The following is a 72,089-nucleotide window of genomic DNA, read 5'->3' as shown; positions in this document are numbered from 1 at the left end:
CCTCTCCACTTTGCGGGTGCGGGTGCTGCCTTGTAGCGGCATATTAGCCTACTCTTTTTCGAAATCTACAAGGGTGTCTTTAACGTGCAAGAGATGTGGCTCTCTCTTAACACGGGTCAGCCATTTATCGTCCCCGTCCGACGGACTATCATCGTTTCCTCAAGACCATAATCGCAAATGGTGTCAAGGGAGAGCCGAAAATTGAGTTCCTGAAATTTTCATCCCAAACGGGAATCGAACCAGGAACCTTTGTGTTAGTAGTCCGATGCACTAACCACTACACCACGGCTCTCTCTTCCAATGTATAGGCCATTTGGAAATCGACTATTATGCATGTTGCATTTTGCGTGTTGCGTGTTGTGTGTTTCTTGTTGCATTAATTCTTTTACATTTTTTGTAAAATTTTTCAATAAATCGTTGTCAAAGCCTATCCCAGCAGCCCAACTCCATAGATCATAAGGTGTTTCGAACATCTATTTAGACCAATTAGAATTAACTAATTGACCATGGCCATGTCCATCGTCAGGAGCATAAGCCATTGCATAGTGACACTTATTATAAAAATACTTTAATTTTTATTAGGGGCTCAAATATGTCAATAAATCGTTGTCAAAGCCTATCCCAGCACCACAACTCCATAGATCATAAGGTGTTTCGAACATCTATTTAGACCAATTAGAATTAACTAATTGACCATGGCCATGTCCATCGTCAGGAGCCCAAGCCATTGCATAGTAACACTTATTATAAAAATACTGTAATTTTTATTAGGGGCTCGACACTTTGACATCTTGTCGACTTTTATGATCTCCTCGTACCACAATAAAGTGGTTATTTGGTGCACTTTGAACAGTGCTGAAATTTCCTGTATTTGCATATTCACCGGAGGAAATATCGATCATCAGCAATGCTAAAAACAATTGGGTTTTACCCACGTCGTCTCAAGTTACAATCTGACACTTTAAGGGCAGTCACACCAGTGATCCGGTATGACTTTATATTGTATACAGTTTTATAAATAAACTTGAATTACCTAAATGGAACTAGCAATGGAAAGACTAAATATGCTAAGTCGTATTGAAATAACAAACTAAAATGAAAGATTAGACTTAATGTACAAAAAATTGTCATTTTACTTCATTCTTTATTCAACACGCAAAATGCAGCACGCAACACGCAACATGTAAAATAGCAGTTCCCGGCAATTTGTAACGAATCTTCATTAAATCAATTAAAAGTGTTGTTCTGATTCATTTGGTTTCCTGAGAAACAATAATCAACCAAAACTTGTCTACCTTCGCTAGTTTATTGTGTTAAGCAGTTAATTTGTGGAATATACATTACCATGTTGTCAAAATAGATAATAATAACGTCAAATCAAATGTCTTCTGTAAAGACAGTGCCATTCTCTCTACAAGTAAAAGGTCATGTAAAAAAATGTTGAGGGGTTTGATGGTCGCCGCAAAGCGAATACGATAGTCTTGGTCAATCAATATATAAGTATAAAGTCCTGGTCAAAGGTGATCAAGAGGTTCAATAATTACACATAGCTGCCCTTACAACATATTTCACGTGAAACTACAAGTTGTGCAGCACGAATAAAATAAAACACTCGGTGAGTTTTTTTCATTTTCATTGGAATTAAAAGCACACAAGAATTGAAGCAGTCGTATTGCTAATGGTAAGTGAAAATGTGGAAGATGTCTTTATTAAGAAAAGAAGAATGATTGTTGCGACAAGTTGAACATAACAGTAGTCATATGTGGCACAAATATTCTAAAACGATTTAACAAATTATGATGGTGGCCTTAAAACTTTGGAAAAACAATGTCGGATTCAGGTTTACGAGCTACGGAACTGTAGCGCTTACTGGCTAAATTGAACTTTTTTGGACCAAAGAGCTAATGATAAAATAAGGAATATTCATCTGTGAACACGTTTGGAATTGCAACCCGAGTTCATGTAGCACTCGTTTTAACGCATTTATTGTTTATCGCTGCTGTATTGCTCGTCAATGAATATAGGTCATTTCGTCAGATATTTTATCTGTGATAGTACGTTCGTTTTATGTTTGAATATACATTTCCTTGATACTGTTATCTAAGTTTTTCCTTCACACTATTATCTAATATTTCCTTGAAACTATTATCTAACTATTTACTTTTGTAGATGTCTCCGCTATTTCGTTTAACCAATTTGAATATTGTCGTGTTGTTACATAACTAGGGCAAAACAATCGAAATTACCGATTGAAATCGAAATTGACATGTCCGTAATAATTCTTAACTGCTGTTTTTTGCAAAGCCCGAACAATGCCGAAACTGATTGACAGTTTAAATTACTTGTTTCGTTATTTTCAATGTGTAATTTTGAAAGTATATTGAAACGATTAGAATACATCATTCATCTATGAACATACTGTGTGTTTTGTTTCATTACTTTTATATTCGATTGTGTATCACATACTAATATCTATTTGGAATGATACATTGAATCAATACCATTTGTTTGTAACCTCAATGTCAGAAAACGTTACATTTTTTTTATTGAACGTTTAAATCAAGCTATACACTATTGTTAAACTATTATAGCGTTTCACAATTGTCTTTAATTCTTGAACAACTAGGATCAATCATTATCATTAAGGAATGCATACAAATAATATAGTCATCAATACCAAGATTCAAACTGTATGTATAGACTCGTGTAAAGTCAACAAAAGAATACTCATTGATGTTCAAATAAAACAAACAGTGAAAAGTGAAATAAAGAACGAAGTTTAAGATTTTTTTTAAGAGGAACACACATTTCGAAAGGTCTTTCCAAATACAGCGACGGTTATTCGTACCTGCAGTAGAAATTCCTGAGTATTTAAATTTAAAGGATTAAAGACAATTACTTTATAACAATTATAGTTTATGTCTGGTGCAAAAATGTTCTTACGGTTTTGAGTCATATAGTCCTATTAAAAAGATGAAAACATATCGAATAAATCGAAAGCACCAACACACCAAAAAAATAGTAGCAATCGTAACTTTCTTTACATGGTACATGCCTTTCGATATAGTAAATGATGAAAAGCCATGGTTTGGGTTTCAGATAAACCTTGCACGTGTATGGCAGCCGCAAACAAATTCCGGAATATTTACAATAATGTTTAAGCAAAAAAAAAAAAAAACCCAACCCAAACATAATCGATCAAACTTTCATTAGCAAACAAATTAATCAACAAGGAGAAACAAAATTCCACATAGATACGCTAAAATGAATGACAGGATAACAAAAAAGACCAAAGCATAATAATTCTATCGAAGGAGACACGTCAAAAGGATATGATTATCATAAATGGACTAAACAGTTTATATTCCAAATATACAACGACAAATATAAAGAACACTGTAACACGTCCGTACGATGATAAACATCGTCAGTTCCTATAATTTATACTTCAAGGTCATCAGGTATTTTTTTTTAAGTTGATACAGAATGTTTAGGTCATTAGCTCTTTGTATCTTCCGGTGATTCGAATAAAAACTACATCGAAGTTGTGCTCAGATTGCAGTGATATTTTACAAAGTGTGAGTATCAGCTGCACGCTTTGAATACCGACTTAATTGGACAAAATATACCCCATATGCTGGTGAATTTGGCATATTGCTAATAAGATGAGGAAAATTGATAATTTAAAATTTAAAATCGTCTCTTGTCTATTGTAAAATAGATTCTTGTACTGACACGACCGCTTATGTAATTTGAGGTATAACTCTTAAAATGAGGCAGATACGCCATGCCTATATTATTACTGTTTCTTCAATTTCTAGTTTAAGAAGATATATTTATTGAACCCAATCAGAGAGTTTGGATTGTTAAGGGAAAAGAAAATCATCAATATATATATATATATATATATCTTTGGGAGATTAACTGATCTGACTTCTTTCATTTGCTTATTTTGACACGTTTATAAAGGAAAAATCCGTCTGAAAATGAGAAGGTGCGCAAAAAAAATTTGGCTTTAACTTAAAAGAAACCATAAAAAACTCCACTTAGATATTGCGGACGAAAAATAACATAAATGTCATTTTCATTATACAACATTGTCAGGATTATTAAGCATATTTAAAATTCCTGAAAAAAGTTGGGTAACAGTACGCGGATTGTAACAATAAGTAAAGCCTACTTAGTCAGAGGGATGCCCTATACAAGAACGAATAGCATGACAATTTTCACTACTTCGGAATTTTTTTTTAATTGCGTTAAACAGTGAAAACATATCACAATTTTAACAATGTTATGTCTTGAAAATCATATGGACTTTTTAAAACTCTTGTCAATTAAAAAGCTAATTTAGAATATCATTTGACAAACTGGCCGTGCACGAAAACAAGGAACATCCATTTCTGTTTACTCTTTTATTGCTTTAATAAGAGACTCTCCAGATAATTTTTCTGTTCTAAACCCTGCTATAAATGAAGACAACAGGAGTTTACCGTAGTTCACTAGTCATAGATCGATTTTACACAAACAAACAAAAAATCGGGTCACAAACAAAACCCAGGAATATATATCAATTATATCAGTAAAACAGCGAAACCACAGAAATGATGAACTGCTACAGAAACAAATGCCAACATACTTAGAAACAGGCTATTTGATAACGACTACCATTTTCCTGACTTAGAACAGGACATCTGAAGCAAAACAAAACCAACTTCGTATTGGTGGAAAGATATATCAAACAACGAGCAGAGATAATTCTCAACTAATATAAAAAAAATGTGTGAGTGTTATTCAAATCAAACATGTTCCATAACTTGAGCATAGAAAACATTTTTAAAACATTCCAAATCCGTCGACAAAATTACAGAATTTTGTACATTTAGGGTAATTCGACCAATTACGGGTCCTCACCTGATGGAGACTACCTATTGTAAATGGAAGGTGTAAAAAATAAAGTTTTATCATTACATACAATACTGCGAAAGTTTGAAATGGACTACGCTTTCTCGTCAGGATGAACGACATTAAAATGATCGTACGCTCGTCTATACCTTCGTTAACCATCTGCTTTTTCAAAGTCAAAAATGTTGCTTTTAGCAATTTTGCCATAAGGAAGCCAAGGGTAGCCATCTGATTAGCGATTCTTGCAGATGCCACCCTTTCAGAGACAACTTGTGCAATTTCTACTTGAATTGACTTTAAAATATTTGACCGCGGAAAAGGGGACAAGCACAAGGCATCTTTCCTAAGTCAACAATATGATGTTCAGTGGTTGTCGTCTGTGTATGGGGCTCATAAGTGTTTCTCGTTTCTCGTTTTTGTATAGATTAGACCGTTGTTTTTCCCATTTGAATCGATTTACACTAGTAATATTTGGGGTGCTTTATAGCTTGCTGTTCGGTGTGAGTCAAGGCTCTGTGTTAAAGACCGTACTTAGACCTATGATAATTTACCTTTAGAAGTTTTGACTTGGATGGAGAGTTGTCTCATTGACACTCATACCACATCTTCCTTTATTTATATAAGTTAGTTTGAATTAGCGAAAAGATCTGTATCTTCTCTAACTCTTCCTAATAAAATATTTTGTTAAAGGCATTATAAAACTATGAATTTTGTAAGTTGCTCTTTGAATTGTACAGCTGTTTCTTTTATCAATGGATTGCCAACAATTTCTTTTAATACAATTCAAAAAATATTACAAATATGTAGAGTCAAACAGAATGTTATTTTACAGGACACAATGTTGTTATTTAAAAAAAAATGTTTCCGCGAACTCTCCGAACTACATATAATACAAAAATCAACATAAAAATCAGACGACTCCGTTTTTATTAAGTTTGATTATTTGTATTGCACAAACAAAGACAGATAACTCAAAATTGAAGTGAGGAAATAAAGTCAGTACTTTGTGTCTTCGTGATATATTTTCTACGATTTTGTAATCAAAACATTACATGATTAAGTAATGTCTTATACTATTACAATACAAAACATGGTTTGATTTTCAATTGAAAAACTATCTACCAGAGTTCAAGTCAGAGAATACAATATGCTATATGTAATCCCAACAATCGTTGACAGTGAGCAAAACCTTTCCTATATACCAGTCAGCTAGTAAATCTGATATCATTCCTTGTTTTTGGTGGCGTTCGTGTTGCCTGGAATTTAGTTTTCGATGTTGTGTTTTGTGTTTCGTGATTTTTCGTTTTTTTTGCAACCATTGTCAGTTTGTTGGTGACTTGTTAGTTTGAATATCCCTTTTGTGTCTTTCACCTCTCTTTATAATGGGCCGAATGAGACAAAAACTAGTACACAAATCATGTCTCCAAGACGAAATAAAGTTCAGTATCTTTGAGACTTAGATATGAACACGAATAAGAAGAAAAACTAACTACTTTTAACTTAATATTACCGTCAAATGTTTGTTATAAATAGGAAATATTGAAACGCATTAATGAAAGCTCTTGAAATAGCAATTTGTTACTCGAAGTTTTTATTTGTGATATTGTATTCAATGTACTTTTATTCACATCTAACGTCCCAGATTAACTAAGAGCTGTGTTTTTTTTTATGTACGATATACTGGACATGCAAATACTGCATTAACTTATGAGTTGTTGCTGCCGTCATATTGTGGTCTATATGGTACACGTATAAGAAGAAAGCGTCAACATATAAAAAGTAAAAACACAAAAATACTGAACTCCGAGGAAAATTCAAAAAGGAAAGTTCAAAATCAAAAGGCAAAATCAAAAGTCCAAAATCAAAAGGCAAAATCAAAAGTCCAAACACATCAAACGAATGGATAACAACTATCATATTCCTGACTTGGTACATGCATTTTCTAATGTAGAAAATGATGGATTGAATCTTGTTTTATAGCTAGCTCAACCTCCCACTTATATGACAGTCGCATCAAATTTCATTACTTTGTCAACGATGCATAATATATCAAAATATATCATTCATCAAAATCATGAATGACAAATATACAACAATGATAATAAGAGCATTATGAGCAATGCTTTTAGCCCGTTATTTATTCAAAAGATTTATTACACTAATAATACAGTTAGAAGAGTCAACATGTCAAATTTGAGTTTTAATATCCCTTTGAACTAATAGCTATAATAATTGGATTATTATAAAATCCCCGAATCAGTGCAATGTACCTCCAATTGATATACCCTAAATTCTCATGTCAATTTAGACTGAGTATTAAACTTTTTGCCACGTACCGATTCGATTATGTAATTGGTCATCTTTACAACAAATGATTTGCCTTTGATGATTGTACATTCGCTGCTGATTATGCAAAATATGATAAGTGATATATATTTTTTTAATCAATTATTATGAAAACATAACTATGAATATCATAGGTGTGTAGCTTAAGAAAATGATAAATGAAAATTCAATGAAGTCTACAAAAGACTCATCAGTTACGTTTGAATAAAAAAAATGATAAGGGCAAATAAAATCCGAAGTTGAAGAGCACTGAGGACTACAAATTCGCGAAAGTTATGCCACAAATCCAGATTCAATCTACCATTTTTTTCTTAATATGTTCTGCACCAATTCCGGAAAATGGCCATTGTCATATTATAGTTCGTTTCTGTGTACATGGTGTAAGTTACATTTTAATGTTGTGTTTCTGTTGTGTCGTTGTTCTCCTCTTATATTTGATGTGTTTCCATCAGTTTTAGTTTGTAACCCGGATTTGATTTTTTCTCTATCGATTTATGAGTTTCGAACATCGGTATACCCCTGTTGCCTTCATTTATCTTTTCCTAAGTCAGAAATTTTTAGTATTTCCAAAAATTATCAGTTTTGTAAACAGTTCATTTATAATAAAGATCATATCAATGTTAACTCAAATTAACAGAGAAGTGCTTTTTAAGTGTTGATTTCGTTGCGTATAGCTTGATAACTATGAAGTACGCTTTGTCAAAATAAATGAAAAAGATAAGTCACTGCAATAAAGACGTGATAGTTATCTCGTAATTATTACGTGTAATTTAAAGTTCAGGGACTGAGACCATTAGTGAAAACATAACAAATAGTATTTACATGATAAAGTATTATAATATTAATAGTAAATAAGATTGACCTCACAATTAGGTATTGTTACAAGAAAAGAATGTTATACCAATAGGTAAAAAAACAAAGCTTTAAACGAAAAAATATTGTATTGCGCGTACTATAATAAAAATAAACAGTACTTGGAACAATAGTACTATGCAGTTCTTACTACAATAGATCTACGCATCACTTTTTTCCACAATATTGTAATATTTATTTTACTGGTACTAAGAAGTGGCATCAACAGTTAACCGGTAGACCGTCCGAGGGACCAAATATCGAATACAAAAAAACGGTCACAGGTTCACCGCACTTGTTTTTCTCAATCTTATTAGATTTTATAAAAATGCGTATTGAAATCCTTAGTTATTTGGTTTTATTGAAAATTTATCGCCGTGGTTAATAACTTGATTGATCAATTATCCATTACATTGATTTCTATTGTTAATAAAAGAAATATAAAATTAATAAAAACTTAGACAACTTATCTATGCGTTCGAGGCAAGATCTTAAGTAAACAGTAAAAACAGTTAGTTGAAATCAGTCATCCGTTTAAATTTATTTTACTATTTTTTTATTTAATCTAATATTGCAAAGACCTACATGTGAAAAGGCAACTTTAATCGTACAAGGTTTTGTCATACTTTGATCGAAATGCCAACTCAAAATTTGTGAAAAAAATCAACGTGAAGTTTTAACGTATAATTGAAGGTACGTGTGACAGACTTAAACATATAAAATTAAAACCCTCCACATTATTTTCTGAGACATCAAGACAAAAGTAAAGAGTCATTGTTTTCAGACCATTTCATTTCGACGAGATAATAAAATTGAGAATGGAAATGGGGAATGTGTCAAAGAGACAACAACCCGACCAAAATAAAAAAAAACACAACAGCAGAAGGTCACCAACAGGTCTTCAATGTAGCGAGAAATTCCCGCACCCGGTGGCGTTCTTAATGTTTTTTAGCAATTTTCGGTCTGAAGTTATTACAAACGTCATAATAAATACGTCGAATTAGATTATCAGATGTACAATTTCAGCAGGAATCATCACAGACAAGCCTTATAATGTCAAAAGAACAATCTTTTACCCATCGTATTATTAGCACGTACATTTGAAGGGTTTTATAGATAAGGCTACACTAGTACTAAGCAAAAGTACTACACATTATTTATTGCAATAGTTCTACGCAGCACTCAACTAAAACATATGTAAACATCATGTAAAATAGAACTATTTAGCAGTTACTACAATATAACTATGTAGTTCTGACTACAAGAGTACTTTGCAACCCTTATTACAATAGTACTTCTAAATAGTGAATATTAAAGAAACCTATTAAAACTAATACTACTAGTACTTGTTTATGTTTATAAAACATTCAAATGCAAATACCATACAAGCAAGATGCACAGTTAATATTGTTAACATATAGTTAGATATTTGTACTTATAAGTAACGAGCTGAAGATACCAAAAAAGGAAAAGAAAAGTCAGAAAAGACCACAATTATCATTGTGAAAAAGAAATCAACGAAATGACGAAAAACCGCCTGCCCAACACATGCTATTAAATTTTGATATTGAGCAGCACAAACCCAAACAAAAATAAAAGAATCGAAGGTGTCTCCAAAAAGTAATCATAGCATGTAGAACTTGTTGTGCTCTCTGTGTTTTAAGAACGTATTTTATTCATGAAATATTTATCATTGAAACCGAATTATGACCGGTATATTATATATATTTTTATATTTTCTTAGGCAACATTGATGCAAATAGTTTGAAAAATACTATTCAATGTGTGTTAATGTTCTAAGTTTTAAGTGACAGTTCTTTGTAGTTGTGAATTGTCCTGGCTGTTTATATCGGTATCATTGCTGTTTATCTTTGGTAAAGATTCAAAATTTTGTAAGAAAACTATCATTATAAAGGGTTTGCGAATTTTGCGAAGTCATTTACCTATCAATGGTACCGCATTGATTACAGTGTAAACATCTGTTGCTAAATCCATATTTTGTAGACAAATTAACCTGTTCCTTTGCTTTATGTGTGTTTTTGATGCTGTGAAAATACAAATTGTGTGTCATGGAGGGATACCCCGAACGAAATGTTAGTTTATTCTGTGTTTTTTTAAAGTCCGGAAAAAAATATCTCATTTTTATATTTTGTTTAATTCGTAGCTTATGACCTTTTTGTTTTATATATCAGCGAGTTGCTATCTTTATCTCCGAATAGGCGCGAAATAGACGTCGTATGAATACAATGACTTAATTGATCAATAACTGTTAAGAAGCAAAATATCTTTATACCAAGAATTATTTTAGTATGCTGAAAAAGGGTGGATTCGAACGTTTATTTATTTATTTATTTAGTAATTAGAATTGAAATCCAACAAAAAAGCAATCATTTCATTTTAATGTTATTCGAGTTGACAGATTAAATTATTCGTATTAATAATATGTCGATTAGACAAACACATAGATCGTAAAAGTATGAATTTCAAGTCATTTGGCTATTGCAAAGATACATTGTATTGCTGTCACATTAACGTATACTCCTTATCTCCTTTTATTCAAACAATTAGTAAGATTTATCTATTGACCGATATCAAAAGATAATGTAGCAGTTTTCTTAAAAAATGCGAAATTATATAAGTTCATTGTTATGTTATTGACCTCATTTTTCGTTTCCTTTTACTGCAGAGGACATGTCAAACGCGGGAATCTAACCATCGTGTCCTGTTGGTGTCATTTGTATCTATCAACGCACTTTCAGTATGCTGTTTGTATTGTTTTGACAAGACACCGTTATATTTTCCATCAGCCTTTGGGACTAAGAAATTAATATGATGTTATAATCAAATATTAAAAACAAACAATTATTTTGATGTAAAAAACTTACTATAAAGACATTTAAATTGAATATGATGATGTATTTACAATTTTTGCAAATATATGTTTGACCAATGAACGTTATCAAACTTCTTCATACATGTACTTAAATATTAATCATGAATTATAATCGTTAGGCATGATAATGTCTATCACTAACATATCAAACATGATCATTTGACAAAAGCTGGTCAGTTCATATACGAATTTCTTTAAATAAGAAAGTTTAAAAGAGCAATCATTTGGACTGTGAAATTACAAAAATAGTACTATTCTTTCATTGTTTCAAAATCGGTGTTTTTTTAGATAGGATTGTTGCACTGATACATGAATATTGGGTACAGGCTAGGGCATACATATCATTAGTAATCTCGCTTTGGTGTCGTAATTATGTCACATACTGACCTTAAATCGAAATTTTTTACAAACCATTATTACAAAACTAAATGTGCTTACTTCAAAAGATATCTATTTCACATAACATCTTAAATAAAACATTTGCAGCAAATATACTTTTGTATGGGTCTGTTCTAAAGGGTTAAATGAATTGTCCTTAAACAAAAAATATGTGAACATTGAATTACATGTGATTATATTTAAATGTACGTCTCTTTGGTGCATGGTTTATTGCATACCATACCCTACCATATCTAAGTGCGATATCGGACATAACCTTGGACAATGGTGTGACAGCACGATACAAGAAAAATATGCAAAACAATGAAAGAACAACAGATATGAAAAACAGCATAAAACGCCAACCCCAAATTGTGAACCACTGTCTTTTGATTGCATATATACATTAAGGCGGTGTTAAACTAGTTTAAAGACAATTGCCTCTCCCCGTAACTTCGACAGTGATGTAAAGTACATAAATAGTTCACCTAATAGTTTATAGATAACTATTTACTTCAGTAAACAAGAGTCCCGGATCAGTATCTGTTCCCATATGTCTGATGTTAAGATTTGATTTGATAATTGTTTTTAAATGTTCAACAGAAAACACTAAATCGGACAGGGTAAGCTTATATGATATCATTTCTGGAATTTATATAACATAATTGCAAGTCTGGATTCAATGTGTTGATGCTTTACATGGAAATGAAGGCAACATTAGTATACCGTTTTTCGTAAGTCATACATCGATTGAGAGATATCCAGGTTACAAATTAAACTAAAACTGAGGGAAACACTTCAAATATAACAGGAAACAACGAAACAACAGAAACACTAAAGTGTAACAAAAAAACAAGGACAATGAAACACAAACAGAAACGAACTATAAGATAATAATTGTCATTTTTCTGACTTGGTATAGGACATTTTAAGAAAAAAGGGTGGGTTGAAACGGGTTTTGTGGCTATCAAAACCTCCCGCTTTTATGACAATGATAAATATAACACTAAAATGACAACATTACATGACACGACTACAATACAAATTCACATTCAGGACAGAGACTAAGGAAGACGAACTCAATCGAAAACTGACAGTGATCTCAGGTGATCCGGCAAGGGAAAATATCATGCTGCACCTGTAGCATACGGCTTGTTTTTCATGTTTATACAAACATAAATATTTATTCTGATTTTATAGGTCACATTCCTGAAAAGGGGACGGGATTGTAGTTACAACAGTAGGAACATATCCGCTATCGTCTGAGAAACTGATATGTCATAATGGTCAACCAACTCTGGATGGCATCACTGAGTTAGTTCACATTGTACGTTGACGGGAAGTTTATATTATGCATTGAAAATTTGAAGAAGGTCATTTCAACTGGAGTGTGATTCATGTATGAATTCCAGTTATACACAAGATAAACGAATAATCCATTAGCATTGATTTTACTGTCGGACGTTGGACGTTGGAATGTCTGTTTGAACCGCAGTCAGCTCTTTCGTTTAGCGGGATAGTTTAGAGCTCGATATCATATTACATTTTGTAAGATAGTATGCATGTAGTGGTTTGTCATTTACACTCAGGCTTATATTAAGAATCTTTGGATAACAAACATCTGTTGTGCATGTTGTGTAAAACCATCTCTATCAGCTATAAATGATTTTCTTTCAAATTGCTTCCTGATATTGTAGACCATTACATGCATCATATTGAAATATAGTTAACACTTATTTGCCAATCAGAACTAAGGTCGTCTTCCTGAGAAACATTTGAACTAAGAAAACACGTCCACATTTATCACACAGAAGCCTGGCCACGGGATAGATTTGTGTTCATCTCGGTATAATTTTAATTGATTTAAAGTCCAATCTGACAAAAGACCCATATGTCTATTCATTATGATATCTGTGTTATGTTCGACGATATATTTGACTTTAATTTTTGTAAAATATTTCATGGTCAAATCACTCTCAAATATTCAATATAAAATCTGAGGGTCAAACCCCTTGTGTTTTACTTTTAAAATACATTGAAATTATCGAAATAATATATCTGTTATAATGGGTAAAGTAAGGAAAAATCATTTCTTCCTTAATGAGTAAACTTTTATCATTTTGTGAAATAGCTTCTGACGGTCAACTTAAATATTGGTCAAGAAGCACGACATTTATATAAAATTGTATTGAAATGTTACACACAGCTTAACAAATAAATCTTTAGCATTTATCTAAATGTTTACATTGGAAGCCAAGATGACCACATGTCTGAACATCAGTCAACTCGCATTATATTCATGACACTCTACAGTGAAATGATATTATTTAGTCAAATACTTCTATACATGAAATAGTGTGTCACTAGTTCTCACAGTATGGTGTATTTTAACTAGTTTTGGAAAACAAACATCTGTTGGGAAAGAACCTCTTTACCAGCTATAAATAAATATTTAGGTCAAATTACTTCCTGATATTTGAGAAAATTACATGCATCATATTGAAATATAGTTCACATGTCTTTGCCAATCAGACCAGAGGTCGTCGTCCTGCTAATCGTTTGAACAAATCCAACAGAAACATGACCACAAGGTTTTATGTAACTCGGTTTATTTTTATTTGATGAAGTCTATTTTGAAAGAACTATTACAGTATAGCCTTTATTAGTTCATTATGGTAGCTGGGGTTTCTAAATGTATTACGATATATCTTCCTCAAACTGCTGTACAATTCTTCTTGGTCACCATGGTAAATGTACTTTGAAATTGCAATTGAGAAACTGAGGGTCATATAACTTTGTTTTGTTAAAATACATTGTAAATTTCTAAATAGGAATTAATTTATATGGAAATAGTAAAATCACAGAAATACTGAACTCAGAGGAAAATTAACAATGCAAAGTTCCTAATCAAACGGCAAAATCAAAAACTCAAACACATCAAACAAATGGATAACAACTGTAAAATTTCTGACTTGGTACAGGCATTTTTATGTAGAAAATGATGCATTAAACTTGAGTTTATAGCTCGATAAACCTCTCATTTGTATGGAATCTGTATCGAATTCCATTATATTGACAACGGTGCAGGAATAAAACAAATAGAAATAATAGGTAAAAATGTAAAAAAAAAGGGGAACAGCAGTCAACATCTTTAAAACACTATAAAAACAAACAATTATGGGAATGAGGATACTTAGCTTTTCCTTATTGAGTAATCATACCAAACGAGGAAACCGCTTTCAAATTTAGTATGATAAGAAATACTTCATTTCAGAAAGACTTTTCTTAAATTGTTTAAACACTTGTTATATACCTATATGGAGTTAATTTCTTTCAGAACGTCAGGTCATTCTTTTTCAGAATCAACCCGGACGATACCATGTTTCAATGGTATATGCTCCAAGGCATAAAATTATGACCTGTGTAAGGTCATTATTTCCCTTGATAAACATGCAATCTATGATTTACTTCAAAATTTTATTCGTCTTATAGTTTTATGTTGCTGATTTGGAAATTTATTTTTCTAAAGTTCAACCGATGATACATGTAAAAGAAACCGTCATTGTACTCCCGCAATTTAATTTTAGAAACAAATAACGTGAAGTTTTGTTGATTTATCGCTATATAATAAAGAAACATTATCATAGATGTCAGATGAATTTTAATGTAGACTTTCATAAAACAAATCCAGATTTAACATATTCGTGTGTAAGATTTTGAAAATCTTATAGAGTCAAACTGAATAGGTTGAATGAATTTTGGTTGCTTGCTTAACGTCTAGTGGCAAATATTTCATGCATGTTCAGAACGATACACACTGAATTGGAAATCATACTGTGACCTACATGTATTTATATTCGTCTTCGTGTCAGTTTTTATCTTTTTAAAATTTATGTTTACCTTTTACTCTATTAAATGATCAACTAATAAAATAATCTTATATTCTATTGCATAATATTAACGTAACTCACGAAAGGGTCGGGTGCGGAGGGTATATAATGTTATCCTGGTTATCTTTTAATAAAATGTATTGCTATTAGAAAGACAATCTGAATTTTTCATTCGATTCAAGTAAAATGTTTAAAAAAATAACAACTTTTCCGCGATAGAAATAACATAACAAATAGAAAAAAAACATACTCCCTCCCCCTTTTTCATAAGCTAAGTGGTACAATAAATAACTTACAATGTGTCTTGTATTTGTCATACACCGTTATCGGATGGTAACAATACATTTGTGTCTTACTTCATGCAGTTACAGTAATATTTTTATTGTGTATGGATAACAATTTTTAAAAGGTTTATATCTAAATTATTTAGTGAGTTTTATTTCACATTTTAAATGAGCTGCAGGGCGTATGAAAACCTGAACGCATTAGAAAGGAATATCCCACTTTAGTGTTGTCGGTAAAAAAGGATACTAATTTTACAAATCTTTATAAAATTAATATTTTTTACGGTATATAAGTCAGATAATGCATATTTTAAGGTTTTTCTTGTCGTAGAACACACCTCGGGGTGTCAGGATTGTTCAAAGAAAGACCTCCCTCCGGTCGGTCTTTCATTTGATCAATCCTGACACCCCTCGGTGTGTTCTACGACAAGAAAAACCTTAAAATATGCATTATCTATAACATACCATAAAAAAAATTATAATAAAAAAAATCGAATCAAGTTATACGCCTGCATTTTTTCGTATCTAACGTCAGGACGCGACATAAATGTTACAATAACATAAAAGTAACGGCATGAACAAACGACAACCACTGTACCTCAGATTCCTGACTTGAAACATATAGTTTGATAAAGTTAAATATGTTATAGTGACTTAGATTTGACATTTCAACTTTCAAAACTTATAAAAGAAGTAACTTTAAAAAATCGAAGAAGTTACTACTATTAGCTAGCTAATCAGGCACTTGAGCTAGTTCACAAACTATAATAATATTCACATTACGGTCAGTGGAAAACTAAAAGGTTAATAAACAAAAGACTAAATGATGTAAAAGAAAACAACTATAAGTCATCTTATATCCTTCAGCAAAGAGCCAAACCCATACCACATTGCAAGTTATAAAATACGCAGAAATAGCAAATATGAAGTTTTTCAAATTAAAATTAAATGAGTTATGTTTCTTAGTCCGCTAGCATAGATTTATACAACAAAAATGATAACAAACTAGATAAAACAATTGCTATCATCATGACCTGAAAATCTATTCCTCTAACTTAAAGCTCTTTTAGTATATTATACAATTTTTATTATAACAAACAGTTCTTTTTCAGAGCAACGTAGTAAAACAAAATAAAATTTCCACTGCACATAAAAATTAGAAGATGCGGTATAATTGCCATTAAGACAACATAATGCCATAGAATAAAACAACTATAGGTAACTATACGGCCTTCGGTTATGAGCAAAAAGGATAATGTATAGTGAGCTGTTAAAGGACTTACATTCAAATATGTAAAACCATTCAAGCGAGGACACTTGCGACCAGAATTAGGTACAAAATGATGAACGAAAATTAAATATGATATAAAGCAACAAACGACAACCACTGAATAACAACATCTTAACCTTGGACAGGCATATACAGAATAAGGCGGGTTTAGACAAGAATGACGGCTCTAACCCTCCTCTAATCTTGGTCAATGGTGTGACAGCAGAATACAAGACAAAATATGCAAAACAATATAAGAACATCAAATGTGAAAAACAGCATAAAACGCCCATCCCCAATTGTGAACCACTGACTTTGGACTGCATATATACATTAAGGCGGTGTTAAACTAGTTTGAAGACACTTGCCTCTCCCCGTAACTCCGACAGTGATGTAAAGTACATAAATAGTTCACCTAATAGTTTCATAGATAGCTATTTACTTCAGTTAACAAGAGTCCCGGATCAGTATCTGATCCCATTTGGCTGATGATAAGATTTGAGAAAACATTAAATCCTTTGAAAGTACAATGTATGAAATACGTTGTTTGAATATGAGATCGAAGTATGCTTTTTGTTAACATGATAAAATAAAGAAATGTTTCTTTTATGGACAAGAATATATATTTCATAATTTTCTGTTAAAATATGAAATGGTCCATATAAAAAAAGTTATTGAATTATAAAGTTTACATAATGAATGCTACACCAGGTTCAAACGTTTTATTTTCGAAGATGGAAATTGAAAATTCTAGAGTTTGCTGTAGTACAACTTGACTTGCTCTTTGTAACGTTTGGAACAGATCAGAATCACACATGTCCAGCTATTACAGACTGTTTATCATTATATCAGGCGCTACAATTAAAACATCTTTTCTAGCTAAAAGTAAATTACATATGCTATAAGACATAACTTATTCACTGGAGTCCTTATGTCTATAATGTCTATAAATCTTTACGCAAAAACAAAACGACTATAAACTGATCTTTGACACTGTATGACAGTTTAAAAAAATTTAAATAAAGAGGGGGAATTTAGATGGTAAATGTTTACTTTAAAAACATAAGCTAGCTAAGGCGTTACCACATGAAAGTCAAGTTTAAACAAAGGGAATTCACCAATGTATTCTAAATATGTTTTTCAATTCCTCGAAACAAATGTAAGTTCGAGAAATTAACTTGATTCCGGGGTACAGTTAACAAAAAAGGGAAACATTTCTAATTTTACTATATGTTAGATCAACCCTATTTACAGAAAATACATAAACATTGCCAACATCTTTTAAGTCCTTTATAAAAATTGTTTCGATAGTGCAAAACATCTGTAGATTTATTAAAAACTAAATCAATACAGATGTTAGCTAAAGTGGCTTAAATCGACATAACAACCAATCTGATTCAGAATTTCATTTAGCTTTTTCATGTATGCCTTGAAGAACCACAGACTTTAAATGTTTTGCACGTTGAATACACTGACATTGTATGAATTAATGATATATGAAAAACAAACTTATTTCCCGTTTTAAATCTTTACGCATTTTGTTTTATTACTCTGGACTTTTTTTTTCAGGGAACAATGAATTTGACTTATTCTGAAAATAAATGAAATCTCAAGCGAGATGATACTCGTATTTTCAAATTTCGAAAATTATTTTAAGGTACTTTATTTCAGAGGCAGAAACACAAACTACTGATGCGCACATGTGATAGAACTTTGTCATGTCTCCCTTGATTTATTTTTATGTAAAATGAATTTTAAAAGAAATCATCTTAAGGTTTCATCCACAATTTTCTACATAAGATAATGCCTGAACCAAGCCAGGAATATGAAAGTTGTTACCAATTCGCTCGATGTGCTTGAGCTTTTAATTTTGCCATACGGATTTTTCGTGTTGAATTCTCCTAGGCTTTTGGTATTTTTGATAATTAACCTTTTACACTTAATGATTTATGTGTATGGCTTTTATCTAGTAAATGTCGTATTTATTGCAAATGTATCAATATTAAAAAAGAATACGGAAACTATATATAAAACTAATCAATACAAGAATTAAGATAGGACATATAACAGTTACGTCTTTTTCTATGCAGAGCTTGGAATAGCTCTGTTTGTGTAAGTTTGTCATGTATTGTAGCCTTGGCTCGCACTGAACAACAATCTATAAAGGGCCGTTTAATGAATTGAAGTCGAAAATTTGTTTCGTTTATTTGTAGACGTTGTATAAAAAATAATAAATTTTAAATGAACGAATAATCAATCAAAATTCATCGCACACATTGTTGTTATCATTTGGGACACTAGCATTGCAATATTTGTTATAAGCAACAAAAAAGATCTAATCAGATATATTTGATTCCTGTAAATTGATTGCCACAATAGCTATTTACTATATACATGATATAAGACTAGCATATTTAATTTAACAGGATACACTCTAAAATTATCTTTACACTGTGGAAATACGCACGTTATATACGAACGACCGACACAATAACTCTGGGGGAATTCCCCTCTACACTTTCAACAGAAAAACTGGAATCATAGTTAATTGAACTGAATTAAAAACAATGCCAGGAATGCTGGTGTTTAAATGACAGGTGTTAGTTCTGAGTAGCGTTCCCCAGATCATGAATGTCAAAATGGTTAATCTTAATTTATCTGCATGCCCTATGAGTGTCTTTTCCAACGTTGATACAATTTTTATTGGCTTGCTTTAAAAGTATAGATCTTCTTATTAGAGAGTTGCTGGTTTGAAGAACACAAATGAGGCAAACATGTTTAGCTTTTGTTTTGGATGGAATCAATCTCATTGAGTAACATTTAACCGGTTGAACACTAAATTCAAATTGGAAAATATATTGTAAAACAAACATGATGGTCCGACTAATTTTGTAATAGGTATTTATTATTTACAACATACTTGTACAGTGTTTATGTGTGTCTGTTGATTCAATTTCCATAACAGTTCATCAAAGTTACCAGGGTTATAATTTGAAGCGCACAACGCGCATTTCGTCTAAGTTAAATTTATCAGTGGCGTTCGAATCAAAACAAGAACAAATCCTACACCTGTATTCATTAAATATGATTTTGTTTACATATCTGTCTTTTAAAAAAAAAATTATTGCACACATTAGAATATTTAAATAGTCGTAGTATCTTAACTTGAAAGATATTTGAAGTCTTGTTAGAGAGAACCTGTAAGATCATTTGCACATAATTATCGTATATCATTTTCCGTGCCTTAATACATTTAATTGCTTTGAAATCTAGAGTCCGAAGAGAAGGCAGGACTACTCTGACAAAGGACTTGTAATTTTTAATTATACTTTCATATCTTATAAAAAAAACGAGGCCAATAATAAACAATACATCAATAAGATAATTTATGTGACCACAGAAACACAACAATTTCTATCTCGTGATCATTGCAATAACACGAGACAAATGTTAACAAACATGTTGATGATTATGTCCAAAATCTGGACCACAACCGTTGTTGTTAGTACGGATGACCTTACAATTATAGATGATCACATTACATGTAAAAGGCGGTTAACAAAACATAAATACGCAAAGCTGTTTACTATTAAATAAAAGCATTGCGTACTTTAGTATTATTTTTGTTACATTAAAAAATAATATTTGTGAATAGTCGAGTGTTGTTAACACTTAATATAAAAAAGAAGATGTGGTATGATTGCCAATGAGACAACTATTCACAAAAGACCAAAATGACATCAAACATTAACTATAGGTCACCGTACGGACTTCAACAAATAGCAAAGCCCATATCGCAAAGTCAGCTATAAAAAGCCCCGATAAGACAATCCAAACGAGAAAACTAACGGCCTTATTTAGGTAAAAAAAACCTGTTGGAAACATAATATTTGCTGTATAATATAAGAACAGGAATTACATTAACAAAATGTCAAGGCATATGATGAAAATTGTTTTTTTAAACGTTATCAAGAATATACAATACAAGTTTTTAAATCCAAAGAGAGTATACAAACTCCAAGACATGCCATCTAACTTCCCAAATTGACATAAAGTAACTGTTTAAAATGTATCCCGCTAAAGAAGCGAATTACAAAACGGCTAATAGAACTCCCTAAAATGTAAATAAAAAGTAGCACAATCAGTTGTACATTTAAGTCGAATTTCAAGTATATTAATCCATAAGTTACACTGTCACTAATTAAAATTACAATAAAACAGTCAATCCCCGGCGTATATCCGTTCCATACATGCTCCGTAATACTGCACTTAATATGTCAAAGAGACAACAACCGACTAAATAGCAGATAGCAGCTGAAGGCCACTCGTGTGTATTCAACACAGCCCGAAAATCCCGAACCCGGAGTTGGTCTTCAGTTGGCATCTAAATAAAACTATGTACTAGTACAGTCAAAATGTACGCCATAATTAACTCCAAAACATATAAATTTACTAAAATCAAAAACATACAAGAACAACAAAGGCTAGAATCTCCTGACTAGAAACAGGCGCACACATGCATAGGGATTAAAGATGGTTTGTGAGATCTCAACCCTCCCCTCTATCTCTTACAAATGAAAAAAATAGTTAAAACTCAGTATAAAAGAAGTCTGAGTCCGGTGTCAGAAAAGGTAACAACAACAAAAACCAATCCCTATTTCTATTCTCAATTTTATGTTTGAAGATTATTTTCAAAAATTTCGTTTACAATATTTCAAAAACAATGATACCTTTTCACATATACAAGTACTGTTCTACTTGCTATTGTTCAAATCAACATGCTGAAAGGTATATTGCAGTTATTTTCATATCTTTTCATAAATAGGCTGGTATATGATGATTTGATTGAAGTGATCATTTCGTCTGTTTACAAGATGTAAATGCTTTATAGTCCGGCGGCTACAAGCATATTTCAGACGAATTGTGCACATCCTGTTACAAGCATGAAATTTGGCATAGACCTTCCTCAACTATTACTCTTTTATTTCAGATAGGGAGGCATTTGAAAAAAATGTCTCACTTCCGGTAAAATCCAAAATGGCGGACGTCATACTTAAATCAGCCCAATATCGAAGGCTAGCGTGTAAAAATGTGTTATTATCATGCTACTATCATAATATTTGGTACAGACCTTTGTTTTTTTACTACTTTTGAATAAATTAAATAGATTAAATGTCTTATGAAACCCCACTTCCGGTTAAAATCCAATATGGCTGACATTGTACTTAAATAAGCTTATTTTTTAGGGAGGGTAACTGAAATGTGTTTTAACGTATTGCTACTATCATTACATTGTGTATGAACCGTTCTTTGGTGTTTCTGATGGATACAATGCATAAGACATATGTCTTAAAAACACTTTCTTCCGGTTATATCCAAAATGGCGGACAGAGAAATATCAATTTTTTATTCAAATTTTCATTTTTTTCAATATGTAAAGAAATGATTTTATTTTGTGCTGGTCATTAAACTTTTGGCTTAAAGTTATCCTCAAAACCACTTTTTCTAGCATGTTGTAAATATTTAGATATAAAGTTGACACTTCCGGTTAAAAATATGACGTAAATTTCAAAGATGAGTCCTCAATCTATTTCTTTGATTTAGAGTTTTGGATAGATTGATTAAAACAAAATAAAATCACTATAGTACTAAAAATTATTTAAAATTATTACTATTTGGCCAAGAATACATGTTTATTTACAGTCACCATGACATGCACACATCGCAGTGCACGGGATACCCGATTTTCCACATTAAAAATGACCGCGGAATCCTTTCTTACATCCACAATGTATTAGCTTTTGACAAAATGATGAGGCCTCAAAAAGAGTTTTTCAAAAGTTATCCTCTTTGTCCCCGCCTGGAGTGGGTAGCATAAAAGCCAATCCCAAGCTCGTCTCCCTAAACACCTGCCTAAGTATATTGCATTATTTACATGCTGGAAAAGACTAGACCAAGTTGAGGGAATAGCCTCGAAAAGCCGTCCCTGTTGCGCAAATAGTTATTTTCTTGCTTCGTTAACCATGTTATACCCATCTGCTAAGTTTGTGCGATCTTACAAACCCCGGTGATTAAGTCTGATTAATCATCATTCTTTTTGTTAAAGTCACATCTTCAAATGCAATCAATGTCTCCCACATAGTCTTTTCCCCCCTTTCAAGCAAAGAGAGAACCATATCACAACAGGTAAAGACATGGATAACAATAAGTGTTTCAGATCACTCAGATCACTCATTGTCTAGTGCATTTGAAAGGCCATTGATAGATATTAATCCAAAGTCTTTTGCCCTCCCAAACACAACGTCTACTCCTATGTCACGGAATAGCGAAACAGTAGTGACAACATCATCATTAACGACTGTTCGAATCATGACTCGTTTAAGTGCGTGTTTCACTGCATCAGACACATGCACCATGATTTTAGTGTCTGCCTCTAAATGTGAACTTGGTGCTGAACTTGAAATACATTACGTGGTGGATAAGATAGAATATCCTGACCATTTGTTGCTATAACTACCATACGCATCCAAGACTTCATCCACTCGTATTTCAGTTTCAAGGTATTTTATTTAGGACATAATACCCAATCAGCATACTCAGTAGGCCGCAATTCACAATCGGAGAGCTGATTTCCAACATTTACAAAGACTGTGGTATTGTTTCTCACATCTTAATAAATTCTGCTAAAACACATATTTTCTTGCCTTGTTAACCTTATCTGTTTCTTTTTTTTTTATCTTCCAACAAAACCATGTATCGTTTTCAATGACAATAAACATCAAATCCATATGGTGATGTTAGCTGGTCAATCATCATTCTAAATGCTATAGTCACATCTTCAAACTCCATTAATGTCACCAACGCAGTTCCTTTTCCAGCGAACGTGTTATCTTTTAATGCCTAGTGCATTTGAAAGGTCATTGATTGATATATATCTTATACTTTTCCCCTTCTAAATGCAAACCAACGTTTGTCTGCCCTATGTCACGGAATAGCGAAACAGCAATGACATCAGTATCGACTGTTTGAGTCATGACTCAGTTAAGTCTATGTTTCACTGCATCATACACATCTATCTTGATTCTAGTGTCAGTCTCTTCGTTTAAACATGGTGCTAAACTTGAAACATCATCAAGTGGTGGATAACACTAAATATCCTGAGCATTTGTTGCTTCAACTACCTTGTACTCAAAATTGTATTGAGCAAGCTCCTGTGAATGAAAACTTAAAAGTTCTTTCTTACTGTCGTCATCTCTCAGAAAACTTTCCCATCTTTGAGGATGTTTTTAATCCTGGGTTCGTCTGTGTATTCCCTTTCCCCTAAATGTTGCCCTTGCTTCTTTTAGCAGCTTTCAAACTACCAGTATTTCGCTATTCCGTGACAAATATAGATTAATATCTATCAATGGCCTTTCAAATGCACTAGGCAATGAGTGATCACACACTTTTATTTCTGACCAATACCTTATGACGGGTTGTGATACTGTTCTCTCTTTGCTTGAAAAGGAAAAAAAAAAGACTGCATGGGAGACATTAATGGTATTTGAAGATGTGACTTTAACATTAAGAATGATGATTGATCAGCCTAAATCACCGGGGTTGTACAGTACAAACTTATCAGATCTAACATGATTAACGAACCAAGAAAGTCATTTTTTGCACAAAAGGGAAATCTCATTTTAAGTGAGGCTATTCCCACGACTTGTTCTAGTCTTTTCAAGCATGTAAAACGTGTAATATACTAATGCAGGTGTTTAGTGAGACGAGCTTTGGATTGACTCTTATGCTACCTAGTCTTGTCACTAATGGATTGCGAAGGGACAGAGAGGGTCCCTTTAAAAAAAACTCTTTCTGAGACCTCATCATTTTTTCAGAAGCTTGTACATTATGGATGTAAGAAAGGATGCCGAGGTTATTTTTAATGTGTAAAATCGGGCCTCCCGTGCACTGTCTTGTGTGCATGTAGTGGTGACTGTGAATAAGCATGTATTCTTGGCCAAATAGAAGTAGTTTTAAATATTTTTTAGTACTATAGTGATTTTATTTTGTTTAAATCAATCTATCCAAAACTCTTCATCGAAGAAATAGATTGAGGACTCATCTTTAAAATTTACGTCATATTTTTACCGGAAGTGTCAACTTTATATCTTAGCATTTACAACATGCTAGAATAATTGGTCTTGGGGATAACGTAAAGCCAAAAGTTTAATGACCAGCACAAAATAAAATCATTTTCTTTACATTTTGAAAAAAGTTGAAAATTTGAATACAAAATTGATATTTATCTGTCCGCCATTTTAGATACTTCCGGAACTTCAACTCCGAGGTAAGGGTTTTTAAGACACATGTCTTGTACATTGTCTCCATCAGAAGCACCAAAGAAAGGTTCATACACAATGTTTTTATAGTAGCAATACGTTAAAACACATTTCAATTACCCTCCCTAAAAAATAAGCTTATTTAAGTACAATGTCAGCCATATTGGATTTTAACCGGAAGTGGGGTTTCTGAAGACAACTTATCTATTTAATTTATCCAAAAGTAGTAAAAAACAAAGGTCTGTACCAAATATTATGATAGTAGCATGATAATAACACATTTTTACACGCTAGCCTTCGATATTGGGCTGATTTAAGTATAACGTCCGCCATTTTGGATTTTACCGGAAGTGAGACATTTTTTTCAAATGCCTCCCTATCTGAAATAAAAGAGTAATAGTTGAGGAAGGTCTATGCCAAATTTCATGCTTGTAACAGGATGTGCACAATTTTTTACAAAGCCGCCGGACTATTAGGATTAATTGAAAAAAATGCACCAACAATTAGTTGCTAAGTTTAGGATTAATTGCAATAATTGCATGGTCGAGAATGTGCTTTTACTCTAAAATACAAAATAAAAAGGTTGTAATCGTATGTTTATCGACAAGACGAACATTTATTACGTATGTAAATTTTTTATTATAAGAAAACACAATCTGTGCCTATTCATACCTTTAGAAATTTATTTTGATATCTTAGATAACAAGGTCATACAAATATGATTAATGACAGTTTCAAATTGCAGAAATTTTTACGATAAAATAACAGTTATCAAAAATGCGGAGTTTGGTTGGGTAATGTTTCCTACTATCCATGCATAAAAAGCAGGCACGTATGATTGAAATTCAAAAATTTGGTTTATATTTTCAGAAAGGTTAAACATCTTTGAAAAGTCAAGATCTTTATGAAATTAATTTCTTCTAAAATGACAAGAAGATTTACTGCTATTTGATATTGAAACTGTCAGTTTTTTACTCTCTGTCTTGAAAACTATTTGCTAAATGTTAGCAGCTTAATGATCTACAAATATACTGGTGTGCTTTCATTATAAGTTCTTTCTTATATAACAATATTTTCATTTCAAAACTCTTCCAAACCCATTTCGACAAAAGGAACGGTATGTCAATCCCTATAATTAGCTGTCCTATTATTCATCAAAATGTTATTGTGCCCCTATATGAACAAACGACTTCCTATTTCAGCTCGTCGTAATGTCGAATATCTGCCTTTGATATGTACATCAATTTCTTACATCATTACACAAACAAAAAGAAAATCAGTAATACATGACCTAGACCTTTGAACTTGACTTTACTTTCTTTTAAATTGACAATGTACCTTTAATCAATATGCAATATGTCTGTATCTCTTATGGTGTATGAGTGACCGTTACATTTCACTAATGTGGAATATTTAAAGAAAAATAACTGTCATATCATGCATATGGAACTTCCTGATTTCGTCGGTCAAATTTATTCTCGATCAATTTGGAAAAAGTAGTTTGGTCTTAATCGTTTACGTTTACGAAGGAGTAATGCATACAAGTATTCGAAAATATAGCTCGTTCAAAGAAAAGTGTTTTTCGGTAATCGTTGACAGTATCTAAACCTTAAATACTGTTAGATATCATACATCAAAAAGCTAACTTAAAGAGACAGTTTGTTTTACATGTTGTACCAACACGACAACGCCAGAAAAAAAAACTTGGCGAAAGAAATAAAAATCGGAAATATTACTAAATGCAAAATTGTAAAGCGATAAGAAATGATAACAGGTTAATAATATTATTATACACAACAATATCATGTACACATTTACTTGGTGCTTTTTTCAGTATTTTTACATGGACATTCGTTTTATTCAATATGTTCTGCTAATGACAAGGTTATATGAGATTAGAAATTACATATCAAAAAACATTTATATTTATGTTTTTTTATTGCATGAGCTGATGAGGTTACTGTAACAGTACTATTTCTTTAAAACAAAACTATACTTTTTTGTTAACATTTATTAAAGATTACAATGTATGTCCACCATGACTGTTGTTAATAGAAGTTTCAATACTAAATGGATGCAGCAGTTAGTAATTAACTCTTTATTGGGTGGATATACGATATCTGATTCCATACTGTCAACTATAATGCCATAAGCAACTATCGTCCTGTTATGTAATAAAAAAAAGCCGATACATGAATTACACCGTATAAGATTATACTTACTTTAGTAATATACTTCAAAGAAACAATCCGTTACAGTTTTGTTGATATTTTTTATTATTAAACATTTTTCAGTTTTTTCTATCTTTTAAAAAAAAGTTAAATACTAATATAACATGTCGGAAAATATATATCCTCTAATCATATGTTATGACAAATACAGAGTGTGTTCAAGTTCAATTCATTTCCCATTAAATACTAGTAGATATCAAGTAAACATTAACACTGAAGTTCTATATACAGTTATTTGTATTTCAAAATCTAATTGTTATGAACAACATATAATGCAGATAAATATCAATTGAATTGGTTTTTCAAAATTACTAAAACATGTCAATAGAATATTAAAATCACTTCTGAATTTAAGTTGATATTTGTACATGTACATGTATCAGGTAAAATAAAAGGAACCAAATACACTTTTTTATAAAATAAAAATAAAATGTTGCTAAAAATGTTTTTAAAAAGTGTAAGAAAATCATTTTAAGTCTAATGACATAGAAGGCCGTACGGTGACCCATAGCTGTTAATGTCTGTGTCATTTTGGTCTCTTGTGGACAGTTATCTCATTCCGTAAAAATTAAGGAATCTAAAAACATGTCGCCATGTAAATTAAAATAGGGATATTGAAAGGTTAAAATGAAAATCATGTAAATATCTAAAAAAAAAAACGATGCACGTGGGATTCAGGAATTATACCTCTTCAACGAACTCATTATAAGACTGTTTAATTATATAAGATGCAAGTGAAAGTTAAAACACTTAAAAGATATGAAATCGTGCGGTGTATATGCGATGCACGGAAATCACAGTGCAGCTACAACAACTTAAACATAAATAAACGAAAACATGCATATTCAAGTTTTTCAAAGTAAATGTTACAAATATATACATATCGACACCATATGATAAAACTTGCACGTACAACTATCGTTTTAACTAATACTTAAGATAACAACACGATCATAGCCTGGTGAACTTTCATGTGTCGAGATGTCCAAAAAATTGAAACCTATCTAATAAGTTCTTTTAAAACAATTATTGTTACGGTAATTTGCCAGCTGTATTTTCTGGTGCATTATTGCGGAATAACAAGTTATCCCTGACAATTTTTCATACTGCTTAAATCTTTTAAGCACATTCATGACATAGTGTTTATATCTTAGGAAATTACAATCACAACTTAGCGGATTCCCAGTTAAATCAACAATAATCGGCACAGTACCAGTGAGATAATCTTGCATGTCTTCTGGAATTTCAGTTACTGAGTTCTCAGATAGATTTACCACCAGCGGCTCTGATTTTGAGATCTTTTCTGTGGAGGGTGCTCCCAAAAAGTTGAACTTTGTAATAAAATTATCAGAAAGATCTAAAAGTTTAAGTTGTGGAAAATATTTCCTCCAATCGGTTAACTCTTGCGGTACTCTAGTATATCCGTTGTTCGTGGAAAGAAATGTGTGAAGTTTCGGGAAATCTGAACTGGCAGTCATCAGATGAAAACCATATCTACTACCAGATGTTCTGATGCTTTTATCCAGGTATGTTAAGTGTAAATATTCGCATCTATATCCTCTATGTCTAATTCTGTTTAAAAGTTCATCGAATGAAAAATTCAATGCCAATTCTTCTGTTTCAATATCATCCTGTTTGTTCGTACTCATATGCATGTATGTGATATTACGCCAAACTGACCTCTGTAAAGTTTGTTGTCCACAATCGATTTCCTGTGTCAATGGTGTACTCAGTAAACGAATCACTGGTTTCATATTGGCAGTAATAACGCAATTATCTAAAGATAACTCTTGTAGCTCATCTTTCAAATTTGTTGGAGTGAAGGACTCTGAAAAGAATCCGTCCAGTATACACCCTTTCACGTTAAGTTTGGTAAGTCCTCTAGCTTTCATTGGCCAAGGAAGGAAGAATACCCCCTTCGAACTACAGGTTACGTCTAAAGATATTTTAACTGCTCTCTCAAGTTCAGATGCCCATTGTTTAAAGTCGGTAAAATCTAAGTGAGAGTCTACAAAGACTTCACATTTCCTAAAATTGGCAGCCTTATTTTGTGGACAGTTCATATCAAAGAAACTGCGAGACTGACATATTACTGTTAGTATCAGATCAATTCCTACAAGTAGTCCTAACAAGTGTCGAAACATTTCTCTGTTTCCAGTACGAATATGTGAACGTTAATTTTAATCTTATTTATATGTACTTTCAATGTGTACACGTCATTAATTTCAAAAGGTATGACAACCTCCGGGCATGATATAAAATACAGACTGCAGTGGTAGTGTGGGCGACATACATTTTCTGTAGTTTTCTGTGAAATTAAATAACCACGTCGTTTTCTGCGACCGTAGGGGATTTTTTAAAAATAAATTGGGTAAATATGGATTGATGAAAACCTAAGTCTACATATTCAAACACGTGATTTTTCCAACAATTGTTTTTAGACGACAACTATTGACAAACAGAGATGACCATGTACCTAAAGTTTACAAAGAAATGTATGAATAAAAGGGGGAAATATTACCGAAAATGTTAACCTGTAATTTTTGGAAGATTGTTTTTAAGGCAGTAAAACATATAATAAAAACGAGAATATTATATTATTAAAAAGATCAATGAATACTCGCTTCGAACTGATCATTAAGTGTTGTGACTTGATTTAAAACTTCCATTTATAAATTTATATACACTAGTCTCAGTTTAGATATTTATGAAATGGACCGGATTCTAAATCAAATTTTGTTATATACCAAACATGTACGTATATTAATTAAATAAAGCAGAATAAATTGATATTTTTTATTTTCATGCACTTTTGATGTATACTGACACTTTGCCACAATGATTATTAACATCATCTCTCATTTAAAAAAAATGTCCAAAACGTTTACCTAACCAAAGTCACAAGACTAAAGCATTACTGATTTATCAGGTGCATTTAACAACATCCTTCATAGAGGTATTTAAATCAACATATAAGATATTGGGGAAATACCTTACATGTTGTATGAACAATATTTATGATCGGTGTTGACTGCACTCTGTGGCGATGGTTTATTGTTAGTGTCAGTTACAAAATATGTTGAGAAAAAGAATTTAAAATACCTTTTTAATGTTCAGTAGATAAATTCAGGTGTGTGATATTCTAATTAAAAGTTAGATTTAAGATAAGCAAACTTCAAATACTTAATTTTAAGTCTAAAGTTTAGATTATCAACCAAACGTTTTAGACTAATCATCGAGTTTGTATTTATTTGATCCACTCAAGGAAACCCTACGTGTAGCGGGATCTGCTTATCCTTCGGGAGGAATTGAGATCACTTAAGTATCTTTGACCTCTTTTTAAAGAATAAAGGAGCAAGTTTGCAACTAGAAAGTGTAGAAATAAGCCCTTTACTATATACCTTATCCAGAAAAGGGAGATTGAATGTTACTCAAAATATACATAGTTCTAATCATGTTTGCGTTTTTTTTGTAAAAATCAAACGAATCAGTCGAGACGATCATTAGGTTAACGATGCAATTATAGAAATGGTATCAATTTACTGCATAAGATGTGCATTTCGACAATAGGTATCTCTTGAACATCTCTCGAGGACAGATTATCTAACAATCCAAAACCAAACACGTCAAAGAGCTTATCAACCAAAAATTCTTAAAGTTTAACCAAATTCGGACAAAGAGCTTCGCATAAGGGAAATTAATTTCTTGACCTTGAGTGATTTCTTAAAAACAAAATCAATTTAAATCACAGTAATATCTATAATTGCATGCCAGTACCGAAGTGACACCCTCGGGAACAACAGTCCACCAGCTGAGGTATCGAGGTAACGGAGGTTATGATTTAAAGATTTGCAGTGATTGAAAATAAAAAAGGTACATTTCGGGGTACACTGCTTTCAGTTAAGGACATTAACGTATTTGATTTAAATTCGGATCTAGCCAGGTTCCAATGCATAGTTGTCGTCCCAAAATCTAAGGTTGTAGATTGAAGTATAACTTCTTCGCCTATGAGAGTAAGCATTGTTTAATGCAAAATAATTTCTATTTATATATGTATCTATCGGTTTGTACCTTTTGCATTATCGAAGATGAATTAATTGTCAAAAATATGATCCTTCAGCATTGCTATTTGTAAAGTTTATAATGATAAAATAAAATTCTCAAAAATAAGATATCTTAGAAGAAAAAAAATGAATGCATCGCCAGATATAAACATCTTTGAAACTGATTTGAAATTTGTTCAGCCAATACAACCTGTTAATTAGTATACCAAGCGCAAAAACTATCGTGTTTTAGCTGAAAGTAAATTATTACATATGCTTCTAGACAAAGCTTATTCTCAGGAGGACTTACATAAATATATCAAAACTGCAAAGAAAAACGACTTGCAATTGATCTTTGACACTGTATGACAGTTAAAAAAATAAACTAGAAGGGAAATTTAAACGGGAAAATTCATTTTAGAGACAGGAGCTAACTAAGGCGTTACCACATGAAAGTCAAGTGTTGACGAAGGGAATTCACCATGGTATTCTGATAGATATTTTGTTATTCTTCGAAACCTTAAGTATTATGAGGGGGGAAAATCTAGTACTGAGTGTTTGACATATTTCTTTTGTTACATGTACCAATTACAAAAACGAAAATACCCTTTTTAAGGATTAATACGTTCGTATATAAAAACATTTAGACATTGGTAAACATCTGGTGAAATGTTTAAAGTTAATAAGACCAAAAAGGGTACATGATTTTGATGTCCGTCCAGATCTTTCAACTTATATTTCATACGAGACCTTTTCTTCAATGATGCACGTTAATCTCCAAAATATACCGAAAGCCTTGTGTACGTACAAATGAAAAGTTTAAAGAAAATAATGCACGAAAATAGTAATTAAAGAAGACTAAATCTATATGAAGGTTTCTCTTTCGGAAGCCCAGTTTTTATGGTGTTCGTATTATGCAATCTATAGTTTTCTATGTAGTGTTTTGTTGATTTGTTCTTCTCTTAGTGATGGTACGTCTATTTTAGTTGTGTTGTAAATAGGGACGAAAGGAACCAGAGGGAAATTCAAACTCAAAGATTGAAAATAAACTGACAACGCCATGGCTAAAAATAAAAAGACAAACCGACAACATAGAAAACTACTAAAGAGTATGCAACACAAACCCCACCATAAACTTGTGGTGTACTCATGTGCTCCGGAAGGGTAAGCAGATCCTGATCCACATGTGGCTTTTCCTGTGCGTATGACGTGATTAGATTTGATTGTCCCTTGGTATCTTCCGTCTATTTTGTACAAGTATGCCTTTCATGGATTGTCCTCTTTTTTCGTGTGAATTGAAAAGTTTCTTCTACAGGAAGCTATGTCAGCTGTGCAAAACATGAATGTCGAACAATTGTAAGGGAACATAATCGTTCAATCAAATGTTTTAATTGCTGACGTGCAAAAAGTATCAACACATGCATTCCACTGCAAACGTTTCTTATGTATAAAATGCTTAGGTTAGAATGAAAATAAAAACAAGATGAGGTTGTTTTTGTTTCAGCTATGCATGTATAATACGGGACATTATTGTCGATTTACAATTAAAAATAAAATCTAGACGTTTCCCTTTATACACTCAGCTTAATATTTACAAAAATATCAATAATGGTTATAAAAATATCAATAATGTAATGACAAAAGATAAATCTTCAATACCATACAAATAAAGGTAACAGTAATATACTTTATTCAAAAGTAAAAATTCTATTGAGGTAAAAAGAATCCGGATTACAAACTTAAACAGAGGGAAACACATCAACTGTAAGAGAAAAAACAAATGAACAACGGTAACAACAGGAGCACCAAGGTTTCAACTGTCAGTTGTTTTGGGACAACTTTGAAATGATTGTCAAAAATTATTATATATACAGGAATGCATCTTCCTCATGCAAAGCGGTGATTCCTTTCACGGATTTGGCTATACTTTTTGGAACTTTTGGATTATAGCTCTTCATCTTTTATATAAGCTTTTGGATTTAAAATATTTTGGCTACGAGCATCATTGAAGAGACATGTATTGTCGAAATGCGCATCTGTTGCAAGAAAATTGGTACCGTAAATTTTATTTGAAATTAATTGAAATTATGTTTATAAATTTATTTAACTAAAAATGCTTATTTGAAAAGTGGACTAAAACAAAATAGCCTAGTCTTCCGTTTTTAAAGTCAATCAGCTATATATAAAAGAACTATTTACCTAAATAAAAATAATTTACACGTTTTTGAGATGTCACTATGACTTATTGGCGTAACAGTGTTTTGAGGTCGCCATTACGATTGATTTAATTGTAAAAGTGTTTCAAATTCTCAGTTTCGTAACTTAAAAACAAAATATTTAAGATCTTATCAAAGGTGTTATTAACCACAATGAAGTTATTACTATCTTTAAGGTTGCCGTCTTTAACACCTGCTATTGGATTTCGCAGACGGGCTCTTGTGTGTATAGCAAATAATAATTACTCTTACAACGGATATGCAAATCTTTATATTCTTTTCATATCTAATTGAAATCAAATAATGATGAACAAATATTAACAACTAGATACTTTATGTGACCACAGATAGAAAATCCGCAAACTTGTTTATATAGTTATTGTTGCTACAACAACTGACACATGTCAAATACCATTAGTATAAGTATGTCCTAAATTAGGAACACGTCCGTTATTGATCTTAAACTGTGTAAGATCTCAATATAAGTATGTTAAAAAACAAAAACATAAACAAAGCTGTTTACCAAAAAATAAATAAAAGTACTTGATTAATCTTTGCAAAAGATATTAAATTGGTGAACAGGCAATTGTTTTTAACATAAAGATTAAAGGTGGGGATTTTAAAAACACAGATGAGCTTTATAAAAATAGGAAACGACAATTTGTAAAGATCAAGGTGTTAAATGAAAGTTTTTGTTCAAATTTACTCTACTAAGTACTGTACTAAGTAATATGATATTTTTTGTTTCATATATTTTACCGCTTACACATTTAACGGGTTTGAAAGTGTTTAATGCGCTTGCAAAGCATGCAATTTATAAATTTAAAATGTTTGTTTTCATTTTTGCAGCCCTAGATCGATACTATTTCTGGTGGACTATCAGTCCTCGACGGTATCATATGCTCGATACTGACGTACAACAAACCATATTAGAATTGTCCGACTATAAATTTGGGAATAATAACAAAAAAAACCTGAATTCTGTTCGTACTTATTTTGATATTTTAATATCTTTTTTATTCGAGCGCCACTCATGATTCTTTTAAAGACGAAACGCGTGCCTGGCGAAATATAAACAAAAATATCCCGGTTTCTATAATGAGTTTACTTAATATATTATTCTTCGATAACGAGAAAACAAGGTCATAAAAATATAATTGATTGCAGTAGTAAAGTGTACGTATTGTAACGCTGATACTACAACAATTTTTATCCGCAATAAGACGTAGGTGTTTGAAATGCTATTTACCACATTTGTCAATGTTTGTTTCAAAACCGGATATTTCACGGTTACAATTAGGCCCATTGTGCCCTGGTATGCGATCATTGTATATTTTTATTATCTTCCTTAGATCGATTGAATAGTGTTTGGTGGTATATGAAGATATAACTGTATGTTTCCCTTCGATCTTGTGAAAAGTAAAATTAAACAAAAATACTGAACCCGCTCAAACACATCAAACGCATGGATAACAACAGTCATATTCTTGTATAGACAAATGGAGGTTAAATCCTGGTTTTATAGCTAGCTAAACCTCTCATTCGTATTACAGTTGCATCAAATTTAATGAATTTACAACTATGTGTGAACAAAACAAACAGACATAGTTAATATGTAAAAATGTAAACTACAATGTAAGCTTAAGGGTACAGCAGTCACCGTTGTGTTATAATCTAATCACTATAAAAACATACAAATATGTTCCAAAGAAGCTAATGACTTTATGAAGAAAATACCTATTTTTGTCAGGTGTTCATTGAATAAACTGCTAAGTTGAATGGTAGGGGCCTTTTATAGAAGACTAACTAGTATTAATATTGGTTATTCTTGTTGTGGATGGCGTACAGTTGACTAAAATTGCTTAAATCCAATTTATTTTAAATATAGGAGAAAAATGTCTCTTTGACATGTATACCGAATCTCACTATTTTTTAAACTGAGGCTTAATGAACAAAATCCGTACAATAATTGAACAGTGTAGAAGAAATCAAAATCTCTAGATAGTGTGTAGAAAAATGAAAGACTCTTATTACATGTTGCAATGGAAATTAATATAAAGATATTTAAGTTGTGAAATAAAAAAAAAGTTGGAATAAAGCAAACATTACACAAAACTATACATATAAAGTATTGAGGAGTTATACGTTTACAATACATTCATGGTTTGGTTTTATCAGCTATAAAGCCGTCTTGATATGTTACTAGAGAAGGAAATTTAAAAACGAATTAAAGACGCTTAAACCATGTGAACTGTACATCTGAGTTCTGTGTACACGAATTTACAGGGTTGCAACATCAAATTAAAAATATATAAACGAAATTATTCATATTTCTGGTTTATTTCGTATATGTTACAAATTTAAATTAAACACATTGAAACCATATGCTACAACTATCATTGTTATAATAGCTTAACTATATCCTGGTTAAGTGTCAGATGTTGAGATGGCCAAGAAATTGAAAGCAAAATGATATGTTCTTAACAATTATTGTTACTGTAATTTACTAGCTGTATTGTCCCGTGCATTTTTACAGAACGACAAGTTATCCGAGACAGGTTTCCATATTTCTGAAATATTTTCAGCGCATGCATAACATAGTTTTTATATCGTAGGAAGTTGCAGTCACATTTTAGCGGATTTCCAGTTAAATCAACAATAATCGGCACAGAACCAGTGAGATAATCCGGCATGTCTACTGGAATTTCATTTACAGAATTATGAGAAAGATCAATCACTAGAGGCTCTGATTTTGATACCATTTCTGTGAAGGGTGCTCCCAAAAAGTTGAATTTTGTAATATTATTATACGAAAGGTATAAAAGTTTTAGTTGTGGAAAATATTTCCTCCAATCAGTTAGCTCTTGGGGTACGCTACTGTATCCATTATATGTCCAAAGAAATGTGTGAAGAGCCGGGAAATCTGAATAAGCAGTCATCATTAGGAAACTATGTTTGTTGCGATTGCTGCCCATACTTTCATCAATGTATTCTAAATTGGAATATTTGCATCTATATTTAATTCGATTAATGTTATTAAGGAATTGATCGAGTGATGAAAAGAACTTCAGAAAGTCATCTACTGTAACACCCTCCATGTCGTTCGTATTCGTGTATGATATATTACGCCATACCGATCTCTGTAAGGTTTGTTGTCCACAATCGATTTCCTTGGTCACTGGTTTGTTAACTGAATCTATTAAACGTTTCACATTGCTTGCGATAACGCAGTTATCTAAAGATAACTCTAGTAGTTCATCTTTCAAATTTGTAGGGGTCAAAGACTCTGAAAAGTATCCTGCCAGTACGCATCCTTTCACGTTAAGTTTGATAAGCCCTCTCGCTGTCATTGGCCTTGGGAGGAAGAATACCCCCTTCGACTTACAGGTTACGTCTAATGATACTTTAACTGCGCTCTCAAGCTCAGATGTCCATTGTCTAAAGTCAGTAAAATCTAATCGAGACTCAACCAAGACTTCACATTTCCTTAAATTAACAGATATATTCCGAGGACAATTCATATCAAAGAAACTGCGCGACTGACCTGAAACTGCTGGCATCAGATAAATTCCTACAAGTATTCCAAGCAAGTGTTGTATCATTTTTTCTGTTTTCAATAATAATGTGCGAAGTTTAATTTTAATTTCTTTATATATAATAATTCAACATTACGTAATTAATGTGAAGGTATGACAACCCCCAGGCATTATATAAAATACACAGTGCATTTGCAATGTAGGCGAAAAGGTTTTCTGATTTACATGTAAAACTATTGTTGATTTTAAGAATATGTCCGGATTAAAATACGAATCCTGTTACTTCGAATAAGCATAAGTAAGATTCATTACTTGGTTGTCCACATATTTATATCTTTTGTTGGCTGTTTTAAGTTTTGAATGTGGCGCTAGTGGGCAACAAGTGATTAAAACCAAACAGCTACACTGAAAAATTTGCTGACCAAGGAAAATTAAAAAAAAAAACCCGATTTTGAAATGTCAAAATAAAAAAGTTTAAACACTTCAAGCGAGTGGAAGACATCTGTCATAGTTCTCACTTTGGTACAGGCATATCCTTAGGTAGAAAATGTTCTATAATATTGATGATAATGATTGGTATTATATTCTGATGTACATTGGTTTTCGTATTCAAGCTTTCATTTCAACTGTTTGAGTGAATATTGATTTTCAAATGAAGATGCCTAATCACCTTTAGTATACAAAAGGAAGAAAAAATAAGTATACTTTACGCGATTTAAACTGCATTTATGAAACCTCAACACGTAAGCGAAATAAAAAGAATACCAAAAATGTCGAACTCAGATTGTTTTTAAAGATTGTAAACTAGATAATGAAAATGACGAAAATATTATAACAAAATATTGGACTCTCTTTAAATTGATCATTAAGTAGTTTCGACATGATATGAAGCTGTATCATATATATATATATATATATATATCTTTATTGAATATTTTTTTTTAATTTAGATATTTAAAAAAATGGACTTGAATCTTAATTAAACGTTGTGATATACTAAATATGTACATGTATGTGTGTTCATTATAAACTAAATAAGTGAACGACCAATTAACTTCAAAAAAGGGGAGAAGTATGTTTTTTTTCATTAAAAAAATTCTCATCCACAATTTGACGAAACAAAAATATTGCGGTCATATATATTTTGTATACAAAATGTAATCTATTTATCTTAGTTTCTATTCTTTTTTGTGTATTTTTTAATGTCTTAACTACAATAAATAAATACACATAGCTACCGTGATAAACAAAAATACCCCTCGTTTATAAAATGTCCCACACGTTTACCTTACCGAAGTCACAAGACTAAAGCATGGCCGCCATATAGGGACTTAGTTTAAACTCAATACTCTCCAACTTTGTACTTGGCCTTTTCAACATTTTTTTTATTCGAGCGTCAATGATCAGTCTTTTTTTTGACGAATCGCACGTCTGGTGTTTATATAAAATTTTGATCCTGGTATCAATAATGAGTTTAATATTAAACCCTACGAAAAATGCATACAACTGTATACTTTTTAGAGAACCTATGGCCTATGGTCACAATGATGCGATGACAAAGTGTTGTTACTTTAAAGTCGATTCATCATCAAAGATGGCCGCTAGAGAGGGATTTAGTCTAACATAGAACCCGATGGGTAATACATACATATGTCTTCTTTTAGAGAATCCCTAAATGGAATGAAACTAAACAATGCATGACTGTAACTAATGAGATGATGAACAAGTGTTTTACTTCGGCTACCAATGTGGGACTTAGTTAAACAAAGGAATCTAGGGGAAATACATACATATGTCTTCTTCAAGAAAACCGCTTAATGGATTGAAACAAACACGGAACGAATGTTTCTTTTGAATAATTTTACTTTGTAGCTGATTTGTTATCCAATATGGCTGCTAGCCTGGGAAGTAAGTTTAACATAAAACTCTATAGAACGACTAAATATAATGAAATAAAACATGAAATGAATGTTCCAAATGATGTGCTGACCAAGTGGTGTTTCTTTGTAGCTTAATCATTGTCCATTAATACCGCCAGTATCGGACTTCATTTAACATAAGACGCTAGGGAAAATATATTCGAATGCCATTCCTAGAGGAGCACTGAATGGAATGAAACCAAACGTGGCATAAATGTTCCTAATATGGTGCTGATGAGACCTTAATACATGTATCGTTAAAATATTTATAGTTTGAGATATATCAGAAACTGCAAATATCAAGAAAGAATATCTACGCAAAAGTCAACATGATTAAAATTGTCAATTATATCTTGTTGATGTATAAAAAAAAAGAAGATGTGGTATGATTGCCAATGAGACAACTCTCCAAAAGAGACAATATAACACAGAAATGCACAACTTTCAGTCACCGTTCGGCTTTCAACAATGACCAAAGCCCATACCGCATAGTCAGCTATAAAAGGCCCGGAAATAACATATGTAAAACAATTCAAACTAGAAAACTTACGGCCTAATTTTTGTACCAAAAATGTACGAAAACAAATAAGTTTAGTTAACACATAAACAAACGGCAACCACTGAATTACATGCTCCTGACTTGGGACAGGCACATTCATACAAAATGTGGCGGAGTTTAAACATGTAAGCGGGACCCCCCCCCCCCCCCTCTTTTGCATGTTAATTTTCTTACAAAGTCATTTTTTACAATTTCAATGAATTATTTTGGTAATTTCCGTAAACTTTATAAAAATCTCCTGCTTTTGATTAAATTACGGGGCCAATATTAAATCAATGTTGGCCTTATTCATATAGAGATATCTGTAATTATCTTATCTATTTTCAAAAGATTTCCAAAACCGAAGTAGAATAGAGTGAGCGACACAAGATCTTGAGAGTCTCTAGCTAGCTTTGCAGCTATGTCTTTGTTTATTCCTATAGTACTACTAATATCTATTTTGTATCCTGTTTTCTAACTGCTCTCTTGTATACGGTACCTTATGCTAGATGCTTATTATTACAGAAAGTAATTGTAAATAAAGTAAACAGTTCTGACTAGATTTTTTGAAGGGGTATTTGTTGAAATTAGCAGAAATCAATGATAAATTAAAGAACGTTATTGTGTTTATTTAGACAAAGAAATCAATAAACAATATTTTTGAAATGACCAACTGCTAGTTCATGTTATCTACTGACACTATCGTAGTATACATATACTGATCTGATATTGATCATGAGCAGCGAACTAAATGAAAATAACACAAGTGTCATATAAACACGATAAAGAAGTTATTGTTTTATGAACTACAAATTTGAACATGCAAAGTAAGATAACTGTTATTGTTTTTAATCCTTATATAATTATCGGGAAAAAAATCTGAGTTGTGGCTTTATTAAATATTTCTTTACCTCAGATGGTCCACATTGTAGAAATTGTTCAACTCATTTCAAATTTCATGACTTGTTTTGAAACGAAACGAACTGTATCCAAATTGGAAGTATTATTTTAGATTTTGATAAAGCTTGTAGAAACAGGATTTTGATGTTGCTTTTGTCTGATTTGCAGTTCACAAATACCATCTGGAGACCTGCACCCATCACACTAAACAATTATAATACGCACGTGTACATTAAGTGAAAAGTAAAATCACATAAATACTGAACTTAAAAAAAATCAATTCGGAAAGTCCATGATCACATGGCAAAATCAAATAACAAAACGCATCAAAAACGAGTGGACAAGAACTGTCATATTCTTGACATGGTACAGGCATTTAAAATGTAGAAAATGGTGGATTAAACCTGGTTCTATAGCGCTAACCCCCTCACTTTAATGACAGTGTCATCAAATTCCGTTATATTTACATTGATGCGTTAAATAAATAAAATAGTCAAAATATGGGTACATCAGTCATCATCGTGTAACAATTTTAAAAGGAACAATTTAACAAAACACACATACATGTACATCTACTATAAGTGAGTCGGTTTCCTTTGACTCTTGTTGGATCATTTTTGATGTGAATGCGTATTTATACATCCAAGTTGAATTGGATGTACAAATATGCAGTTACACCCCAAAAGAGTTAAAAACAACCGATCCAGTTTAGAGAATGCCAATGTCACTTATTAATATAGAGGCGGGTTGAACTTTCACAAAACATGTTTAAATACGCCGTTTTTTTTGTGCATATCCCAAGGCTCCCAGGAACCTGTGGTTTTTGTTAGTCTTGTGAGTTATTTTATTTTTTAGTTTATATGTAAATTTTTTGAGTTTAGTGTGGCGACAATTTTGATGAACTAGACTTATCCATCATTAAGTACTGCTTAGGGGCTAGCGGAATTTTATCGCTGCGTTGACGACCCTATAGTAGCATGTGGCTGTTCATTCGTCTGGTTGTTGTCTCTTATTGCAATGGCTCGTAAAGCAAATAAAAATGAGACAAGAGCTTGTAACAATCAACAAGAACTTGTGTTCATCAGATGTTCAGTACTTCAGTACTTTGATTATACTTTGTTCTTATGTTGTGCTGTAACACTGCTGTCCCAGGTGAGGAGAAGATTGAGCGGTCATAAAATATTTAAACTCGCTTCATTCTTTGTGTGTCTGTCCCAAATTAGGAGCCTGTAGTCCAGTGGTTGTCTTCGGTTCATGTCTGTTCATTGTTTTGTTATGAACTGGGCCGTTGATTTTTTAAACTGAATTGTTTTATACTTTTCATTTCGGGGCACTCTTAGGGGACGACCATTTGATATTCTGGGGGGGGGGGGGGGGGGGGGACAGGAGGATTTGTTTTTGATCGGTTATTTATTTTTGAAAACTGAGAGGACAGATTATTCATTTTCTGCACTATTGAAGCAAGATTTTTCATTTTCAGTAAAGCAAGGGACTGATTATTCATTTTCACAACTATATTCATGATATTCAAAAACATACAATTTTTAGAATTTTGTTAATTATGAATGAATAATACATGTAAAGTCAAGTATATTGTCATCTTCGCTAGCCAAGGGTTATGATCCACTCCCGCAAAAGAGTGGATGTGGATCTTAACCCTTGCCTAGCGAAGATGAGTTATTGTGTACCATGCATTTAATTCAAATTAATCATTATCCCCTGCAGAAATTTTAAGATTCAAAATTTTATTCATAACCTCAGACAAAATGTCATACTTGTGTACAAGAGGAAAATATATACAAACATATTAAGATAATACATAGCGAGACAGGACAACATAAACACAAATACATAATATATTATAAAAGACATCTGGTATATAATTAGTAGTATTTTATACTTTTCTTTACAAAATGAATCATTTATATTCCCAATCATCATACATGTATTGCATTCATACATAGTATTTAAGTTTGGTTTTTTCCTAGCCTCTTTAAAAAGTATTGTGAAACATAAAACTATGAAGGGTTTTGGAACTGCTGAGACCCAAGAAGCTATAGACCTGCTGAGTTATTTATTTTCAATACATTGCAAGTCAGGTAATTTATTTTCAAATTACTAAAGAACAAACCATTTATTTTTGTAATTATCAAGGCTGAGTTATTTATTTTCAAAATCCTCCTGCCCCCCCCCCCCCCCCCCCCCCCCCCCCAGAATATCAAATGGTCGTCCCCTTATAGTCGACTATACATTTTTTTTCATTGTTGAAGGTCGTATTGGTCCCTATAATTGCTTACATCCATCTCATTTGAACTTTGATTGAGTGTTGTTTGGGTGGCGATCATAACAAATCTCCTTATTTTTATTGAGGATACCGCCGGTGACTTACAGTCCTAAAGGAGTTGTAGTAAAATTTTCGTTCATATGAACTGCGTTAGGATTTACCTTCGCCAGGAGAGATTATGAAATATTAGTAGGTCCAGAAAAGCGAAAGAGTTATGTCTCTTTAGCTAACAAATAATTTTATAAAAGTTACATTTGATTTGAATGCTTTTTAAATCCAATTGATTTCAATCGGTAACTATCTGTCGAAATGGTTCATATCAGTACAAACATATGTACCACCAGTGGCGGCGAAAAATATTAACTTAAAAGTCTTTCACATGTTCCTTCCATGTTCATAAAATGGTACTTACTACTGCTATTTCATGTTTATATGTGGATACTTCTAAATCATTATTTGCCTAACCGTTGATCGCCGTTGACAATCGTTAACAATATTGGTTGGTGATTGTTTAACGTCCAGTGGCTAGTATTTCATGTATATCTATATGTTCGTATACGTAACAAGAACATGTGCGTATCATACAAAAGGTTCTAGGGGTGAATAGGGTTAAAGACATATGATTGTTCCTTCATCTTTGTCCAATCGCCAGAAAATTGTTTGCAAAAGTATGGTGTTAGTTTAGTTGTGCCGGATGTATAAATTCGCAGCCATGTCCAGTCAGAATGGGGACCACCTATAACAGCAACTTTTTGTATCAATTGCTAATATTTCTCGTCATGAGCAAGCATAGAATATTTTGCATTGGACGTAAAGCAAACATCAATAAATGTATCAAAGTTTGTCATTAGGGATGAAGAGCAGGACATTTAAATTGCCACGAACAACAACTTCAAAAACTAGATTATTAGCAAAATTTAATGATAGCTAAATAATATACACTTCTTTTTAATTTAGCAATGATCATGAACAACATTGAAAAGATCTCCAATAATATTCCTGTTATCTTGAAAAATAAAAAAAGAAATATTTTAACATTATGATTACTACAAGTTTTCTCTTCATTACAAAGAGAACAAAAAACAGATTTTTTTGTAGCCAAAACTATGGGTTAGTGATCCAACCCCTTAGTAACAAATCCTACCTTGTTCGACTTTTTGTTTAGCAATATGTATTGACGATTTTATATCTACTACATGTTGTTATAAAAATAATACCGGTCTATTGAAGAGCTATATGTACAGTTGTTCCTCTTTTCAGTCTAACTTCTTATCCAAACGTTTTACCGAGAGAAAAAAAACGCAACATATTACAATGCTAATAGTTCATACTCATGATACTTTCTTTAAAACAAGCTTCATACTCATGATACTTTCTTTAAAACAAGCTCCATTGACTTCCGATTTTCAATTAATACAGCAAAATAAAAAAAATTATAACATTTGAAGAACAAGACTCATATTAAGAAACATTGTTATTTTAGTCTGAATTTGAGTACAGGTAACGTTTCTAAGTTCTTTCGAAGACCACGTATTGAGAGCCTATTGAAAGCTATCCGCTGGATATGTGAGCCTAATGTATGGTACCTAAACATTTAGTGAATCTGACAGACACAATAATTGTTCAAAGGACCATGTAGCCAACGTCCAGTTTGTGTTTTCTGCATTGTATCCATCTGATGAAATGTCTTTTTCAAATGATTCTGGTACTAGTAGCTTGTTCTTATATTGCTCTATTACAGTCACAACTGACCCAAGTTAGGGGAGACACCATCAAACTAGACTTATCCCCGTCACATTGCAGAATTCTGTCATTGAGTAATAATTGTCATATTTTTTATGTTACTCATGTATTTTATTTGTTTATTGTTTTGCATAGTTGTTCTTGTGATGTGCTGTTGCATCTGTGTCCCAGATTCAGTGTATGGTTTGCGACTTTGAACGACTTTATTCACGCCACATTCTATATGTGCCACAATAGCAATTCGATTAAAAAAGAACTACTATAGAATTCTAGTATACGTGGCACGTATTACAACATATTTAGATCAATGACAATTGTTTACAGTAGCACAATCCCGTCTTCTTTGAATCGTTCATGTGTATCTCCGCTCCGCCATGTCTTTATCTATACGAATATCAGTAGATGATAGTACATTTAAATAAAGTCACTTGATTTTTTTATTTCATAATTATATCTTTCGATAGAGTTAAGCCATTTCAATTGACATTTGAAGTGTGTCTTTTTATGTTTGTGATGTTACACGGTTTTGTCAGGTCAGGTTGAAGGTTGGCACACATTTAAAAGTTTAAAGCCGCTGCATCTGTATGCACTTGCCTAAGTCAGGAACCTGATATTCAGTGGTCGTTTGTTGGTGTGGTTCTAAAGGTTTCTCATTTTTTTATATACATAAGACCGTTGGTTTTCCTGTTTGAATGGGTTTACGCTAGTCATTTCATAGCTTGCTGTTCGGTGAAAACCAATGCTCCCGTGTTAAAGACCGTATTTTGACGAATAATGGTTTACTTTTACAAATTGTGACTTGGATGGAGAGTTGTCTTATTGGCTCTCATACCACATCTTCAATTATCTATGAAAAATTATTTTGTTTGACACTCAAAATGTTTTAGACTACATGCATGTATTTTAATTATTTATGTTATTGATTGTTTAAACTTTGACTTCGTCTACACATGTTTTGCTCATAGTAACTTCATGTACAGTAAACTTAAGGGAGCTCGCTTCTCAGTTTCAAAGTAATTAACTTTTCAAAACACTAGTTTATATTGATTAGAAATTAATAAAGGGATCCAAAAAGCAAAAAAAATATATAGGTCACCATGCTTGTTTTCGAGATATGAGCCATTGAAATTTTGGCGGGAAAATATTCTCTCTTGACTTTTCATAGCTTTATCATTGACAAGTTAAAGTTCTCAAAAACAGTTAAAAAGTCATTAAAATTATATGAAACTTTAACAGATGGCTTATCATTATACATGTTGAAGAATTTCAAAAAGAAAAATGGGGGTCACCGGGCAAATTTTTTCAAGGCATTTAAATTGATAAAACCAGGGGATTCCGAAAATCCGACAAACAATCCAAAACTTGACAAGCCAGCTTCCTTAACCTTGAAGTCCACATAACAAGATTAATAATCTAATATAATTGTATAAAGACATTTATACATTAATATTGTAAAAACAGCTAAAGGACTGTCAAATACTCGGCTATATATTATGTTTTAAATTAATCAAAGAAAGGGGAAAAGAGAAACAATAAAGCCGTTATAAAAACAAAGAACAGGAACAACATATCAACAACACTGCATAGGTGCATTACCTCCTTCAGATTACTCTCAAGTTATTATGACAATATAAAAATGAAGAGGTGGTATGATTGCCAATGAGACAACTGTCCACAAGATAAGAATGACACAGACATTAACAACAGTTACTATAGGTCACCGTACGGCCTTCGACAAACGAAAAACTAAAAAAAGTCTAAAGACTTAGAATTATAGCAGTCACCAAAGCTAGTTCAAGGCCAATTACAATTAATAAATAAATAAAACTTACCATCAATCAGTACACACCCAACAAATCTAATATTCATAAACATTATCTTGTGCAATGACAAAATATAACTAAAGTTTCCAAAGATTTTTTTTTATCTTTATAAGTTTCTAAAGAATGTAATACCATAAATGTTTACAGGAAAATACCAGAAAGATTGAACCAATCACTTTTACAAATTTAGCCAATACACAACAGTACCCCTATTGAAAAGTCAAAAGATGTTCCGAAAACTGTAAATATCACCTATTTGCATTTGGCCTAATCGCTCATTCCATATCAATATCAGTTAAAATACAACATCCAAAAATTATTTCACCTCTCTTCTTTCCACCCAAAAAAATCTAAAAAATGAGTGAGGAAGGGAAAGAAGAAAGAAAAAAAAATTAAGAAAAAGTACACTCTAATTAAAAGGAACGAAAAGCGGGTCATTAATTGTGATCTTGGGCCCATTGAATTTGTACGTATTAAGCTTCCGGTTTACATAGGAAGTAAATAAAACTGTGCAGTCCCATTATTCACATTTTTCTGGTTACTAGTATGAATTAACAGGTAACCAGATGAATTCGACCAATCAGATTGCACTGATTCATCTGGTTACCTGTTACCGATTACCAATTACCGACAGACTGATGTATGTTTACACGTGAGAGGGGCAAGGGAAAGTAATACAATATTGGTTGAAGCGAACACATTGCAAATTTCCGTTAGCTACCTTGTGATTTTTCGTACGGGTATGGATAGTAAACCCTATATTGATAGAAGTACCTGTGGTAAGTCGACACCAATGCAAGTGGTTGTTGACTTTTATTTGGTTGCAATATTTGTGTCGTTTGATGCCAATTTTAAAATCTTGATATTAACGTTTTACCTTGCCATTTTCTTTGTTTTGTTTTTTAAAGCGTTTAAGATCAAATCTGTTTTCCGGTCATCACAGATTTTATCATTTTATGTTATGAACTTATTAATTTACGTTTGGATTCTCCTAGCACAAAATATTTCCTGCTCTTACTTTGTAATTCTACTGTAATTTATTTTGTTAACTAGCTTCCTCCTTTTATTTATTTTTCTTTACCTTGTTCACGTTTCTGAAATGAATCAAAAGTAGTCATCTCTTTCCCTCTTTTAGCAAGGTGTTTCTAAGTTGTTTATATAGGGTAATTACAAACTATAATGTTACGAAAAGATATATAAAAAAACAGGAAATGTACAAGGTTAATATGAGCACTTTGTTTATATAATGAGCATTATACGTGGGAAGACTTAGCACATTGACATACAATGTAGGTGTGTCTGTCTTTAAGATTCTGTCATTCATTATCCCATAACTGACCCTTAATTACATTCACCTGTAATTGATAAATTCAACGGAGTGTCTATTCGTCCGTCTAGCCGGACGAATAGTTAAAAATCACTATTCGTCCGCGGATGAACATTTCTTCAATATCAACAAGTGTCATGCGACGCGGAAAGTGTCCCGGATGAGGTGTCGGATAACACACGCGCGTATGCAATGGACGTTTAGAGAATTGGAGATCGTTACTATATTTAAAGATGTCATAGAGAAAACCTGAGAGAATGTGATTGCTTTAAACAAATGTATATAGGAGTGATTCCAGAACAATAGCGTGTTCATGTTAACTGTGAGAAATAAGCATGAAATCGAAGTAAAATTGATGATTTACCCCCATTTACCTTATGGAGGCAAAACGCATTCGGAAAAAATACTATATCAAATTTGCTTGAATGAAAAAATACTATAAAAAAATTGCTTGGATGCATTATTTTCAAGTTCTACTACAACGGAGATATATGAACATACTGATATGCCTTGACTGTGAATAAGACACCAGGGTTGGTGTACCCCCCTTTTTTCTGTTGTATTTAATAACCATTTTTTTCTAAAACAATCTTATCGAAAACAAAATCCTACTTTTGTGGACAGGTAACACGTGCCTGTCCTTTTCTCTAATTTCCTATGAATTAAAAATCGCCGAACAATCGTGCATAATCATATGGGGACCTTCGTTTAACCAAACTTCACAGAAACAATAAATTCAGGATCTTTTGGAATCATAGATAAAGCCAATAAGGATTGGCCGACTATTTATCTTACATGAAATTCATAGGCAGAACTACAAAATAGAGAATCACCCCCCCCCTTTCCTACCCAAATTCCTTTAGAATATTAGAATAAAAAAAATCTGAATCAAATGTATAGTTTTTTTTTTTTTTTTTTTTAGTATGAGTTCTTTTTCATAAAACGATGTTAGACATTTTTGTTTAAAACAACTCGTGCTTTATTTAAGACCTTCAAAACACAAAGCTTTATCTTCATCATTATGTTTTTGGCCGGACAAATAGCGAAAAACCGTAAAAATGCTATTTGTCCGGCTTGCCGGATGAATAGACATTTTGACTAGCCGGGCGAATAGCCACTGCCTAAATTCCACAGCTCTGATCGTTATATTGATGATGTTGTTTTGATAAATAATAAAGATTTTCCTAAATATACTGACAAAAATTTAACCAAAGGAACTCACTTTCAATACAACATATAAATAAAGGCAACAGTAGTATACCGCTGTTCAAAACTCATAAATCCATGGACAAAAAACAAAATCGGGGCAACAAACCAAAACCGAGGGAAACGCATTAAATATAAGAGGAGAACAACGACACAACACCGAAACGCAACAGACAATACACCACGAGAATAACAAATATAACATCAAAACCAAATACATGAATATGGGATAGACAAGTACCGTGCCACGTCTTATCTCAAAAATAAGAGAAAACAGAAACGACTCAACGTTAAAATGCAACACACACACAGAAACGAACAATATTATAACAATGGCCATCTTCCTGACTTGGTACAGGACACTTTTAAAGGGGAATAAAAGTGGTGGGTTGAACCTGGTTTTAAGGCATGCCAAACCTCGCACTTTAATGGCACAGTTAAATATAACATTGAAATGAAAACAAAATATTACAGGACTACAATACAAATAAAAAGCAGAACATATAATACAAAGAAAAGCATGATTAATAGATAACAAAAAGCATCAGGTTTAAAATTCAATACGCCAAAAACGCGTCTAGTCCACACGAGACTCACCAGTGACGAAAAAAATACAAAATTGTACAGCATTGAAGATCAAAAGTTGAAAAGGTTTTGCCAAATACGGCATTGTTTGTATGCCCAGGATAAGAACATTCATATTATATAAAACAATTCACACTATTGCAAACAGTAAATTTTAACAAATGAATATGAAAGAGATATACATAATGAAACTGAATTAAAAACTAATTACAGAAAACTAAACCCGAATACATAACGCCCAGAACGTTAAAAACGTTAATAACTGTCCTTTCCTAGATTGTGTAACATCAGTTTTACAAGGGAAACTCTAAATTCAAAAGGGTTGATTTTTCGTTCATAATTGTTCATTTTCTTTTTTCAACGATGATGTACATACGTACAAATATCCCTTTGGCGCCATTTTACATATCACATATTTATATACCACACGTTTATGTATCATAAATCGTTTAAAGTTTGAGTATTTGTAAAGGGATAGCACATTTAAATTTATATGGATATATTGTTTACAGAGCCCGGAAATTAAGATGTGACCCGGGTAGACTTATCGATGCCTTAAATTAACTAAAAGGTTACTAATTACTAGTAGATCTTTAAATGTTGTTGTTATTGGTTAAGATATATAAGAGAATGTGGTATGAGAGCCATTGAGACAACTCACAATTTGTAAAAGTAAACCATTATAGGTATAAGTACCATCTTCAACACGGAGCCTACTAGACTCACACCGAACAGCAAGGTCTAGAAGCCCAATAAATGACTAGCGTGAAAGTTCAACCATAAAAACCAATTGTACAAATTCTATATAAAGATAAACGAAAAACACTTATGAACCATAGCAACAAATAACAACTACTGAACATCAGATTCCTGACAAAACCGACAGGTACAAAAAATGCTGTGAGTTTAAACGTTATAATGGGTACCAACCTTCATCTTTATCTGAAAAAATAGTGTAACATCACACCATAATATGCTTAATATATATAAAAGAAGATATGGTGTGATTGCCAATGAGACAACTTTCCACAAAAGTCCAAAATGACACAGACATTAACAACTATAGGTCGCTGTACGGCCTTCAACAATGAGCAAAGCCCATACCGCATAGTCAGCTCTAAAAGGCCCCGATAAGACAATGTAAAACAATTCAAACGAGAAAACTAACGGCCTTATTTATGTAAAAAAATCAACGAAAAACAAATATGTAACACATAAACAAACGACAACCAGTGAATTACAGGCTCCTGACTTGAGACAGGCACATACATAAATAATGTGGCGGGGTTTAACATGTTGGCTGGATCCCAATTCTTCCCCTAACCTGTGACAGTGGTATAACAGTACAACATAAGAAAGAACTATACAAACCAGTTGAAAAAGGCTTAACTCAACAGATGGACAAAAATACAAGTGGACGTGGCCGGGTACTTATACATCCCGACACAAAAAGACACCATGAATAGATCGAGAGTACTCGCAGTTATCTGACAACTAGTTCAAAGCCACTAACAACTAATAAAAAAAAAACATGCATCTAAGACTAAACTATCAATCCGTACACATCCATCATCCAATGGATTTTGTATAAAGACGTCATAAACAGCCAGAGAAAATCATGACCTTGTGCAATGCCAAGTTACAGGTATCGACATATTGTAGATCCATGAATATGCATATGTATATAACATACTAGTAATATTTAGTTAGCTTTTAATTTACTGATAATAAAAGCAATATTTTTACCAATAAAAACTATATTCAATGATCTCATTACAGTGTTGAATAGGTAAACTTTTAGAATAAGTTAATTTAAAGGAGCGACAAGTTTAACTCCATCATAAGACATATTGACAAAAGTGAGAACACTGAACGAATAAATTTGATCTATGATACAATGTAGATACATACATGTAATCAATAAATAAGAGGTGAATAAAAAAGACACAAGTAGTAATATACTGCTTTGAGAAGCTGTACAATTTAACAAAGAACCCAGCTATAACCTTGAACAAAAAGCCGTAATACACAGGTAAATGAAAATAATTCTGTTGTAAAGTTTACAGTTTTAATTGAGAATGGAAATATTTTTTACAAAATAAATAAATGTGTTGTGCAATAGCATTAAGTGTTCTATATTATTAGGATGTTCTTATCCCATGCATAAAAACAATGCCGTGTTTGTCAAAACCTTTTCAACTTTTGATCTTCAGTGCTGTACAACTTTGTACCTTTTTCACGTTCGATCTTTTATATCTAGGCGTTATGTATTCAGGTTTATTTTTCTGTAATGTTTAATACTTCAGTTTCTTTATGTATATCTCTTTCATATATTCATTTGATAAAATTTACTGTTTGCAATAGCATGAATTGTTCTATATAATAAGAATGTTCTTATCCCGGGCATCAAAACAATGCCGTATTTGGCGAAACCTTTTCAACTTTTGATCTTCAGTGCTGTACAACTTTGTACTTTTTTCACTTTCGATCTTTTATATCTGGGCGTGACTGGTGAGTCTTGTGTGGACAAGGCGCGTTTTTGGCGTACCTGATGCTTTTTGTTATCTATTAATCGTGTTTTTCTTTGTCTAATATGTTCTCCTATTTATTTGTATTGTAGTCCTGTAATATTATGTTGTCATTTCAATATTATATTTAACTTTGCCATTAAAGTGCGAGGTTTGGCATGCCATAAAACCAGGTTTAACCCACCACTTTTATTCCCCTTTAAAAGTGTCCTGTTCCAAGTCAGGACGATGGTCATTGTTATATTATTGTTCGTTTCTCTGTGTGTTGCATTTTAACGTTGATTCGTTTGTGTTTCTCTTATTTTTGAGATATTGAGATAAGACGTGGCACGGTACTTGTCTATCCCAAATTCATGTATTTGGTTTTCATGTTATATTTGTTATTCTCGTGGTGTTTTGTCTGATGATTGGTCAGTTTCTGTGTGTGTTGCATTTCGATGTTGTGTCGTAGTTCTCCTCTTATATTTAATGCGTTTCGCTCGGTTTTGGTTTGTTACCCCGATTTTGTTTTTTGTCCATGGATTTATGAGTTTTGAACAGCGGTATACTACTGTTGCCTTTATTGTTCATGGTACGGCGAAGTGAAAATGTATGGTAATACCAAACACCTAGAAAAGCTGGTATATAGACGAGATATAACCCGGAATAAGTAAACATGTTAGATGTATTTCTTTGTATCCATCTGACGAGTTTGTTCTTATGTTTCACTATTTAGGGTAGGGTTTGTGCAAGGTTCTATATAAGCTTGCCAGGAACCTACACTTCAGTGATTTTTGTGTGTTGCTGTGTTAAATATTTGTTTTTCTTTTATTATCAGGTGGGTCGTTTTTAGGTTTGAATTTAGTTTTCATTTGTCATTTCATGGCTTGTAATCGCTGACCATGCGATATTGGTTTAACTCGTTGTTAAAGACATTACGGTGACCTATAGATGTTAGTTCTCATAAGCAATCATTACACATTTTTTTCTTTTTCATTCAAAATGCTTCACTTAAATAACGATCACTGGAGTAAATCCCAAAGAAAGGAAGCACATCTTAAAACGGAAGTTAAATCACGTAGTCTGAATAAATTCTTAACATCGAGAACTATATTAAATGAGAAATTATCTGAACACACAACTAAAAAAAAATACAGTTGATACACATCAATTATGAGGAAACTAAACATGGCATGCACGGGACCTAACAGTATCAGAGGAAGACAAAAGATGTCGGTTGTTCGTTCTGTTGTGTTCCTACGTTTTCAGAATCAGAAGGGGTTCTACTACTTACGGAAATCAAATGTTGTTTTGCAATATAAATTTCCTAAATACGTGTGTAAAAAACAGCTATACGTGTTCTTTTTATTATCAACGTTAAGCAACTGATTGCTTTCAGTCATATCAAAAAGAGTTAGCGAAAAAAGGCATATATTCTGTTCTTGTTATCACATATCATTCCGAATAGTCAACTAGTTATATCGATTCTTTCCTTTTGTCATGGTTTTTGCACGAGATGTGTTAAACGCGTCCATCTATGCCAATCTGCTAAATCAAAAGTATCGAGCTTAAAAGACGTCATCGTGAGTGGTTGGACTTGCGTATGTCGTCACGTGGACAATAACCAATCACAAAACAGTATAGAAATTTGACATTATAGTCGTAACGCAAGGCATCCACGAGAAGTCACTAAAAGCAAACACGAAGCTGTAGATACAACGATGCAAGTCAACAATGCATGGGTATATTAGCAAACACATTAACAATTATTGACCTCAAGTTCCAAGATCTTGGTTTTCTGTCCTGACTTTTGTAAACACGTTGTATTTTGTAGATTTTCGATGATTGGATACGTTTTAATGACACTCTGTAAATATTTTTTATAAAGTAATGTATCACAGCCACACACCAGTGGATTATCTCCCATGTCCACAAGTATAGGGACGGGTCTTTGTAGAAGTTGACTTACTATAGGCGGAACGTTCACAAAGAGATTGTTCCTCAAATTCATAAACAGTGGTTTGTGTCTTTTGCTTGCAGTTGTACTAGAACTAAAGTCTATATTATCCAGTTCATTGGAGGATAAATCTAATGATTCCAAATTTGGAAAAGTCACTTCCCAATTCATCATCAAATCTGGAAACGACAAAAGGCTATTATTAGACATATTGAAATGTGTTAATTTTGGAAATTCTGAGTTTTGTAGAGGAAGAATAAAATATGTCATTCCATCAACACTGTTACTGATATCGATTTTTTCAAGATCTTTATAATTACACATTTTTGTTAATGGCTCCTTATTCGGCAGCAAAACATCTCCAGCGTCCATTATAACGCCTTTCGATTCTAAACCGGTGATATCTTTAGGCTCCAAAATAAGTTCATAACTGATATTTTGCATTACCAGATAACTTAAAGTTTGTTGTCCACAATCGAAAGATTCCTTAGAAAAAATGCTAAGCGTATCAAAAACACTACTTTCTATTACACTATTTTTTAATTTCAATTTAACCATTCGATCTGGAACATCAGCCATTGATAAATCGAATTCATGAAAACCATGCACGTGACAGCCATCTACCCAAAGTTCGTTTATATTCCTTGATTTCATTGGCCATGGTAATCGTAACTGACCAACATCTCCGCATGTTATATTTAGAATAACAACAGCAGTACCCGAAAGATCAGACAAAAGTTTCCGAATGTCTCTGAAATCTAGAAAATTTACTACATGAATGTTGCATTGAATAACATTGTCACTGAGACTACAGAATCTATCTAATCCTGGCAAATTTGAAAATACTGAAGCTGATGCGGTATGCATTAAAATCATTAAATATATATAGCCGAACATATTTTACACACTGACATCTAGTTTTAAGTAAAGATCCGTCGACAGTTCTGGATTATATACTCTATATATACACTATCCAACTGTAGAACTATTTTTACTTTACTTGAACATAAATAGATTGTAAACATTGTCTACACCAAGTAATAACTGTCTCAAGTAAATTAATTATATATTAGGTATTTCAGGTGATGTATGTCTTGTGGTAAAAATGTGACATTTAAGCGTCGTAACTACATGTTTGTGTGGCCAATAAGATCCACTGTATATGAAATAAAACAATATTTTTATACTTAAAATTGTGGCAATTAAATATGTTTTAATAGTTGAAATTGTTCGAAAAATCATTCTAACGACATGGCCTCAAGAGATGCAGAGGTCACTATATATATATTTAGGTGATGCCAGCAAATCAATATAGAAAATCAAATACGACGATAAGTTATGAAAGCTACTAAGATACCTAATAATAAATAGTATCTTTTAAGTCCAAATATTAACAGGTTTGAATAACAACTAGATTTGGTTATCTTACGGCCTTTACCAAGAGAAAAACGCATACAATATATATATATAGTTAGCCATACAAATGCACAGGGATGTTAAATTGTGTAAGTATTCAAAAGGTACCTTTCATACAATAGTTTTGAAACTAGTGATTGAGCTTTTTTGTTGTTGATAGCAACACTTGGGTACGCTTGTTCAATCTCAGGACTTTTTAGATTTATATATCAGCACGTGTCCATCTGATGAGATAAGCCTTTTTCTACTGATTTTCTATAGTTCGTTCTTATGCTGTACTGTTATACCACTGTCCCAGGTTAGGGGGAGAGTTAAGATCCCGCTAACATGTTTAACCCCGCCACATTATTTATGTATGTGCCTGTCCAAAGTCAGGAATCTGCAATTCAGTGGCTGTCGTTTGTTTATGTGTTACATATTTTTTTTCGTTGATTTTTTTTTAAATAAGTAAGGCCGTTAGTTTTCTCGTTTGAATGGTTTTACATTGTCTTATCGGGGCCTTTTATAGCTGACTATGCGGTTAGGCTTTTATCATTGTTCAAGGCCGTACGGTGATCTATAGTTGTTAATGTCTGTGTCACTTGTGTACGCGGATAAGCTTGCTCAATCGCAGGACTCTTTAAATTTATATATCAACACATGGGTACTATGCTTGCTGAACCGCAGGACTCTTTAGATTTATATATCAACACATGAGTACGTACGCTTGCACAACCGCAGGACTCTTTAGATTTATATATCAACACATGGGTACGTTTGAAAACTTTGCTCAACCTAGGGACACTTTAGATTTAGATATCAGCACTTAGGTACGCTTGCTTAATCTCACGACTCTTTAGATTTCGATATCAACACGTGGGTACGCTTGCTGAACCTCAGGATACTTTAGATTTCGATATCAACACTTGGGTACGTTTGTTCAACCTCAGGACACTTTATATTTCGATATCAACACTTCGGTACGCTTGCTCAATCTCAGGACTCTTTAGATTTAGATATCAGCACTTGGATACCTTGCTCAACCTCAGGACACATTAGATTTCGATATCAACACTTGGGTACGTTTGTTCAACCTCAGGACACATTAGATTTCGATATCAACACTTGGGTACGTTTGTTCAACCTCAGGACACTTTAGATTTCGATATCAACACTTGGGTACGCTTGTTCAACCTCAGGACACTTTAGATTTCGATATCAACACTTGGGTACGTTTGTTCAACCTCAGGACACTTTAGATTTCGATATCAACACTTGGGTACGTTTGCTCAACCTCAGGACACATTTGATTTCGATATCAACACTTGGGTACGTTTGTTCAACCTCAGGACACATTAGATTTCGATATCAACACTTGGGTACGTTTGTTCAACCTCAGGACACATTAGATTTCGATATCAACACTTGGGTACGTTTGTTCAACCTCAGGACACTTTAGATTTGGATATCAACACTTGGGTACGTTTGTTCAACCTCAGGACACTTTAGATTTCGATATCAACACTTGGGTACGCTTGCTCAATGTCACGACTCTTTAGGTTTCGATATCAACACTTGGGTATATTTGCTCAACCTCACGACTATTTAGATTTCGATATCAACACTTGGGTACGTTTGTTCAACCTCAGGACTCTTTAGATTTATATATCAGCACTTGGGTACACTTGCTCAATCTCAGGACTCTTTAGATTTAGATATCAGCACTTGGGTACACTTGCTCAAGCTTAGGACTCTTTAGATTTATATATCAACACTTGGGTACACTTGCTCAAGCTTAGGACTCTTTAGATTTAGATATCTGCACTTGGGTACACTTGCTCAAGCTTAGGACTCTTTAGATTTAAATATCAACACATGGATACGCTGGCTCAACTGCAGGACTCTTTAGATTAAGTACACATTGTTTATTTTGCAACCTGAATATGTTTTTTTTTATTTTTTTTTTATTTTGTTGGTTAATTGAAATATAAACAACATCTCCTTTTATTCATTTTTTTTAAAACACACAAAATATAGATCCGTGTAAAAGTCTACAGGTCAGGTTGTGGACAAGGTAAATGAATAATTATTCTGCACGCAGTAAACGTTTTTTTTTGTGCAATGATTTCAAACCATTTTGCTGTGATCTGCATCAATTCCTAAATCGTTTTGTTAGAACGTCGTTGTTTGCATGCTGGATTGAAGATCAATTCCGACAATAAACATTCATGGTATAATCTATCATCTTTAATTTAGTTCTGTGTTCTTTATTTAAAGCCGTCTCCTCCACAGCTTAACCTTAAATGGAACATAATTTCCATTTGCTGCTGTTCATTTGTAACTCAACACTTTTTTTAAGGTTTATTTCAAACGCTCGAGCTGGAAACCATAATAGAAAAAAAACATACAAAAATCCTAACGACAAGGGCGGACACGAAGACATATAAATGTTCAAAGAAAAAATAATATAAAACTCAGCAAGAACGAAAGCACAACAACATATTTACGAATCAGTAACGTATCATTTTGACATTTTTTCTTTATTATAGACTAATTTGTTATTTTATCAGCCAAACAAAACATTTCCATACTTAAGTGAAGTGTGAATTTATGGTTAATAAAGCGTTGTATTTCTTGTGCAAATCAGGATAGATCATAAAAACCATCAATCAATACATTATTACAAATAATATGATAACCATAATTAATGTACATATGATAGACTATTGTCGTTTTTATTGTTTATTCTGGTTCACATCGGTCTGTACTGGTTACGTATCCGCATACTAGTCCTTTGTAACTAGAACTATTTTTGCAAGCAACTTGTACAATTTTACACAGATGTTCATTTTCTATGTATTTTAAGGACTAAGTCTTATTTAAAAAAAACAATTTTAATTTAATTTTCGTTGTCAGGTTTTACATGACACGTGACAGCGACATGCTGTTACATTTTTTTTTTAATAGCAGTTTAAATCATTAACCATAATTCTTACAAGGTTTATAATGTATCATAAACCAAAATTGTGTACTTACAAGAATATGTTTCTTGCAAGATAAGTCTGCACAGTGGCGGTTAATTTTAATGGCAGTCTGACTCATGATAGTGATATTCTGTTTGTGGATGATGAATGTTTCACTTTTTAAAAGTTTTAAAGATCTTTGCTATTTCTTGCTATTTCAGTTTCATGAGTATTCAGTTTATCCTTTCTCATTTCAATTGGGTTATTTGACCCTACTCCACTAATCATGGTTTATTGATCTTGAATGTTAAAGGTAAATTTTTCATGAATGAATAATGCCCTTTTGATTCAATGTGTGCATTATATAATAAAAAATTTAAAAAAAAAATAATTACAAAAAAGCGAGTCTTTATATGTCTACTGTAACAGTTTATTATTGATATCCTTTGTGTGTTTTATGTTTTAGTGTAACACAGTTCCGGTCAAACTAGTCCAGTAGTTTCCGTGACCATTTCTTTACAGTCGAACAACGATTAGCAGAAGAACATTACTTGAGCTTTACAGCAAGATAAGCTAACAATATCATTGACGATGAATTAAAATAACTTGTTTGGAGTGAATTTAAATTGGTAAGAAAGAAAAAAAAATGCAAAAAAGAGGTTTTGTTACATTGTACTAGACAAGAAGCAATTATGATCAATTATGGATGAAACCCTAAATAAGTCACCCACAACAACAATAAACGAACCAAAATTTGATTGAATATTTGTAAAAAATATTATTTACAAACTTGATCGACAGAGATACACTGGTCAACAATGCAATAGATCAATTGAAATAAAAATATACGAGACAATCATTCGAGAATGTCCAGCACAGCACAAATACATGGCAGGTGTCAGATTTGAGTATCCATATTATTACAATCTATCAAATTCACATAGAAGCCATTCAGACAAAGCCAGTACATCAGTTTAATCTAAGTTCGTATAAGTAATTTCTCGGACAATAAATGTGTTAAATAGGGCCGTCTGCTATCTCACGATAAGGTGATAACGTGAATGAAAGGAGACATGGGTGTATGTCAAAAAAGACAAACGGTATAAAAATTCAAATGACATCTAGAAGTCAACAAAGGTCAACGGATCTGACACTTTACAAATTTGTTTTGCCCGTATCGTTTTTTCTAGATTTAACCCAAACCAAGCACTTTTTCTTTCACCTCACCCCCTGAACATGTACATCCAACCAAGCACTCTAAACCCCCTTCCCTCATCTCCAAAATAATAGAATGCATGTGTATCAGAATAAATCATAGCTATTTGACCAATTAAGAAAACTAATAATAGCTTCATCAACAGTTAACACTACATAAAGAGTTAAATTCATAATTTCACAATATTTTATAAATTTGATAACGATGAATTGACTATAGGTTTTTCTCATAGCACTTGTCGTCGTCGTCCGGGGTCGTCTGTTAACTTAAACAAAAATCTTCTTCTCTGAAACTATTGGGCCAAATTCAACCAAACTTGTCCGCAATCATAATTGGGGTATCTAGTTTAAAAAATATGTCCGGTGACCCAGTCAGCCAACCAAGATGGCCACCATGGCTTAATATAGAACAAAGGGGTAAAATGTAGATTTTGGCTTATAACTCTGAAACCAAAACATTTAGAGCAATTCTGAAAGGGAGTTTAAGTATTCATTATGTTAAGATCTATCTGCCCTTAAATTTTCAGATAAATCCATATGGCAAAATTGGGGGTAATTTGCTAGTTTGCATAGCGGCCATGTTGCCCTATAAAGACGGCAGCCATTACAATAGGACTATATAGGCCCCTTAAATATAAATGCCAATATGCCAATTCATATCTCGAATGAACAATTTGTTTGCATATAGGTGAATTGTACATGTTTTTATGCTTCTGTCTGTGTACAGATGGGCATTGTTTACGCTGAAATCTTTTTGCCTTTTTAGTTTAAAGATCGGGACCGTAATCATAGTATAATTGCTATATAAGATCAAATAAAATGACAGAAAATCGTAAAATAGCAAGATTCAAAACAGAAATACATATGCAACAAGATATTGCTCATGATTTGTTCGCAAATAGGGAAACACTTTGTAGGTTAAATTATAAAGTTAAATAACTTTTAACTTACCTGCGTTCTGAGGTTTTTGGGCAAATTCTTTTGAAAACATGATGATTTCAACCTTCCAATTTCGTAAAATGTCAAATTTAAAGCATTTTCCCTTAGAATTACACAGAATTTTTGAAAATTTCCACCAAAGTAAGTTTTTAAAGATACATTAGTTTTAGATACATGACGGAAAAGGACGTGATTATCCGAAAATCTAAAATAAATTATATTTGCAACCTAAGCTAAGGGAGGTAATTTGATCAAAAGGGATACAGTCACGTGGTGCAAATCATTTAAATAAAGTACATGTACCTTTGATTTTGCCATATGTCAGACAACCGGTTGTTTGGTTGCTACTCCTGAATAGGTAATTTTCAAGGAACTTTGCCGTCTTTGGTTATTATCTTGAATACTATTATAGATAAACATTAACTGTAAACAGCAATAATGTTCAGTAAGGTCAGATCTACAAATAAGTCAACATGACCAAAATGGTCAGTTGAGCCCTTAAGGAGTTATTGCCCTTTATAGTCAATTATACCAATTTTTCTTAAATTTTAATAATCTTTTACAAAAATCTTCTCCTCTGAAACTACTACGACAAATTTATGTAACCAAACTTGTCCACAAATATCATAAGAGGATCTAGTTTTAAAAATGTGTCCGATGACCCTGCCCGTGAATCAAGATGGCAGACATGGCTAAAAATAGTACATAGGGTAAAACGCAGTTTTTGGTTTATGATCTTTCTGAAACTGAAGTATTTAGAGCAAATCTGACTGGTTTCAAAACAAAAATGTTCATCATATTAAGATATATTCGAAATACCGTAAACAAATGTGGTGCTCACTTTAGATAAGCCGCTAAGCGGGTTATTCAGTGTGCACCACATTTTTTATGGTATTTCCTCATAGACAGAAAACATATTACAGTCATTCCTTAAATATTTTACACTATAAATTATGATTTTAACATTTTTTTACATAATGTTCATAGCATCAGTAAATACAGGTGAGCGACACAGGCTCTTTAGAGCCTCTAGTTTATAAACCAGTAATGGCATCCCTGTGTATTTAGATGAGGATTCTCTCGGGGACGATGTGCAGTCGCCAGCGGTATCAACCAAGCGCTAGAAAATGCTTATAAATGTAGATGTGCGGAACTTATCTTTATTACTTTTAAAATAAACAAACTCACCATGGATACCAGGAAGTACGAAGTTAAAGAGAGCATCGAGGACCCTTAATTCCGAAATATTTTGCCAATGTCAGTTAATGCTAACTTATCTATCCTAGGGTAGATAATTCATAAGCATGGTATATCGAAAATTCTTATTTTTGTAAACTTTCAATTATGAATAACTATGACAATATCATTGTTGATTAATATAAACACACAATTGCATACTGCTTAGCTTGTGAAATCTTCGTGGTAGAAACTGCAATTAACAGTATCATCGACGAAATAGTATACTGGAGACGATACGATCAATCGAATTCATAAAACAATTGGCTGGAAGCAAAATTTAAATACATTTAAATAAAGGCAACAGTAGTATACCGCTGTTCAAAACTCATAAATCCATGGACAAAAACAAAATCGGGGTAACAAACTAAAACCGAGGGAAACACATTAAGTATAAGAGGAGAACAACGACATAACACTAAAATCTAACACACACATAATCGGACCGAGCATCAGACAAAATCCCACGAGAATAACAAATATAACATCAAAACCAACTACATGAATTTGGGATAGACAAGTACCGTGACACGTCTTAAGTATCGCAATGTGAATTTACACTAACAAATAAGAGAAAACAAACGACGCAGTGTTAAAATGTAACACACACAGAAACGAACTAAAACAAATACTGTTTTAAAATCTAACATCAATTCGGAGGTCAAGTATTATTTATTTTTGTATCTAAAGCTTATTACATGTAAACTCATTAGTGATCCTTTTCTCAAATATATAAAAATGACAAAAGAAGCCTTGACATACATATGCTATTGTGATATATAAGATCTTGCAATCGCTACATTGACAATTTCCAATTTATGAGGAAAAACATGTCATAATCGCTCTTTGGTGATGTTAATTTCAGTTACTGAATGTGCGATATAAACAGTATTATATCAAATAATATACATTAAATCATATATGATAGACACTTCTAATAAGTTGCCAGATGTTATTTGATAAAAACTAGAAATTATGGTGTCAGAACGGAATATCTTTCAGACAACATACGACTATCGATAACGGTGATTTATCAAAATCTTATATATTCGGCAAAACGTTTAGGAATTTTGGTCCTCAATGCTCTTCAACTTCGTACTTTATTGGGCCTTTTTAACTTTTTTTTTTTAAATTCGAGCGTCACTGATGAATCTTTTGTAAACGAAACGCGCGTCTGGCGTATATACTAAGTTTAGTCCTGGTACCTTCGATTAGTTTATTTAGATATAATTAAAGATTGAAGTACATACAAGAGCACGAGAAGTCAAAAAGAAAGTTTAAGTATTTCAACATTTAAATCAACATACCAGGTTAAGTCCTTAGCTACTTTTGATTTAAACGTTTATAACCTGTGGTGACCCACAATTGTAATGTCTATAACACATACGATATCACAACTTGGCAATACAGACGAACACTTACATAATCTGATCAAGTCAATTGATAACCTGAGTGCACCAATAAATAGTCTTGTCCACGCTGTTATGTAAATGGATCTATTTAAAATTAAATTGATATCATTTACTTTTATATATTAATGTTTTCACCTAAATTACTTCAATTTCCTGTAAATATTTTTGTGTCTTTAAATTCATTAAGTGTTTTCGAAAATTAGTTTTACAAAAAGTGTCATGAAAACTATGAATAAAATATTGTAAAAGAAATTATACTTTTTCTTTATTTTCCACAAGAATTACCAGGATTAACCTTTGTTCATTTATTGGTTTAGTGTTGTTGCAACTAGTTATGAAAGGTACCAGGATTATAATTTAGTACGCCAGACGCGCGTTTCGTCTTCATAAGACTCATCAGTGAAGCTCATATCAAAATATTTATAAAGCCAAACAGGTACAAAGTTGAAGAGCAATGAGGATCCAAAATTCCAAAAAGTTGTACCAAATACGGCTAAGGTAATCTATACCTGCAACATACTCGTACATACTCTCATTGTTAACATAAAAATTCTGGGAACTGCAACACAAAATTTTACTATTTTACCGATAAAATTCAAAATGCAGGAATACTAATAGCCATAATAAACGATTGGAACAAATGACGTTACTATTTACAATCATTATAAAGCTGTTTGCTAGGACACCTACTGCAACGACAACAATCTATAATAATAACTAATATAATGTCGACATTCTTAATATAAAAGGAACTATAATTTACTATTGATGGATAGATATGTTAATCCCAACAATAACAAATGAAGTACAAAAGGATGTATTGTTTAAAAACGTATACAGTCGGTCTAGTCATGACTCCAAGAACACTAAAATCAACATTCAATGACCTCTTTTGTTTCACTATAATAATGTCCAAAGTATTATTATGTCAAAGGTGCATGGACATTTTATTGTAATGTTTATTTTATTATTGATATAACTTTTGAAGGACAAAAAAATAAATATTGTTATTGATAATTTACGTTGTATTCTACCTATATTTGCTAATAATTAACTGATGTGTCTTCATCCATAAACCGTTAAAGCATGATCATGAAATTCTATTTTTGTAAAGGTATCTTTTTTTGACTACAAAAGTGTTATTGTACAACACAACAGTAAATGATGTTTTGCATAATGTATCGTAAGTCAATCATACATGTTGTGGTTAACCATCTTTGCCGCAAGTTTTTGGTTTCCACTTGGTATTACATACACATAGATCCATTTTGTTACTGCTTGTGATCAATTTATTTGGCAATCGTCAATGGCAGTCAGCAGGGTTAAAGAACATCAGTTGTTCGGCCTGTTAGTTAAAATATATTTGTTCACTCTTTCGGAAATTTTCATGTGTGCTGTATTTACACCCCTCTACAACGAAATTGTTACATACACACGTATACAAATTTTGGTTTTTATCCAATGCAATCATGATTTTACGAGCATAGTTCATACTAAATATTAAAGCATTAACTGTTTTATTGTTCATGACAAGCTTTTGTATGTAATCTGAGGTATAAAAGACAAGTCGACAAAAAGAAGTGCACTTAGGGTACGTAATACTACAGACTGTCTGTTTAAACTCGTACCTCAACCCAAGTAAATGTGTTGATAATCACAAAATAAAAAAATGCCAGTTTCATAGATACATTTTCTTTTTTTATCATGTACTAATAAAAAAGAACTAATATTTTTAATCTTTCTTTACGTTTAGAATGAGGGAAGGATACTTTGGAGAGAGATTTTGTGGAGCAGTTGACAGACTTCGTAATTTAGTGGCTGCATGTTTTTATTAACATTTAATATATTAAAAATAAAGCAAGATCCAGTTTTCCACCCTTACCACGACGGGTGCAACTGTGGAGCAGGATCAACTTTCACTTCCGGTGTACCTGAATCCAGTGGTACAATATCTACATATTGACTGGTCTAAGAACGTTATTGAACTTGGTATACAATATAACCAATTGTCTATAGGTATTATACACAACCGTAAACCTTAATTACTTTTTTTGTTTTTTTTAAAGACGACTACCTGCCTTGTGAAAGATATGTCGTGTTATTTGCCGCGATTTTTCTCTATTTGAATTTTCATTCTGAAATAGAGAATTAAGAGTAAATTTCATTAAACAGTTAGTTACTTCAAATTTGAAGTAAACAGAGCATCCTGGTTTAATTTTGAACCAATACATTCCACGATCAGATGTAAAAGGGTATACACTACAACACTAATATTTCTACCAGTTAGCTTAGTACTCAGTTTCTTATTTATGTGCAAATTTGAATTATAGTTTTAGCAACACATATATATAAATAGTTATCAGTGGTACCAGTATTATAATTTAATACGCCAGACGCGCGCGTCGTCTACATAAGACTCATCAGTGACGCTCAGATCAAGACAGTCAAAAAGCCAAACAAATACAAAGTTGAAGAGCATTGAGGACCCGAAATTCCAAAGTTGAAACAGTTGTGCCAAATACGGCTAAGGTAATCTACTCCTGGGGGTATGAAAATCCTGAGCTTTTCGAAAAATTTCAAGTCTGTAAACAGAAAATTTATAAAAATGACCATATAATTGATATTCATGTCAACACCGAAGTGCTGACTACTGGGCTGGTGATACCCCCGGGGACGAAACGTCTACTAGCAATGGCATCGACCCAGTGATGTAAGTAGTTATCAAAGGTACCAGGATTATAATTTAATACGCCAGACGCGCGTTTCGTCTACATAAGACTCATCAGTGACGCTCAGATCAAAACAGTTAAAAAGCCAAACAAATACAAAGTTGAAGAGTATTGAGGACCCGAAATTCGAAAAATTTGTGCCAAATACGGCTAAGGTATTCTACTCTTTGGGGTAAGAAAATCCTTAGCTTTTCGAAAAAGTTTTGTCAACAGAAAATTTATAAAAATGACCATATAATTGATATTCATTTCAACACCGAAGTGCTGACTACTGGGCTGATGATACCCTCGGGGACGAAACGTCCACCAGCAGTGGCATGTAAGTTATAAGTAGCCTTAAATAAGAGTTGTCTTACTTTTGTTTCATTATTTATTCTTCTTTTGATCTCCTTCAAAATATTATTTGTATTAACCCAATATACAAAATGTTCACTGCATTGTCGTGCACGTTAGTATACACGGTTTCTTAAACAATATAAGTTCAGCAAACACATTTCATTAAAAAAACGACCAAAGCTGAATGTTTGAATGTAGAATAAAGATTGTGTTCTGTTATTCCAGGTTGCATCAACTTACCGATCTTAATATGTAAACGAAAGATGCAAGGTAAGGTGGTCTCTAGATTATGTGCGTAGCAGCTTAGTACACTTATCAACGCACGCGTTAAAGTTTTCAAAAACAAAATAAACAAAAACGATATTATTAGTACATCAAAAGGCAACTGTGTGTTCTTCACTCGGTAATAAAATGATATGATAAAAGAATGCATTGATCGAAAATAGTTGTTTGTTATTGTTAATTTAAGCGAGCTATTGTTCATAAGTTTTTATTTTATAGATAGGCGAAAGATACCAGAGGGACAGTCAAACTCATATATCGGAAATAAACTGACAACGCCATGGCTAAAAAAGAAAAAGACAAACAGACAAATAAAAGTATACAAGACACACAAAAAAAGAAAACAAAAGATATAGCAACACGAACCCGCTACACAACTGGGGGTGATATGAGGTGCCCGGAAAGGACAAGCAGATCCTGCTCCACATGTTGAATTCCATCGTGTTGCTCATGTTATTACACACCCGGTAATTCATCGGTATTTAAAAAAAAAGAAATAACTGATTTGTCAATGATATTTTGTGTTATTTGCGGCTGTTTATCTCTATTTGTACTCCAATTATGAAAGAACGAATAAAGAAGCAGTACACTAATTAGATACTTCAAGGGACATTGCACGTGGAATAAATAATAGCCAATGTGAGGCCCATAAAGCGTCAAAAGTTAAAAAAACCCAGCCTGTTTTAAGTTCCAAACAATAAATTTCCTCATTGAAATTAAAATTTGTATACTCCAACACTTATATCCCGACCAGTCAGAGTATCGTATTCGAAATTTATGATTAACAACGTTCCAATATCCAAATATTATTCTGTGTTGAGATGTTGTGTCGAATTTTAACAAGAAATAAATGTAGAGAAATTAATAAAAAAATATTAGTTTTGTTCCATTATTTATTCTTCTTTTGGCCTCCTCAAATTTTATTTGTATTAACCCAATATGTACATCATTACTGCATTGTCGAGTAGCACATCAACATTCACCTTTAATTAACCATATCATTTCAAATCAATTTGACTAAAAGGATACAAACGCCAATGAATGAATTCCATGCCTCCGAAACGCTTTCTGGATTTATCTCCACTCAAGATGGACCATATCTGAATGTTTTAATTTACAATAACTGCTCAGTTTCTCCCTTAAAAGTTTTTGTATTCCTACCAATCTACCAACCTACCAATATTAAAATTGTAAACAAAAGCGATACAAGAGAAGGTGACCCAACTAGATATATATGTATAGTATAAAACGTCCATTAATAAAGCTAAAACATGTCAATGAACGCGTAAACATTTCTAAAACATATAAAAAAAACAAAAAAACAAACAAAAAAAAACAACAACAACAAAAAACAAGACTATAATTGAATCAAAAGTCAACTGTCTGTCCTACACTCTGTAATAAAATAATGATAAAAACTTATTATAAAAACTATCAGATATAAATAGACATATTTGATAAATGGATGCATTGATCTCGATTTGGTTACAAATAGATGGTCAATATTTAGTCCAGGAATAAATCTACAAATAATGATAAATGAGTTTTTGTCTACTTCATGTATTATTAACACCAGAAACACACCAAAATATACAAATGAAATAGAAGAATCAGAAATGATTAATATCGGATTGCGGTTTTCGTTTGGTAAAAGTTGTCTTTATATTACCCGGCTAAATGACTTTTGGCTATTACATTAAAAAGCAGATATAAAATACAAAGAGAGCAATCTAAAATCATACCTTCAATTAAAACAAACGACAACAAGATGACTTAAATTTGAAAAAAAGATGCGTCGTAGGTATACTGAATTAAATAAGTTGAAGGTTCTGAGTTCGTTGAAAAAAATTCAGGGAAACGAACGATCAGAAAGAAACTTAAACTCATAATTTCAATTAACAACAACATGGCAAAACGACCAAACCGACCAAACAGTCGTTATCAAATCAGTACATATTGAACTAAAGACTTACCAAAACGAACTATAAAAAGCAATAAAAATTAAAAAAAATAAAAAACGTGGAAAATTCAAAATGGAAAGTCCCTAATCAAATGGAAAAATCAAAAACTCAAACATTGGGATAACAACTGTCATATTCCTAACTTGGTACAGGCAATGTCTTATGTATAATTATGGTTAATAAAACCTGGTTTACAGCTAGCCAAATCTCTCACTTGTATGATTGCCGTCCATGTTGAACGCATTTATCCAATCAAGCCGGATACCACATATACAATTGAATATGTTTCTTATCTGAACATACTAGTACCTTTATACAGGTTTCCTGTTGTGAATTTAACATTTCTATGTGGCACCAGCGATTGTATAGTATTTATGATATACTGTGGATCCATTATAATTCGTTGGATACCAATTTTCGTGAACTTCGTGGGTACAGGGAAACTCCGAATTTAAAAGTTCAACGAATTGCAAATGTTCTGTATGATTAAAAGCAGACTTTTGCAAAACCACGAAATCGAATATCCAAAATGCAAGTTTTCGTCATTCCACGAAAATTGGTACCCACGAAAATAAATGAATCCGCAGTATATCGAACAGTCGGTACGATATGACAGAGCTTGGTAGAGTAGTAATGCTGACGAGGAAGCGGTTGTACGAAGGTTTCTCATAAGTTTAAGTCATGCCTTGTAAGTTAAACGGTTGACGTCAGGATGGGATTAGATGCTATGAAAAATATGTGCATTATGTGACCACATATATGTTCCAATAAGCTTTACCAGAGTGTCGTCTTCTTTTCTCTAATTGTGACTTCAGAGAACGAGACTAATCACTGATTTTTTTTAAATCATCACTTCCAAATCCTCAAGGTCTCTACCAGTTTTTTTGTGTTTGTGATACTCGTTTCTTATGTTGGGTTCGATAAACTAATATTTTTTTTTCTTCGTTATTGCTTGTTTTTTCTAAAACGGTTGATTTTTAAAATTGTTCCCTTACGGTAATTCTGCCTCTTTTGCACACGACAAAAACGTTAACCGAAAGCATGCACACTATATCATACTTTGAAACGTTCTCATAGAACCAGTGACCACTGGTTTCTGTTGTTCAAAAGCGTAGTGTCTTTTGTTTTAGTTCTTTGTATAGCCAAATTAAAAAGGAGGTTCGGTGATATAGTATAAAGGAAAACCGATCTTTTTGACTGTTTCTCTATCTGTCTGACCATTTGCTTTGTAGGTCCAACTACTTCTAACGGCATTGATAAATATTGATTATATTGTCAAGGTGGGAGCATCTTTTAAGGGAGATACCCACAGTTCTTGTTATTCACCTATACCCAATTGTTTCTTAGTTTTATTTGAACTTAAAATGAACTAGAGAATCTGAATGAATTAAAGATGCTTTTTGACTACAAGTATTTGGTTAAATGGAATGCATGCATAGGCATAGTCAGATGTAAAAGGAAATGTGCCTTCATTTATACAGGTATGAGTGTTAGTTGATTATGATGTGAAAAAGTAAGTGCATTTTCCCGGAGAAAATAACTACACATTTGCATGCCCTTATCTCTCTGTAGTAGTCACACGAAGTAGCCCGTAATTGTTACTCGCCGAAATTCGATTAAGCTACATAAAACAGAAGTATTGAAATGTACCTCATCGGTTCAGAATAAAGTGCTAATATTTAAAACATGCATACTTCTTAAACATTCTGACTGACATTCAGCACTTTAATTTATTACAATCAATGAGTATTTCATTAATTTATCTAAAAGCTTTGGTAATACATCTAGATTTGATGTCTTAAAAACTACTTTTAATTATATCATACATAGATTGACGTTACTGATTGATACCAGTCTGTCATTATACATTGCAATAAACCTTACAGTGTTCAATTGACTAGAATACATTGGCCAATCATATCAATAATAGAAAAAAGACAATTATGGGTTGTCAATAAAAAGTAAACAGGTGTCATTTGTATTTGTCTGTTACTGTATAATTGGCAACAACAAAGGTGTAGGAAGTTGTTTCATATAAATTATCATATTTGTATGATAACGGAAAGCTCAACATAAAAACAAATGACTGTTTGGTGTTTTGCTTATGTAATTAGGAATTTGTAATAAAAACATTAAATGTCACTCATTTTATTAAAACATATTATTGTTAAAAGATTTTTAATTTGTATTATGCAATTGATTAAGTTATTTCGAGAACATTACTTGTTTGTGTTTCAAGAATGCTTACACACAGTATTATATTAACCATCTGCATTATGTTTAAGTTATTGGTTCGACCAGTTGGAGTTCTCTCGACTAGAAACTAAAAATTAGCTAATGATTTGAACATTTGTGATGGGGAACGTTTCGTCCCCGAGGGTATCACCAGCCCAGTAGTCAACACTTGGGTGTTGACATGAATATCAATAATGTGGTCATTTAAATAAATTTCCTGTTACAAAACTTTGAACTGTTCGAAAAACTAAGGATTTTTTTATCCCAGGCATAGATTACCTTAGCCGTATTTGGCACAACTTTTTGGAATTTTGGATCCTCAATGCTCTTCAACTTTGTACTTGTTTGGCTTTATAAATATTTTGATATGAGCGTCACTGGTGATTCTTATGTAGACGAAACGCGCGTATGGCGTACTAAATTATAATCCTGGTACTTTTGATAACTATATTACAAAGTCCTATACAGATTATAAATTACAAAACGACTGCTACAGGTGAGGTGGAGCAGGATTTGTTTACTCCTCTGGATCACAAGAGATCATCATTAGTGTTTGGTCGGATTCCTGTTGATAAGTCTTTAGTTTTCTATATTGTGTTTGCGATGTTGTTTGACTTTTGGTCTGCAAAAGGATTATTTTCTTGTGTGTGTTTAGTGAACTTTATATTTTAAAACAAGATGACATACCCATAGAAAACACATGTCTGCATAACTCGTCTTTTTTTAATGAGGCTTACTTTATTCTCGGGCTGTCAATAATAAGTAAAAAAATCATTATTTATATCACGTGACTTCTAATGAGGTTATAAGCATTAGCTTTTCAAAAAGGGCTAGTCGCTCTTAGCTGATGAAAATGGAAAGTGTTCTCGCTTTCTAGATCAATTAAACAACAAATTTTACCACACACGTGAGGTCACACGTTATGAAGTAGAATATATCGTTTAACGTTGTTGTTTACTCCAGAAGATTCGACTATTTATAGATAAAAGTTACCTGTGTAAAAATCTAATTGTTAAAACAGAGAGGACAAATCCGATACTCTACGGGATTGAAGGACATTTACTAGGTTTGGATTGTCCTAACCAATCAATAAACTTTGATTATTCACATCTCGTAATATCTTCCAATCAGGTAGCAAGAAAAATTCACGCACTAACTGTCCATTGTTCAATTCTTAATATCGACTTCTAGGAGTCGATAATACAAATAAAACTGAATGATTCTGACTACTACTTTATGGATTTACATGTGAAATTCAAGTCGCACACTTTTTGGTTATCAGTCTATCGTTTGCTCGGGCAGATACCTGTAGTATCATTTACTTTGTTCTCGTTTTATTATATAAAAAAAAATTGAGAATGAATCAGAATTTGTCAAAGAGCCAACAATCTCTACCAAAGAGCAGAAAACAGTCGAAGGCTGCCAATGGGGTTTCAAC

The 72,089-nt window shown here is 32.4% G+C and overlaps 3 protein-coding genes across 3 annotated transcripts; all 3 read right to left on the bottom strand.

The window, feature by feature from the left end:
• Positions 1-28,368: 28,368 nt before the first annotated feature.
• LOC134722759 (uncharacterized) lies at positions 28,369-29,508 on the bottom strand. The gene has a single exon (XM_063586384.1). The coding sequence runs from the start codon at positions 29,506-29,508 to the stop codon at positions 28,369-28,371; it is 1,140 nt and encodes a 379-aa protein (XP_063442454.1).
• A 6,503-nt stretch (positions 29,509-36,011) lies between these two features.
• LOC134723472 (uncharacterized) lies at positions 36,012-37,225 on the bottom strand. Its single transcript, XM_063587076.1, has one exon. The coding sequence runs from the start codon at positions 37,223-37,225 to the stop codon at positions 36,104-36,106; it is 1,122 nt and encodes a 373-aa protein (XP_063443146.1). The 3' UTR covers positions 36,012-36,103.
• Positions 37,226-53,750: 16,525 nt separating this feature from the next.
• LOC134722758 (uncharacterized) lies at positions 53,751-54,815 on the bottom strand. The gene has a single exon (XM_063586383.1). It carries the CDS (start codon positions 54,813-54,815, stop codon positions 53,751-53,753), a length of 1,065 nt encoding a protein of 354 aa, XP_063442453.1.
• Positions 54,816-72,089: the final 17,274 nt, after the last annotated feature.

Source organism: Mytilus trossulus, chromosome 6 (genome assembly GCF_036588685.1).
Source record: "Mytilus trossulus isolate FHL-02 chromosome 6, PNRI_Mtr1.1.1.hap1, whole genome shotgun sequence".
In the NCBI taxonomy this organism is placed as follows: Eukaryota; Metazoa; Mollusca; class Bivalvia; order Mytilida; family Mytilidae; genus Mytilus; species Mytilus trossulus.
Note: the sequence above shows the minus strand (reverse complement) of the source record. Positions and strands in the feature narration are given on the sequence as shown.

What these genes read in the sequence shown, in the direction of transcription:
- LOC134722759 (XM_063586384.1), bottom strand. Translation starts at nt 29,508, where the DNA reads ATGTTTCGACACTTGTTAGGACTACTTGTAGGAATTGATCTGATACTA.
- LOC134723472 (XM_063587076.1), bottom strand. Translation starts at nt 37,225, where the DNA reads ATGATACAACACTTGCTTGGAATACTTGTAGGAATTTATCTGATGCCA.
- LOC134722758 (XM_063586383.1), bottom strand. Translation starts at nt 54,815, where the DNA reads ATGCATACCGCATCAGCTTCAGTATTTTCAAATTTGCCAGGATTAGAT.